The 60,948-nt window shown below is 42.2% G+C and overlaps 3 protein-coding genes and 1 long non-coding RNA gene across 4 annotated transcripts in view; 3 read left to right on the forward strand and 1 right to left on the reverse strand.

Moving 5' to 3' along the window:
• Positions 1-2,299, forward strand: part of LOC140120665 (galactose-3-O-sulfotransferase 2-like) — a 5,276-nt gene extending 2,977 nt beyond the window's left edge. The window contains exon 2 of the mRNA XM_072139627.1: positions 1-2,299. This exon is cut by the window's left edge and continues 145 nt beyond it. Coding sequence (XP_071995728.1) covers positions 1-662 — 662 coding nt within the window. The 3' untranslated portion in view covers positions 663-2,299.
• A 7,572-nt stretch (positions 2,300-9,871) lies between these two features.
• On the forward strand, positions 9,872-38,153 carry LOC140120666 (uncharacterized). The gene is made up of 3 exons (XR_011853935.1): positions 9,872-9,938; positions 23,991-24,215; positions 38,032-38,153. It is a non-coding gene; the product is annotated as an uncharacterized lncRNA (long non-coding RNA).
• Positions 38,154-42,395: 4,242 nt separating this feature from the next.
• On the forward strand, positions 42,396-45,793 carry LOC140120667 (galactose-3-O-sulfotransferase 2-like). Its single transcript, XM_072139628.1, has 2 exons — positions 42,396-42,695; positions 44,261-45,793. Exons 1-2 carry the CDS (start codon positions 42,516-42,518, stop codon positions 45,110-45,112), a joined length of 1,032 nt encoding a protein of 343 aa, XP_071995729.1. The 5' UTR covers positions 42,396-42,515; the 3' UTR covers positions 45,113-45,793.
• A 1,022-nt stretch (positions 45,794-46,815) lies between these two features.
• Positions 46,816-51,988, reverse strand: LOC140120668 (aquaporin-12-like). The gene is made up of 3 exons (XM_072139629.1): positions 51,341-51,988; positions 49,483-49,599; positions 46,816-48,575 (listed from the first exon to the last, which is right to left on the reverse strand). The coding sequence occupies exons 1-3, from the start codon at positions 51,945-51,947 to the stop codon at positions 48,358-48,360; spliced, it is 942 nt and encodes a 313-aa protein (XP_071995730.1). The 5' UTR covers positions 51,948-51,988; the 3' UTR covers positions 46,816-48,357.
• Positions 51,989-60,948: the final 8,960 nt, after the last annotated feature.

Genomic DNA, 60,948 nt, shown 5'->3' on the forward strand with positions numbered 1-60,948 from the left:
CCAAATTTTACCAAAGTCAAAGATTGGGCAGTAATTATGCAAAAAATCTACTAACTTTTGATCTTGGCTTTGACAACAATGGACCTGAGTCACCTAAACAATATAAACTCCTCACTCAAACAGTAGATACAATATTTGATCTGGTCTTGATTACAGAATACTTTGATGAGTCTTTGGTGCTCCTCAAAGATGCCCTGTGTTGGACTTTTGATGACGTCTTATCATTTCCTCTAAATATTAGAAGTAATACCAGCAGAAAGGTTCTCTCCGAGGAGACTAAAGAGAAAATAAAAAGCTGGAACCAGCTGGACTGGCAGTTGTACGTTCACTTCAATAACTCATTTTGGAATCGAGTGGAGAGGTTTGGGATTGAACGGATGGAGGAAGAAGTGAAGGAATTAAGGAAAAGGAGAGAACAGCTTTCTGAGAAATGTCTAGATGCTGAAGTAAACCCTAGTCAACTAAAAGATAAATCGATGATCCCATATCAGTCAGGTATGGCTGAAATTCTTGGGTACAACCTGAAGCCCGGACTTCAAAAAGATAAACATAGACTTTGTCATAGACTTATTCTTCCAGAACTCCAGTATAGTGAGCTCTTGTGGTCTAAACAGGTTAAAACTGTACAAAGGCCACCTTTAAAGAAGTTTCGTAGAGCCTGAGGTAAAGAATTTAGAGAGACATTACTGGGTGGGGAAGGAACTCTTTACAGAGGTTTTCAAGGTTCAAATGGCTATAGAGTGTTGTTACAAGATATAATATATATCTACCACTACAATTTCCTATAAATAATGATGAATTGTGCAAACAATATTTTTCTACAAAATTATGGTATTATAATATTTATCAACTTTAAGTGTCATTGGAACCAAAATTGGATTCTACCCCAGCAGCTTTTACAAGATCTGTCAAACTTTTGTAGCTAACAATTTAGATTTAAGGGGGTAGAAACTTCAATATATATTTAATAAGGTTTCATTTTCTTTTTATTTATATGTGTTAGATAGTATATAATGTAAATGTCATCGGTATTTACTGTATTGTTTGACTTTGGTCATTAAAGGGCTCCATGACAAGCGAGTAAGTTAGAGTTGACTATGGTGGCTGCTAGATGGCAGACCCAGATACTCCCAAAAGAAGGTGCAACCAAATGAGGTCCTATATTTCAGTGCAGAAAATGTGCTATTCTGAAGTATTATGATTTTCCCTAGCTGGAACTGAGTACCCTAGGCCAAGCCCTAAAATACAACCTCATACTGCCAAAAATAGAAGGGTAAATTGTTCAGTGGGGGAATTGTGCTTTACACTGTTTCAGCCAACACTTGCCATTGTGCCGGGTGATGTGAGGTTTACGTGAAGCTGCTTGGCCCACAAAATTCCAGTTTTTGAGAAGTTTATAGTAGGTCTCGAGCTCTGCAGTAATTTAGGGGAATTTTTCAAACCCATCTCCCAAGAATCCTGTGTTTTTGAATGATGACATGTTTTACCATTTATAGCACTCACTCCCCTTTTTACAAAAATTTCTTTATAAACTAAACCACTCCAAAACCAAGTTTTTTTTATTATTTTGCTTTTCCGTTCTGTACTCCTCTCCTTTACAAACCGTAACTTTTAGATTTTTTCGTTTACAAAGCTACGTGTTATCCCATACTCTGGAGGGTTTTATTTTTACCACTTTCAATGTGCGGTTGAGATGACACCTCTCCGTTATTCTTTGGTTCAGTATGGTCGTAGTGATACCAAATTTATATAGTTTAGTGATCTCAATTCTTTTTAAAAATTTTTAAAAACCTTGCACTAAAAAAATGCCTTGCGTTGCCATATTCTGACACTTGTAACATTTTGATACTTCAGTGCACAAAGATGTTTAAGTTGTCATTATTTGCGGGATGGGATGATGTTTTTATTGATATAATTTTGAAAATTGTAGGTTCTTTTGATCATATTTATGAAATTTTTATTGGAGGCAATTTTATTGGTGGCTATTCATAATATGTTTACAATTTTACTTATTAAATTTGATATGTGTTCTAAGGAAAAGGAAGGGGATGATTTGAGTTATTATTTAAAAAAAAAAAAGCCCACTTGTGTCGGCGGCAGGGGTGGAGATGGGAGCGTGTGTGTTGCAGGTAAGATATCCCATTCCTCATCATCTGTTTGGTGAGAGACACTTTAATAGAGCAGGAATACTGAGTACAAGTGACCAATATGAAATGGTCTAGTGAAATGGGACGGCCTCAACCCGTTTTCATGAAACAGACGTTGTTTTACTTGTCACCATGTCATGTCCTGTTTTTCCTCCCTCCCGTACAATTCTGTGGTTTTTTTCATGTTTATAATTATTTAGTAATAAAAGAACAATAAGAAGACGAATGGTGAGTGTCATCCTTATATTTTCCCTCTTAAAATAAGATTTTCAAGTTCTGCTTGGAACTGATCACCATTATGGGAATTGTAACTAAGATCTATGTGGTGATAGGTCGGAGATACTGTCATGAAAAGATACAATCATGAAAGGAGTCCATGAATACTTTTTAATGGATACATCATTATTCTATAAACCTGTAATATAAGACTAGTCCATAGTATCGACTTGAAGATGTATCACATCATTAAAATTGTGCTGTGTAGCTTTCCATAATAACTGATAGACTATTCATTAACAGAAAAGCAACAACACAAAGTATCAAAATAGTGCAGTGCTACAAGATGCACAAAGTTTTATTTATATCCTTTTTTATTTATAATGGACTAGGCGTTTCATATTTGGCCCGCACCCTTCGTCAGGTCCAAATTGTAGATACTGGCCACAAGGGTTGTCGTGATCCGTACTGCAAACACGCACTTAGTTTGCAGCAAGGAGAGCTCAACAACCCTTGCCATTGTGGCCTGTATCTAAGTTTTGGACCTGATGAAGGGCGCGGTCCACCCTAAAAACACATAGTACGTTTTCACAAATAAAACAGAATTTCTACTACAAATGCTTTGTACCAACTGAGTGAATGAAGGCAACGTGGTACAAACCTGTATTTTTTACCTGCACCCAATCTCAGAATTTTCATCTAGTTGTGTAACCACAACCAGGGACCATAGGGAACAGATGCAGCCTCCACATATACTAAAACTAGGATTGTGCCTAACTTTGCACAACCTAATCAGGTGAGCACATCAAATCCAGTTATATTTACGAATCCGAACTTATTACTACCCTAAGTAATTTCAGTGTATTATTCTACTTCACTTTACTAAAACTGGAGACTCTGAACCTCAAAGCACCTATAAATCATAATTGAGACCTCCAAGAGGACAAAAATCCAGCCTTCCCCAGAACAGACTATGGAGAACCCCCAGCCCAGACAACAAATACAGTGTGTAATAATAATTATATTGGACACCCTAGAGAAGACAATAATGATGGAGACCCTCCGGAGCAGACAGTAGAGACCCCATAACAGACAATAACTTTGAAAATGCCAAAGCAGATAATAATGGTGCCCACAGAGCAGACATTATATGTGGTACTTATACAGTACTCTGGGATCTCCATTATTTTTAAAGTTGTTACTATGTAACTGTTAATGTGTTTAATCCCCTGCACAAAAACTAATGTTACCTCCATACTGTGACCATTAGGTGGTATCTAGTTAACCCAAGAACATGCCCCCTTGTACATAGTAGTCAAGAACATGCTTGCTGTATACAGATAGCCCAGCACATTTCTCAAGTATATGGGGTAGACCCAGCAGATGCCCCAGTATATCGGTACCCGCCCAGAGTATATAGTTAGTTTAGAACATGTGCCCTACTATATAGATAGTGCAAACTCATTCCTTCAGTATATAGGTATTCCCAGCACATGCCTCCAGGATACAGGATATAGGTAGTCTCAATACATGACCCTAGTGTAGGTACTCCAGACACATGTCCCTTGTATTTAGGGAGCCAAACAAATGCCCCCAGTATATAGCTAGTCCCAACTCAGGCCCCTAGTATATAGATAGTCTCAGTACAACCAAACTGATAAAGGTATCCCAGGAAATTCCTCCAGTATTAAGGTATTCCCAGCACGTGCTCTTTAGTACATAGGGTAGCCCAGCACAATCTCCCAGTATATAGGTAGTCCCAAGACATGCCCCCAATTATATAGTTAGTCTTAGAATATGCCCAAATATATACGTATGCCAGCATATGCCTCCTGTATATAGGTAGTCCCAGCACATTACCCCTGCATATAGGTAGTCCCGGCCCATTACCTTGTATATAGGTAGTCCCACTACATGCCCCCAGTATATAGGTAGTTCCAACATGTTCCCCCAGTAGTAGTAATAGCAGTCCCATTATATGCCCCATATATATAGTCAACCCAAACACATGCACCTTGCATGTATCCAAGCACATGCCCCTAGTGTATAGGTAGTCCTACCACATGCCTCCAGTATATAGGTAGTCCCAACATGTTCCCCCCGTATATAGGTAGTCCCAGTACATGCCCCCAGTATTTGGGTATCCCAGCACATGCCCCAGAATATAGATAGTCCCAAAACATTAGTGAAAGAATAAAAGATACTCCAGCTCACCCAAATCCTCGGCATTATCATTCAGTGCACGGATCCACCCTGCTGCCGGGCAGTATATTCAGAAAAACTAAATCACGGATCCAGCTCTTGAACAAATTCTAACCACCTTTATTTTGTCAATCCATGGCGTGGAACAGGTACAGGTAAAAAAGTAAATGTGTTTCCAGCATTATTGTGTGCTTTCCTTACTACATGCTCCCTAACAAACCATGATAACATATAAATACAAATCGTATTAAAATACAAAATTCCCATGTAATAGTGAATACAGTTCATATCTTATTAAATACATTTAAGGTTTTGCATTAAACATTTGATGAAAAAACGCTGAGTGAATCATCTTCACATGTTGTCATGGAGGCGTGTTGCTATTCACAATACATAATCATGTGACTTTCTCATGTGACCACACATCATATAAACAGTGGGAGCTCCGTGTCAATCCCTTATGGGTTGCTTCACACTTGGCAAGTGCCAGCGTTGTCACTTATTCGGTAAGTATATAAATTGACTACCTATTCTTCCACTAACGGGTTTAGGGCCATCACAATTGACTTCTCCCAATTGATTTTCAGACCTGAGGGTCTGCCAAAGTCCTCAACCGTTGCAATTGCAGCTGTTATTGACACCAGGGAGTCCGGTAAAAATAGAGCCAAATCATCGGCATATAAGCAAATCTTATATACAGGGCCCCCACACCCTCCACCTTGTATCTTAGAGTCATTTCTTATTTTAATGGCAAGTGGTTCAATATATATTGCGAATAACAGGGGCGATAGGGGACACCCTTGTCTCGTCCCACGTGTAAGCTGAAATAGCTTTGATTCATTGGATCCTATACGAATTCTTGCTGTGGGAGCCCTGTACATACATCTGGCAAAACCAATAAAGCGATCCCCCAGTCCAAACTTTTTCATTACTTCCCAAAGAAAGCCCCACTCTACCCTGTCAAAGGCCTTAACTGCGTCCAGTGGCAGGACGGAGTGGAGCGCCCCCTCACCATGGTCAATGGCCGAGAAGAGCGGCTGAATACAGTCTCCTGTACTCCTCCCTGTTATAAACCCGTTTTGGTCTCTATGTATGATACTTTTTATAACCTTTTGTAATCTCATAGCGAGGACCTTCGCAAAGATCTTAATGTCGGTGTTTATCAATGATATCGGGCGATATGAGCCCACATCCATTAGATCTTTATCTTTTTTTGGAATAAGAACTATGCCGGCCGCAGCCATCGCCCTGGTGACTCCCCCCAATTCTATGACTTCTTCTAATACCTTCAGGAGTCTGGGAAGCAGTATTTCTTTATATTGTTTGTAAAAACTGAAAGGCAGACCATCGGGACCCGGCAAAGTATCCTTGCCGAATGAGTCTAAGGCAAGTCCCAGTTCATCCAGCCTAATGGGGCCATTTAGCATCTGACATAGATCACCTGATATTTTAGGGAACTGTATCTCTTCCAGATATTCCTCAATTTCCCTAATGTTGGATGTCTTTTTAGATGTATATAATTGCTCATAAAAACTTGCTATAGTTTGTAATATACCCTCCTCATTAACAATTTTCCATCTTTCCTCCTAATAGCTGTAATAAAGTTATTTTTATCGGATTCCAGAATCATATTTGCTAACTGTTTCCCTGGTTTACCCCCCTCAAAGTGGAGTTGGGAGCGAAAAAAGATTTTATGCTGTGCCTTTTGGTTCAAAAAATAAGTTTTGGTTCTGAATTTCGCAATTTTTGTGATAAATCACTTTCTTGCTGACTATACTGAATCCTAGCCTGTCTAATTTTCCTCCGGTATACTACCCCCATGTGGATTTTCAGAGCATCCCATACTGACCCATAACCTGCAGTACCAACGTTCTGCTCCCAGAACCCCTGTACCTCCTTCCCAATATCAAGGTGATCTTTAAGGATACAAATTCAGTATGGGTTAAGCTTGAATCTTTTATATATGTGTAATGTTGATTTTAAAATAATCATAACAGGGGCATGGTCAGATATACTAATGTTTTCATATGCCATTTTACGAATCAAGTTAAAGAAGGCAAAATTGGACAGGCATAGGTCAATTCGGGATAACGTCTGGTATGAGCGGCTCATACAGGAGAAAGCTCTTTGGTTCCCGTATAATTTCCGCCATACATCTATCCAGTTTAGTTCTTCGCAAAGCGAGTTCAATCTTCTGCTGCAGATTAACCGGATTAACCTAAACCTGTCCTTCAGGCCATCCATCACCAGGTCAAAATCTCCCATTACCATTAAGGGACACTGGTCCCAGGGTTCTATAAATTTCAATAAGGCATAAATTACCTCTAATGAAGCTGGGGGAGGAATATATATAAATGCCAAAATGATTTCTAAGCCCTTCAATATACCATGAAAAAAAACATATTTACCATCTTTGTCTCTCAGAGAGTCCTTTATTTCAAAATCTATATCTCTATGAATTATTACAGACACCCCTCTAGAATAGTTAGTGCCAAATGATTGAAATATACTTCCAGCCCAGTTCTTTTTGAGACAATAGGAGTTCTCTGAGGTCAAATGAGTTTCAAGGAGACAGACAATAGCTGGAAGGTGGTTACTAATAACATCAAAGATTTGACACCTTCTAGTTCTTTCGCTCATTCCTCTAACGTTCCAAGATAGTATTCTGGTTTCCATTTGTTAGCAAAAGAAAGGGGAAAAAAAACAGCCCCTCTCTGCCAGCGGGATAATTCCTTCCCCCTGTCCAAACCCCACAATGACCTGTCTCCACCTTCTTCTCAACAGGTCTCGAACTCCTCCTGACGCCACCCTCCTCTCCCTCAACCCCACCACCTCGCCCATATAATTTTCCTGCTAGGTACATTATTGGGCCCACCTTTATTATAATCCCTATTATTTTCTTTCTAAGGGCTCTTATTGCCCCATCTTATAACCCCTGTTGGTCCAGCCAGCTCACCGCTTCCGATGCAGAGCTAAAGAACCAGCTTGTCTCTTGATGTATAACCCACAATTTCGCAGGGAATAAAAGTGCGTTTTTCACTTTACCTTCAAGTAGTAATTTCTTGACCCATTTGAAACTTGCTCTTTGTAATTGGGTTTCTTTAGAATAGTCAGGGTATATAGTCACCTTAGCTCCATTTATGGTCAGATCAGCAATATCCCGGACCTGGCTTAGAATGTAGTCAAAATCTTAGGAGCTTATCATTTTTGCAAAGATTGCCCTGGGCAAAGAACCTGGAGGGGGTTTCTTAAAGGGGATTCTATGGGGTCTATCAATTCTGAAAACTTTTGAAAAGCCATCGGGGTTGAAGGTATCCTGTAACCATTTTGTAATCCCCTTAATCATTTCTTTATCAAATTCACCTTCAGGAACCCCCCACAATTCTGATATTTGATCGTCTAGATCTATCCTCCAGATCCGTCAGTTTATCCTGCAACTTTATTTTCTTTTTTAGTGGAATCTATAATTAGCTTCATGTTTTTTATAGCCTCTTCCATGTCTTTGTAGCTATTTACCACCCCTAATGTTACGCTAGCTTGTGTGAAGAGTTTTAAGTATCTGGGTATAGAGGTATCTGGTAAGCTGGAAGAATACCATTGGTTAAATCTAGCTCCCCTAATCAGCACATTGAGAAAGAGAACTGGAGGTTGGAATAAACTGCCGTTATCCAGGGCCGATAGGATTGGATTAATAAAAATGATCCTCCTCCCACAAATACTATATTTTTTATCAGCATCACCCGTTTGGATAGAAGAATCCTACTTTAAATTGATTGAGGCAATCTTAAATGACCTGATCTGGAGGAGAAAAAGAGTCAGGATGAAGATAAACTTCCTGTATAGACCTATAGGTAAAGGGGGACTGGGTATGCCCTTTTTTCGTGGGTACTACCTGGCCGCCCAGTAGGATGGAGGGACAACTTACTAATGACTAAACTGGTAAAAACAGTGCATGACAAAGTAGAAACCATCTTTAAGTTTCTAGAGGGCTCCTCAATAGAAGGAGAGTTTTTTCACAAAAACACTGTAGGTGGAACGTTGATAAGGTCCTGGATAGCCCTTAAGAAGATCTTGGGAGTGAACGGTTATTTACATGATACCCTATTAGGGTTTAACAACAACTTGATTGGCGTGCAAGAATTACCTGATAGACACTTTTGGTGGGGGTTAGGTATTAGATATATTTCACAAATTATGTTTGACGGACAGTTTATATCCTTTCCAGCGATGAAAGGATACACGGAATAAAAGGAGGAGACTGGCTTAGATACTTACAATTGAAACACGCCATGAAACACAATGTACATAGTAAGGAAATGAAGTTAGAGTCACATGACTGTATATCTTTTATCAAGAATGCGGTGCACGGTAGCAAAATCACATAAAATATACAGATTTTTAAGGGATTGTTATTCAAAGGGCTTTGTACATAACTCTAAAAGTAAGTGGGAAAGTGTTCACTGAGTTAAGACAGATGGGATATTATTCACATGAATACAAAAAAAGGGTTCTTTAAGCTGGAATCACAGGTTAATCCACTTTAATATTATACATCAGGTATATCATACACCATCGACACTGTATAGAATGAAGCTGAGGGAGGAACCCAGGTGCTGGAAATGTCAAGCGGTTGAAGCAGATTTTGTACATACGGCATGGTCCTGCCCGGTGATTAGGAGCTATTGGGAAGGGGTATTTAGGAGGATTAATATTTTCCTCTGTCAGCGGGTATGGGGGGATGGGGGACTCTAGAACTACTTTTTATATAGGAAGAAGTGATAAAGACAAGCGTAGTACGTACTAAATTCTCTCCTTTCAAAGAAATTTGAACACCTTACCAGGTTCTCGATAGGAGGGATCTATAGGGAATGGCACACAATGGATGCCACCCTTTTGGATAATTGGTATTTGAAATGGTAATATCTATGTACATGTACTCTGCTTGTTATGAAAATGTTTATATGATGATCTAGATTTTTTTTTTTTAAAAGAGAAGAAAATTTCTTGTTGTTTTATATATTGTGATCTGAAATCTCTGTAAAAATTTCTTCCTTTTTAATATGAATAAAATTTTATTTAAACATTTTTAAAAAAAATATGTAACTTGAAATAATAATATCGTATTATAATACCGGTTGGTCAAACGATGGAGACTGCTTTGCTTGGGATCTGAAAGTTAAAACCAAAATTAGAACATGACCTGGTATTAGACTGACATGAGGATGTTAGTAATGGCACATTAGTTCGCTTCTATAGTTCATCCCCTGCGGAAAGATTGTTCTTAATGTAAATTTCTCTCTGTTTTTCAGAAGTGACCCAATGTCACCGCTCCTTCTGGGAATGCAAGCTTTTTCAAAAGCATTACTTCTCAAGGTATTAGTTCTACCACCTTGTATATTCAAAAAATGCTTAGATATGCCCGAGAGGTTTTTACCCTCCGGGTATTTAATATCTTTGAGATGCTCTAAAAATCTTGTCTTGAATTTCCCACTTGTTTGACCTATATACTGCATCTGACATTCATCACAAAACACAGTGTAAATAACATTGGTAATATTGCAGTGGTAAACGATATTACAGAGGGTGAGAGACTATTACCCAAAGTTTTTTTCTTCGGGACACAATCCCACATCCACCTGCCTGAATTTTCTCAAGAATCGGGTTCTCATTAAGGAGTGGTAGGTGTCTTAGAATAATATTGCTGATAGTTTGGAATTGTGAACTGTAGCGAAGTACCTGAGTCGGAGGAGGAAGAGGAAGAAGTACCTGAGTCGGTTTCCTCCATTTTAAAACATTAGGAGTATTTAATACCGGATGCCGACTCCAGTCCTCAGTCAATCCTTAGTCCCAGCCCATGCTACCAGTATATAGGTAGCCCAGGCCAGCACATTCCCCCAGTATACTGGTAGTTACATTATATGCCCCAAGTATATAGTCAACCTAAGTACATACCACCTTGAATATAGGCAGCCCCAGAAAAGCCCCCTGTATATAGGTAGTCTAGCACATACCCTCAATATATAGGGTAGTCCCAGGAGTTGTCCCCAGTATATAGGTAGTCCCAACACATGCTCCCAGTTTATAGGTAGTCCCAGCACATGCCCCCAGTATATAGGTAGCCCAGGCCAGCACATTCCCCCAGTATACAGGTAGTTACATTATATGCCCCAAGTATATAATCAACCTAAGTACATACCACCTTGAATATAGGCAGCCCTAGAAAAGCCCCCGGTATATAGGTAGTCCAGCACATGCCCTCAATATACAGGGTAGTCCCAGGAGTTGTCCCCAGTATATAGGTAGTGCCAACACATGCTCCCAGTTTATAGGTAGTCCCAGAACATCTTCACACAGTTTTGATATCTTAAAAAGGAGGGGTTAAACAGAGGAGCTACTAACGCGGCACACTCCCAAAGCTAGCCAACAAAACAAAAATTATATCCAAGATGTTAGCTCTCTACTCTTTTTACTATATTCACATAACAGTCCCAAAAGACCATCTCACCAAGTCCCCGGTAGGTTAAAAATTGAAGAGTTCCTCAGTAATTCCTCCTGTTTCTGCATACTTTTTCCCGTGCTGGGTTCCACTATAGACCTCACTCCCCTTCCGTGCCTCGAAGTCCAAAGGAAATCCTATGCTGGGAATATGTGTACAGGTGTTTGACGCTTTTAAGAGACTTTTGCTCGTGATTTTAACCTTGTTTTGTGAGTATACAAAAATAAAAAAACTTTTACTCTTTACCTCGGTAATTCGCATATATATATTCCCAACTTAGGATTTCCTTTGGACTTCGAGGCACGGAAGTGGAGTCTATAGTGAGTCCCAGAACATGCCCCAATATATAAGTATGCCAGCACATGACCCCTGTATATAGAAAGTCCCAGCAAATTCCTAAAGTTTATAGGAATCTCAGCGCATGCCCCCAGTAGATAGGTAGTTTCACAGCACATGCCCCGAGTTACAGGTAGTTCCAATATATGTCCCCAGAATATAGGTAGTCCCAATACATGCCCCAGTATTATAGGTATCCCAGCAACTGGAATATAAGGATAATGTCCCAGCTCACCAACCTCTGTTGGAATTATCCTCTCGAGCATGGTGCACCCCACTGCAAAGGGCATGGCAACATAAAAAGAGAATGTGCTGGGACTACCTATATACTGGGGAAATGTGCTGGGACTACTTATATACTTGTAAGCATGTGCTGGGGCTGCCTTTATACAGAGGGCATGTGCTGGGACAACCTATATACAGGCGGAATATGTTGGTCTGGGTGACCTGTATACTCAGTGCATGTGCTGGGACTACCTATATACTGGCAAAATGTGCTTGGATACCTATAAACTGTGGCCATTTGCTGGGATACCTATATATAGGGGGTATGTGCTGGGACTTTCTATATACTGGGGTGAGTTGCTGGGATCATAGAAAGAAAAAATCCAGATCTAGCTCATGACGATCTTGTGAAAAGTCGTCTTTATTTGAGCTTCTATAACATCCAGGTGTACAGAAAACTAAAAAATGTTTCAAGTAGTTTACCTGCTCTTAATCATGACTCCTATGTGACTGTATTCACTTCAAACCTTTTGTGAATAATTTTCAAATGTGAAACACCCATTTCCGGGACAACATCCCATGGAAATACCCACACACATATATACTGTCAGGCTCCAGGGGTAGTGGACCCTCTGGACCACTGCGGACGATGACGTAAGCCGACACCTGGGACCGGAGTCTAAGTGGCACCCAATTTTCACCAGTTGGACTTGCTGTGGCAGGGTACCACCAGGTCGTTCCACAGGTGCAACTTTGTCCGCAGTGGCAGCAAAGGCGAGGTACACAGACGTTAGGCAGAATCGTAGTCGGGGACAGGCAGGAGGTCAGGACAGGCAGCACGGGATCAGAGTCGGGGACGTAGCAATAGGTCAAGAGCGTAGTGAGGAATGGAATCAAGGTCACGACTAGAAATCACTATAAACGCAAAGGACATGAGAATAAGCTTTTTCTAAGGCTGTGAGGCACAAAGATATGGCAGGGAACACAGGAAGAGGCTGGGAATTTATCAGGATGGGCAGCTGGCCAGCGCCAATCACAGGTGCGCTGGCCCTTTAAATCTAACAGAGCCAGCGTGCGCACAAGGAGCCGCGGGAGACGGCGCTGTATCCCAGCAGGGTGAGCAACGCGGCGAGCACAGCTGCCCACACGGAGTCACTCGGGTGCGCCTGTGACCCGAAACAAGGGTTCGGGTCACAGGCGCACATATACCCGTGATATGACAGCAATACTACATATTTTATAAAACATTTTTTACTAATAAATACCATTATTATATATAATTAGTATTTGTTATGTGTGGACAGCTATTTCTTGGTTTAGTTTGTCACATCAACTCCCTCTAGTGGTTGAGAATTGGATCGCACTGTAGTATTAAGGATGCTACAGATTTCCTTTGATAGTTGCCGGGAGCCAACACAAAGGTATGAAAAATACAATCAATTTGTTATATTATTATACGTCTTGGTTGGACTCCCGGTAGCCAACCAGAAATAAAAGAGAGCTGTCCCAAATCTAAAACAAAATTAAAATATATTATCAAAAAACGTGTACAGTTTGAAAAGCAACAACAATTAACTAATGCAAAGACGGAAAGGTTCTAAAAGAGCAGCAGATGCAGTCTATGGCTTCAGTTATGCTTGTAATTATTACGCTCACTATCACTAAAAAATTCATTCCATTGGGAAATCTGGTATCCGATGTAAGGAGCCAATAGGCTTCTCTGTCCCTCAGTTTGTGATTTATATCTCCCCCTCTGTTTGATTTGCACTTTTTCCATAGCAAAACCTTCGAGACCTTTAACCTCCCCCTTATGTGGTGTCAAAAAGAGTCTAGATACACCCAAAGGGATTTTCCTTCAGGGTTGGCTATGTCCTTGATTTGCTCAAGAAAACGCTCTATAGGTTTGACCCACATCGTATCCATTGAAAATCTTGCATGTGATCATGTAAATTACACATTGTGTGTTGCAATTGAGCAGTTGCTTAATCTTGAATTCCCTAAATTGATCAGTGGAGTAGAATGTTTTTGTGTTAATTACAAATGTACAAGTTTTGTACCTGGTGGCATTACATTTAACCCCCCCCCCCCCTCCCCCTGAGTTCTCATCCATGCAGCCATCCTTCAACACTCCATGATGCGATCACCAGTTAGTAAGGAATAGATTTATTTACAATATTCCTGATATTATAGTATTGGGAGCTGTACTGGAGGACTAAGGTTGTAGAGTTGTACACTGTGTCTTTTTCATCATTTATTTTAATTTTGTTTTAGATTTGGAACTGCTCTCTTTTATTTCTGGCTACCGGGAGTCCAACCAAGACGTACAGTAATATAACAAATTAATTGTATTTTTCATACCTTTGTGTTGGCTCCCGGCAACTATCAAAGGAAATCTGTAGCACCCTTAACACTAGAGACATAAAATATTCCTAACACTTTACCTATACGCTAACTTGTCTCTGCAAAACCTAGAAAGCCTTTGTGAATAGGATGGGTCTCATTCTCTCATTAACTAATCGGAAGCTTTCCATGTTGTGCAATCCAATTATCAACCACTAGAGGGAGTTGATGTGACAAGCTACACCAAGAAATAGGTTCATTCCTAGGGAGCTGTTCACACATAACAAATAATAATAATAATCTTTATTTATATAGCGCCATCATATTCCGTAGCGCTTTACAAATCGTAGGGGACAAATACAAATATAATAAAATAAAACATGACAGAGCACAAACATTCGTATGGAACAAGAGTAGTGATGTCCCTGCTCGCAAGAGCTTACAGTTTATAAGGAGGAGTGGGGTGACACAAGAGGTAAAAGAATATTTAATGGTCAAGACATTCTTCTTAAGGGAATAGAACAAAATATAATAAATGGGATTGCTGTCGCTTGAACCAATCATCAGCCGTCATCTTAAATACAAGGTCCAGGGTCTATGGGACCGCAGAGAAGTGCCTGCTGGTTGCTGGGTAACAGATGGGAGGAGGACACAGGACGGGTTAGTAGAAGAGTTAAAACTTCATGCAGTTAATGAGTGTTATAGGCTTGCCTAAAGAAATGGGTTTTAAGAGCACGTTTGAAACTTTGGAGGTTAGGTATTAGTCTGATAGTCCGGGGCAGAGCATTCCATAGAATTGGTGCAGCTCTAGAGAAGTCTTGGAGACGCGAGTGGGAGGTCCGCACTAGGGTAGAGGTTAATCTAAGATCACTGGCGGATCTAAGAGCACATGTTGGGCGACTGAGATAAGAGAGGAGAGGTAGGGGGGTGCAGTATTATACAGAGCTTTGTGGATGAGGGTTATTATTTTAAACTGTATTCGAAAGGAGACTGGCAGCCAGTGCAGGGGCTGGCATGAACTGGAGGCATCCGTGTAGCGTTTAGTCTGAAAGACGAGCCTGGCTGCTGCATTAAGAATCGATTGGAGAGGAGAGAGTTTGGTGAGTGGAAGACCGGTTAGTAGAGAGTTACAGTAGTCTAGTCGAGAGTGAATCAGAGCAACAGTTAGCATTTTACAGGTTTCAAATGTGAGAAACAGTCGGATTCTGGAGATGTTTCTGAGATGCATCCGGCAAGAGCGAGCAAGAGATTGAATGTGTGGCTCAAAGGAGAGGTCGGAGTCCAGCACAACCCCAAGACAGCGGGCCTGCTGCTTTGGGGTTATGGTGACACCACAGACTGATGTGGAGAGGTTAGGAAAGGCTCTGTTAGTGGATGGTGGAAAGACAAGAAGTTCGGTCTTAGAAAGATTAAGTTTCAGGAAGAGGGAAGATACTAATTATATATAATAATGATATCTATTAGTAAAAAAATGTTTAAAAATAAGTAGTATTGATGTTATATCTTTTATTGCTATGTTGTTTTTATATTTAAACTTTGTATCTTGCATGAATTTTGTATATATATTGCAACACCCTCGCCGATGCAAGGCAGAGCTGTGTTTGCGAATACGTCCCACAGCATGTCACTACATAGTCCCTTGATAACACAGGGGAACACTGCAGTGGTAGAACCTGCCTGGTAAGGCAGGAGTTAATTGTTTTGTGTGATGTCATATGTGTCAGCCAATCACATGTGTTACACTCTGTTTCTGTAAGCTTAGAGGTAATTGGAGGAGCAGCCACCACCTGACCAGTGGGAGAAACAAAACCCCTGGTCAGGAAACTTCTAGAGAGCAGTTAGCTGAGCAGTAGCTCAGAAGCAGACTGGAGTTAATCCAGTACAGACTCTGAGGAGTCTGTGCAGCCAGCACACCAGACGAGAGCAGGTGAGCCCAGCTCCCTGCCTGAAGAATGGAGCTAATAGCTAGTTAGCGAGAGGAAAGGGGTATCATCCTACCTTCAAGGGTGATACCTGAAGCAATCCAGGATAAAGCTGAAGCATCCTTCCAGGACACAGCTATCTCCCAGCCTGCCCTTTGCATCCAGGCTGGTGATCTACATCCTGTGGCTCCCTCCAACTACATCTCCAGCATTCCACCATCCTGTTAAGGCACGTTGCTAATGTTCCTGTCGGTTCCAATAAAGAACTGTAAGTTATTTTTGTTCAACGTCTGCCTTCGTCTGGTCCCTGCTACTACGGCTGCCACCATCACAGGCACCCTGTCCACCACACAGAGACTCATACTCTAGACACCAAAGGGTTGCCCCAGGGAGAACCGCTATAGCAGCCTCTCCCTCATCATTTCTTGCCAACACCACCCTGCTGGAGACCTGCCAGGCTGTAGGACAGCCCTCCGGTTCCCCATACCAGGCACCGTGACACTAGCGTGCCTAGGCCGCAACCGCCAGCCACTCAGGTATTCCGGGCCCCGGCTGTCTCCAGGCCCCAAGAAAAGGCTCCGGTGGGGGATGTTGCATATATATGTGTGGGTGTTTCCACGGGATATCCCGGAAATGGGTGTTCCTAGCAATAAGCTAGCATTTGCGATTATTTCAGGGGCCTCTGCGCCGAGGTCCTGATAAATATCCCCCAAAGTCCCCTTTTTATTGGTGGGGAAAACATCCCAATACTAGTTACAACAAACTCAATTTAAGGAGGGAGGGAGGAAAATTGTAGGGAGGAAAGAGGGGGAGTTGGGATTTGCGAAGGCATCCCTGTTTTGAGATTAGAAGTAAACGTATACCTCAGGGTTTACGAGAACGAAAGGAAGTCCGGGGAGTTCCTGAACTCAAGCCATGGACCCCATGTCTTTATATGTTGTTCAGTGGTGTGGTGGGAATCTGCCGTGAGTTCTTCCATTCTGTGTATTGTTGAAATTTCCGAGAGGAAGTAAGAGCTAGAAGGTACCCTAGTGGATTTCCACAATCGCGGTATCAATAACCTGGCAGCAATCAATAGAAAACCCATGAGTAATTTTTTAGCCTTGTGCATTGGGATTGGGATGATGTTCAGCAGAAGAGTGGCAGGGTCGTTGTGTAGTCTGATACCTGTCAGTTTTGATATCAAATTTATTACTCTGTTCCAATGTGGCCTCAATAAGGGACATCCCCACCAAATATGAGTCATAGAGCCTTGGGCTTGTCTGCATCGCCAGCATAAATCAGAGCACGAGGGGTAGATTTTGCTCAGTTTCGCGGGGTCCAGTACCATCGCGATAGTATTTTAAAATTGGATTCCTGAGCCCTACCTGATATGGAAAGCTTATGACAAAGCTCGAATGATTTGGCCCATTCTTCCTCAGAGAAAGATTTACCTAGTTCCTGCTCCCATATTTTCTGTTTGCGGATGCAACAATACCAAAAATCTGGTGGAGTTTTGTGTATTCATGATTTTTATACTTTATTAGTCGTTTCTATTGGAACGTGCCATTTACTGTAATTTATTTATTTTTTATTTTAAAGATGTTTTCAACTTTTTTTTTTAACTTTATATACACTTGGATTTGAACCAGGTATGCCGTCGATGCTTTGATTGCTATGCTTGACAAAGATCGCAAAGCGATGGAAACGTTGCGCGTGGATGGAATGAAGCACATTTTTTGAGTTCAACCATTCCTGTGCTGTGCTGCGGTTTTATATAATTTTTACTGTAAGAAAAACCCACATTTCCAAGAATTATACCGTAATTGGTGTTTGTCTTCATTTGCTAATTGCCTTTTTCCTGTAGAGCAATGTACAAATCTGCTGCACCTGTTCTTTGATGTTTTCCATAAAAGCCGAAATTCAGACTATTGTTACATTTTAGGTTGAAAAAGAATATTTGTTAAATGTTATTTTTACCTATTTAAATTATTTGCTGTAGTAGACCTGTATTAATGTAAAAAAAATACATACATAGTGTGGGGAATTGCTCTGGTAGTTGAGTGGTAGCAGTGCAGGAAGCAGTGACACACGCAGGTTTAAAAGTCCAACTTAAGTGTTTATTCACACTTGCAAAACAGAACACAAATTCAGCCTTGGCTTAGGCACATGCAAAAACATTACAAAAGTAATTCCTGCCCGGCTAGGCGCTGTCTAATACATTTGACGAACCCTAGCTATCCGGGTACCAGGCAGCCTGGCACACGCTCTTGGCCAGCAGCAAGACAGGAGACCCTCAGTTACCTTTGCTGTCAGAATGCAATCTCGCTTTTAGCTCTCCAGGTAGTGCCTCTCCCACTGCTTCTGGCCTGCAGACTAAATCAGGCTCTAACGAGGCCTGTGACCCGCACCTGTGGGCTATACAAAAGCCCAGGACCGAAGCCCGGGTGGAGTAGGAGTCCCACTACCAGCCTACCCCTACTCCATAATAAGCAGGCCCAGTACGGATATTACCAATGTGTCTGTGTTAGCTAGGCCAACACAGACAAAACAGACTATTCCTGCTTACTATATGTCTGCATTAACCCTTGGGTTACTGCAGACAAACCCAGGGCTTTTACCACATGCATTTCATCTGCCTGTAGGACAGATAGCGGTTTTCCCACACAACACCTCTCACTTTCTCACATACCCTCCCCCTCAGTTCAGACCCACCGGGGCGAACTCCTGACATTAAGCAATGCGTTCAGGACAAGGCATCCGCATTGCCCTGTAGCTTCCCGGCTCTGTGCTCCACCGTAAAGCTGAAATTTTGGAGGGACAAGAACCACCTAGTGACCCTGGCGTTCTTCTCCTTAGTTCTACTCATCCACGTGAGAGGAGAGTGGTCAGTTATGAGACGGAACTGTCGTCCCAGCAAGTAGTACCGTAGGGACTCTAATGCCCATTTTATCGCTAGACATTCCTTCTCTACGATACTGTAATTTTTTTCAGCTGGCGTGAGTTTCCTGCTCAGGTAGGTAATGGGGTGTTCTTCTCCATTCACCTCCTGAGAGAGGACAGCTCCCAGCCCTACATCTGACGCATCTGTCTGCACAATAAACTCTCTCTTGAAGTTTGGCGCAATGAGGATGGGAGATCCACACAACGCAGACTTCAATGCCTGAAAAGCACCTTCTGCTTGTTCATTCCACCGCACCATGACAGGCCTTTTACCCTTCAGCAGGTCTGTCAGGGGAGCGGACACGGTGGCAAAGTTTGGTATAAACCGTCTGTAGTACCCGACAATGCCCAGGAATGCTCTGACTTGCTTTGTGCTCACTGGTTGAGGCCAACCCTGTATAGCGTCAATCTTGTTGACCTGAGGTTTAATTATACCTCGACCGATCACATACCCCAAATAGTGTGTTTCCTCCATTCCCAGCGCACACTTCTTGGGGTTTGCGGTCAGGCCTGTACCTTGGCCAAGTGACTCGCCCAGTCTTGGCTGTAGATGATAATGTCATCTAGATAGGCAGAGGCGTATCTCCTATGTGGCTTTAACACTATGTCCATTAACCGTTGAAAGGTCGCAGGGGCCCCATGAAGCCCAAAAGGTAACACAACATAGTGAAAAAGGCCCTCAGGGGTAACAAAGGCTGTCTTTTCTTTAGCCCTATCGGTCAGGGGTACCTGCCAATATCCTTTAGTTAGATCCAGGGTGGTAAAGTACCGAGCACCCCCTAGTCTCTCAATAAGCTCATCCACCCGGGGCATGGGGTAGGCATCAAACTTAGACACCTCATTCAATTTTCTAAAATCGTTGCAAAATCGCAACGTCCCATCCGGTTTGGGAATTAGAACAATTGGACTGGCCCACTCACTTTTGGACTCCTCAATAACCCCTAGCTTCAGCATCTTCTGAACCTCCTCTGATATGGCTTGTCTACGAGCTTCAGGGACTCGGTACGGCCTTAATCTTACCCTTACCCCTGGCTCAGTGACAATATCATGTTTAATTACAGATGTGTAGCCTGGCAACTCTGAGAATACATCTGTATTTCTTGCTACAAACTCTCTAGCCTCTCGCTGTTGCTCTTTGGTAAGGGTATCGGCTATTCGCACTTCTGCCTCCGGCACAGGCTTATCTGCAGCCTGTGAGGGTATCGCAGGAGGTGGACTAGCCAGAACCATCTCTGTAAGCAGACTCTCTCTGTCTTTCCAGGCCTTTAACAGATTTACATGATAAGTCTGCTCGGGTTTTCTCCGTCCGGGCTGACGTATCCTGTAGTTCACCTCTCCTATTTTCTCTATAACCTCATACGGTCCTTGCCATTTAGCGAGAAACTTACTTTCTACAGTGGGGACTAGCACCAACACACGATCACCGGGACTAAAGCTCCTTACTTTTGCTGACCCAGCTTTGAGTTCTTTGTGCCTCCTCCATATGCTCTTTGACAATGGGCATGACAGCCGCCACCCTGTCCTGCATATCTGAGATATGGTCTATTACACTTTTGTGGGGGGTGGGCTCTTGTTCCCATGTCTCTTTGGCTATGTCCAGGAGACCCCTGGGATGTCTGCCATACACTAACTCAAACGGCGAGAACCCAGTAGAGGCTTGTGGGACTTCTCGGATGGCGAACATTAAATATGGCAACAGTACATCCCAGTCCTTCCCATCCTTGTTTACCACCTTTTTTAGCATACTCTTTAAAGTTTTGTTAAACCGTTCTACCAATCCATCCGTCTGAGGATGGTACACAGAGGTGCGTAACTGTTTAATATTAAAGAGCCGACATAGCTCCTTGGTGACTTTTGACATAAAAGGAGTCCCCTGATCTGTGAGGATCTCCTTGGGAAGTCCCACCCGGCAGAACATGGCAAACAACTCTTTAGCAATTAGTTTCGCCGAAGTGTGCCGTAGTGGGATGGCCTCAGGATATCGGGTAGCATAGTCCATGACTACCAGGATATGCTGATGCCCCCGAGCAGATTTAACCAAAGGACCGACCAAATCCATGGCGACCCTTTCAAAGGGTACCTCAATAATGGGCAGAGGTACCAACGGACTTCGAAAGTGTACCATGGGAGCATGCAATTGACAATCAGGGCAAGTTTCACAATACCTTTTTACCCTATCGTACACTCCGGGCCAATAAAAACGCTGCAAGATGCGTTCCAGAGTTTTTGTGGTACCTAGGTGCCCTCCCATCACATGCTTATGTGCAAGGTCTAACACCATCTGACGATATGGCTGAGGTACCATTAACTGCTCCCGGGTTTCACCGTGGACCTTATCAATGCGGTACAATAACTCCTGATTTACCACCACTCAAGGGAACAACTTATCCGCACCTGGGTGCTGAGGTACACCATTAATCTCTACCACATTTTCTCTGGCGCGGACCAGAGTGGGGTCCTGGAGTTGTGCAGTACCAAAGTTGTCACGGGATACCTCCAAATCCAACAACTGCGGTCCTGTCACTACCTCCTCAGTTTCGCCTGCCATAACATCTAGGGGAAACATTACACTTCCATCTTCTGTGGCGGTCACCCCTACGGCAGGAACTCCAGAATCTGGGTCATCAGGCTCGGGTTCAGAGATCTGACCAGACAACACAGGAAAGCAACCCCCCAACTCTTGGTTTCCCCGCCATAGAGTCCAGAACATGGGGAAGTCCCGTCCCAAAATAAGATCATGGGGCAAGTTCATGACAACCGCTGCCTCATGTAGCATCTCTCCACAAGAGGTCTGGAAGTTAATAACTGTGGTGGGGTAGTCCTTTACGTCCCTGTGGATGCACAGGACTCCAATTGTGCGCCCTGTGACCGCCTTGGGGTCTGTGAGGGACCCATTAATCAAGGTCACCCGACTGCCTGAGTCCAGCAGGGCCAACGCTGGATGCCCTGCCACAGTCACCCGGCACAGGTGGCGCTCATCAGCAGAGTCGGGGCTAGTAGCTGTGTAGACAGGGGCAGCATAGAGAGAAACCCTTCTGGCGGAACTGCAGTCCATGGGCTCTGAAGAATTGGGGCAATGGGCTGCAATATGACCTGACTCATGGCAGGTCCAACAGGTGGGAGCCTCCCCCCTCCTCCTCCCCTGGGGTACTTCCCGGACATTGGGCATTGTCCTGCCCCGGGAATTTGTGGGTGACAAGACCTTCCGTGCCTTAAGGCCTGTCTGGGTATAAGGGGCTTTCTTTGTTAGGGACTGAGTGGCACAAAACCTCTCCACCAACCCCACCAGCGCCTCGGCATCAGACGGGTCCCCGTGTCCCACCCATTGTTGGATCTCACCCGGCAAGGCCCTCAGGAAACGGTCCAAAACAACCTTCTCGACCATTTGGGCTGGGGTTGATGTCTCTGGCTGAAGCCACTTGCGGACCAAGTGAACAAGTTGGTGCATCTGCCCCCTCGGTGGTAGCGCCTCCTCGTATCTCCAGCTATTCACTCTTTGAGCGCGTAGATGCTGATCCACTCCTAGTCGGGTCAAGATCTCTGCCTTTACCTTGGAGTAGTCCCGGGCATCCTCCTCACTCAGGTCGTAGTATGCCTGCTGGGGATCAGCGACGAGGAAGGGGGCCAACACCTCTGCCCAGTGCTGCTGTGGCAACCTCTCTCGGGTGGCCACCCTCTCAAAGCCTGTCAGATAGGCCTCCACATCATCCTCGGCGGTCATCTTGGTTATAGCTTTGCGGACCTCTTTCCTGGCGTCCTTCACCGTCATTGCTGGGACAGTCCTTTGCTGAGCAGCGGTCAGGGCTGTTATCTGCTGGAGCAGCAATCTGTTTGTCTCTTGCTTCTGCACATTGGACTGGACAAGCTGCTTGATTAACTCCTCCATGGCCGTGGCTTGCAGCTTCAGTGCTGTCCAGGTCATGCACTAGTGTATACTTCACTGCACTATGCCCGCTCCAATCCACCATATGTGGGGAATTGCTCTGGTAGTTGAGTGGTAGCAGTGCAGGAAGCAGTGACACACGCAGGTTTAAAAGTCCAACTTAAGTGTTTATTCACACTTGCAAAACAGAACACAACTTCAGCCTTGGCTTAGGCACATGCAAAAACATTACAAAAGTAATTCCTGCCCGGCTAGGCGCTGTCTAATACATTTGATGAACCCTAGCTATCCGGGTACCAGGCTGCCTGGCACACGCTCTTGGCCAGCAGTAAGACAGGAGACCCTCAGTTACCTTTGCTGTGAGAATGCAATCTCGCTTTCAGCTCTCCAGGTAGGGCCTCTCCTACTGCTTCTGGCCTGCAGACTAAATCAGGCTCTAACGAGACCTGTGACCCGCACCTGTGGACTATACAAAAGGCCAGGACCGAAGCCCGGGTGGAGTAGGAGTCCCACTACCAGCCTACCCCTACTCCATAATAAGCAGGCCCAGTACGGACATTACAAATGTGTCTGTGTTAGCTAGGCCAACATGGGCCAAAAGACTACTCCTGCTTACTATATGTCTGCATTAACCCTTGGGTTACTGCAGACAAACCCAGGGCTTTTACCACCAGCATTTCATCTGCCTGTAGGACAGATAGCAGTTTTCCCACACAACACCTCTCACTTTCTCACAATAGTTACATTCATAGTTCCATGTTACTTTACAGTACTTTCCAAATTACAATCATATAAGCAATGTGCCCATATTCATACAACATACACAGAAAATAAATGTCATCAATACAACATCTTACTACCCTTCCTAAACCCTTCCCCTCTACCCTGCCCCCACAAGCACTTACATGCATTACCTGCATTACATACATGAAAAAAGACATATGTCCAGCAGGTTCAACCATGGAAGAAACTAGAACAATAGAACAAATTAGATGTTCTAAAACCTTTGACCTGTGGAGTATCCAATGTAGAAAAGAATTGATTTCCATTCCTATTTTACTTTGTAATATAAGGGGAGCACACGTTAATCTTTGAACATCAGGTGTCAAATAAATATTAAAGAATTGACAAAAAAATATAATACAATTTTTACAAACTCTTTTTGTTGCTCTGATACTTGATATTTTCCCTTTGGCAGATACAAGTTTAACCTGTCACCTTGAGGTTGAAGTTGAGATTGAAGTAGTTCTCCAGTATGCAGTGTTTTTACTAGTATTACAGGCTTTGTGGTATTGACACAGGTACACAGGAGGTGTGGTATCAGCACAAGGGCGGCCAGAAGACAGAATTCATGCAGAAGAAGAGTTACCGTAAGCAGGTTGAGTGGTAACACTGTCCAGATATGGAAGTAGGTACTGACCCAGTCCAGTGATCCCTGGAGTACACAGGATACTACAAGGTCCTGCTGTTTGTAGTGGAAATCCTTGGTCTTCTAGAATGACTTTGTTGTGGAGATGCCATCGCTGGTAAGTGCAGATACAAAAGCATCTCACAATTTTTTTTAGTATATTCCTTTCTATTTTGTAGTATTTTATGTTGATTAACTTCATATTTTATCAAATTACATATATATGTATATGCAGGAAAACATGCATGAAGTGAACCCACATCAATGACGCTTAGAATAGAAATTGAGTTCATATTTAATGCAAATCATGGAAAAACAATTCCCCAATGTTGCAACAAACTATTTTAAAGCAAGAACATTCCTACAGCACAAATGAAGGGTTGCAAGTAATGTACACTAGAGATCAAAATTAGAGGACCCACAATTTCCAAAATGTTTAGGTCATTGGGGCACATTTACTTACCCGATCCTGTCGTGATCCCCGATCCGGAAGGTCTGACGAAGATGAAGTCCAGCGCGATTCACCAAAATCATGCGCCCGAGATCCTGCATGTGTCGCTTCCCCGCTCAGGTCCACCGGAGTTCACCTTCTTCTTCCCAGTGTATGTAAGTGCATGGCTTGCGACACAATTTGCGATGTTAAATCCCACACGGTGTCCGAATCTGCCGGATCGTCTGACGGCCTGCCCCCCGATTTGTGTCAAGTTAAAGTCAGCGCCGATGCGCCAAAATCCGATACACGGAAATCGCCGGAAAACACGACGAAATTGCGGTCCGCGGACCCTTAGTAAATGAGCCCTATTGTGTAGTCATATGTGACTATATACATGACTATAATATGAGTGCAATATCAGTGTTTTAAGCGTATTTCATAAATTGTATATATTCTAAAGCACAGAATAAAAATGTAAGTGAGATAATTGCAAAAGACACTGATCAAAATTAGAGAACGCTTTCAGACACCTGCAAGTTATTGTTGTTATTCTGGCAGCTGGCGCTATTTTCCTTCATTATCTGACAAACCCTATGTAACTGGCAGCCGAAATTTTCAGTTTGAAATGTTGCGCCGTTCCAAAGTGACTGAAGCAGAAGGTTTTCCAGATAAGGGCTAAAGAAGTGACCCTGTTATCCATAGCAAGAGAAGCTGGTCATGTTAAGTCTGTGATTTCTAGAGTATTTCCTCTTTGCAACGTCACAAACTCATTGAAGTCCACCTATAAGACTGGTGGACCTTAAAAGACAAATGTAAGAGAGTACTGGATAATGTGAAGAATCTCCATGGGTAATAATTTCAACACTGCCGCTGGAATTGCTCTCCAGTTCAGCACTGAGCAGGGTAGGGATCTGTCTCATCATAAAGTGTCAAACTGTTTAGACGCCTTTGGACTGAAAGACCAGCCTACAGTGACAAAACCTCTCATTAGCAGAAAGAATCAAAAGGCAAGACTCACCTTGGCGGAGAAACATGTTGTGTGTGCAGAGGAGAAGTTCATCCACAATTCATTTTAGTGATGAAAGCAAGTTTACTTTATTTGGGTTTGATGGGAAACATTGGGGCAGATTTACTTACCCGGTCCGTTCGCGATCCAGCGGCGCGTTCTCTGCGGTGGATTCGGGGCCGGGATTCACTAAGGTAGTTCCTCCGCCGTCCACCAGGTGGCGCTGCTGCGCTGAAGTTCCCCAGTGGCGCGCTGGAATGCCCTGAAATTCACAGGCCTATACCTGGTGAAGGTAAGTGTAATTTTCGCAAAACACATTTTTTTGTCTTAAATGCCGCGGTTTTTCCGAATCCGTCGGGCTTTCGTTCGGCCACGCCCCCGTGCGCCAAAATCCCGGGGCGATTCAGGTACAATCGGCGCAAATCGGAAATATTCGGGTAACACGTCGGGAAAACGCGAATCGGGCCCTTAGTAAATGACCCCCATTATGTTTGTTGACAAACTGGGGAAGCACTGAACCCAAAGTGTGAAAATAAGTCAGTGACAGGTGGTGGAGAAAGTGCAATGGTTTAACCCCTTAAGGACGCAGCCATTTTACAGCTTAAGGCTCAGCCCGATTTTTTGGATTCTGACTTGCTTCGCTTTATATGGTTATAACTTTTGAACACTGTTACTTATCAAAACGATTCTGAGATTGTTTTTTCCCCACATGTTGTACTTCATTTTAGTGGTAAATTTTGGCAGATAAGTTTTGCGTTTATTTACAAAAAAAAGAAAATATGATACATTTTTTGAAAAATTTGCCATTTTCGAAATTCTAAATCATTGCGTTTTCAGGCAGATAGATTTACCAGCTAAATAAGTTGCAGAATAACATTTCCCATTTGTCTACTTTACATTTTCATAATTTCTGAAATATCTGGATAATTTATTTTGACGTCACGCGGCTTACAAATAGAATATCGCTTTTCCGGATTTTCAGAATTGACTATTTTGGGGATAAATACAGTTTTGAATGAAATTTTACATATTTAGCATCAAAACCCCCTATATAATCTACCCATTTTCAAATCTGCACCCCTCAAGCTATCAGAAACAGCTTTTACGAAGATTGTTAACCCCTTGAGATCTTCATAGTAATTGAATCAAAATGGAGGTGAAATTTAGAATGGTCATATTGTTCCCTTATACGTTCATTTAGCCCTAAAATTTACACATTTCCAAAATATAAAAAGAGAAAACCCACCATACAATTTGTTCTGCAATTTCTCCTGAGTACAAAGACCCCCCACATGTGGCTGTGACTTGTTTTATGGGCGCACAGCGAGGTGCAGAAGGGAAGGAGCACCCTGCAGCGGCCAGGATTTTAGTTTCCTCATTGGCCCCTTTTGAAGGCTATAAAATTTTCGATTTTTCGTTATTGGGGCCATGTGACGGCATTTTTTTTGCGGGATGAGATGCTTTTTCCATTGTTACCATTTTGGGGTTGGTATCACCTATTGTTGAAAATTTAGGAACTTTTTTTGAGGGCAGGAGTAGAAAAGCATCAATTCTGTACTGGATTTTTTACTTCTTTTTTTTTGGTGTTCACCGTATAGACTAATAATCATGTTATCTTTATTCTATAGGTTGATACGATTACGGGGATACCAGACATGAATATATTTTCTTACGTTTTACTAAATTTGTCAAACAAAACCCTAATGTGGGGAAAAATCTATAATTTTTGTATTGCCATCTTCCAAGTGGCATAACTTTGTTACGTTTTTGGCTACGGAGCTGGTTGATGGCTTGTTTTTTGCGGGACATGTTGTACTTTGCACCAGTATCATGTCTGAGTACATATGGTTTTTTGGTCGCATTTTATATCATTTTTTGTGGGATTGAAAAGGTAAAAATCATAATTTTTGGAGGGTTTATAACAGTTTTTTTTTACGGCGTTTATCGTGGGGGTTCAATAATGATTTACTTTTATTCTACGGGTTGTTACGGATGCGGTGATACTATATATGTGGGGTTTGTGTTATGATTTAGACTTTTTTTTTGAGTTATATGTCTCTTTATATGTTTTGGGGGTTTGGGGCATTTTTAGTGATTTATGACTATTTTTTTATTGAATAACTTTTTTTTTTTTACTTTTTCACTTTTATACCATGGGACATGAAGAAGCAATCTTCTGATTGCTTCTTCATGATAATATTCTGCAATACTGATGTATTGCAGAGTATTATCAGTGTCAGCCTATACACTTGCATAGGCTGGCACTTTGCCAGTAAGATGACGTCACAGACGCCATCTTACTGGCAATTCTTGCTAGTAACTCTGGGGTCCAGATCGGACCCCAGAGTTACTATAGCAACGATCGGCGCCCCCCGAAAACGGTTCGGGGGGGCCGATCGTGGGGGAAAGACCCCCCAGATACTTGTTAGATGCCGCGGTCGCGCTGACCGCGGCATCTAACGGGTTAAGCACCCGCGATCGGAGACAACTCGATCGCGGGTGTTACACTGGGGTGCCGGCTATTAGTTACAGCCGGCACCCCGTGTTTCCCGATGCCGGTTCGGCTCTGATCCAGAGCCGAGCCGGCATAAGCGCCGTGGCGGATATATCCGCCACTGAGCGCTAAGTCACTGCGCTCCGTGGCGGATATATCCGCCGCGGAGCGTGAAGGGGTTAAGGAATGATTTATGCAGCAGTGGTTGAACCTTTCATACAGATACATGACAGAGTGAATACAAGTGTGTATCAAATCCTTCTTCAACAACACATGGTCCCTGCTTTGCATTCTTCACTCAATCAGCCATCAGTTTTCATGCAGGACAATTCCCCCTGTCACATAGCAAAACAGGTAAAGCAGCTCCTTGAAACAGATAACAATGAAACAATGAATTGGCCAGCCCAGAGTCCCAGAGCACAAAATTCTTGGTGAAACATTTACGGCCAAGAAACCCACAATAGTCACATAACTGTAAAAGAGACTGGAAGGAGAGTGGACCAGAATCATAAGCCCTACCCCAAAATAAGCCCTAAATATCAAAACCTACATCTTCTGAACCATGGCACCGCAAAACAAAGGATCATCTTTCCATTAATATAATACAAAGATTGTGTATGTAAGTTCCACACAACTGGTGCCACCTTCAGTTAAATTCAGTCAAAATTTACATTTTGCATATACAGATCCCACTTTTGACTGTGGATATCTCATTGTCTGTGGCACCTAGAAACACAATCCTTATGTTATATTAAAAGGGAGATACTACTCATTAAAATGACACCAGTGTTATTAGATCCCTTGGATCGGAAGAGTCTTGAGTAGGAGTAGGCAACATTGAATAGGAGGAGGAGGAGGGAGCTAAAAGTAGCAATTCTCTACAAGCACAGATTCTCTACATGGACCAGATGAGCTAATATAAGGAAAGTTCTGAATTTATGGCATGGAGCCAGTTATACTTTTGCATGCTTTCAAAACTGAATACGACAAAGAATGTTTATTATGAAAGAAGATTGGGAATAAGTATTTCACAACTAGAGATGAGCGAGTATACTCGTCCGAGCTTGATGCTCGTTCGATCATTAGCGTACTTGAAACGGCTCGTTGCTCGGACAAGTATTTTGCCCGCTCAAGATCGAGCTTTCCCTTAAGGATCATTTATTGTCAATACACCATCACAGTAATACACACATTTGCGATTGATGGCAGTCAATGCAAATATACTTCTGATAAGTTAGCAGATGTATGGAAACATCTACAATGTGTTCTTCACACATATTGTTCTTCACATACTATAGTGAAGAACACCTTTCTGCACTCATGTCTTCTGATAAGTTAGCAGATGTATGGAAACATCTACAATGGGGCAGATTTACTTACCCGGTCCATTCGCGATCCAGCGGCGCGTTCTCTGCAGTGGATTCGGGTCCGGCTGGGATTCACTAAGGTAGTTCCTCCGCCGTCCACCAGGTCGCGCTGCTGCGCTGAATTTCCCCGAGGCCCGCTAGAATTCCCTGAAATTCACCGGCCTTTACCTGGTGAAGGTAAGTGCAAGTTTCGCGACACATTTTTTTTTTAAATGTGGCGGTTTTTCCGAATCCGTCGGGTTTTCGTTCGGCCACGCCCCCCAATTTCCGTCACGTGCATGCCAGTGCCGATGCGCCACAATCCGATCGCGTGCGCCAAAAACCCGGGGCAATTCAGGGGAAATCGGCGCAAATCGGAAATATTCGGGTAACACGTCGGGAAAACGCGATTCGGGCCCTTAATAAATGACCCCCATTGTGTTCTTGTGTGAAGAACACCTTTCTGCACTCATGTCTTCTGATAAGTAGATGTACGGAAACATGTACAATGTGTTCTTCACACATATTAATCTTTCTGCACTCATGTTTTCTGCTAACTTGTGAATAACACATCTCTTCATATGTGTGAAGAACAACAATACAGTGAAGAGCCAACTGATGTGCACCATATTGTTTGTTTCAGGAATATGTACATTGCTACAAAAAATAGAATAGAATAAAATAAAATAATAGATAGATCTTCTATCCTGTCAGTTTAACTGTTCTGTTTTACACGGGTCATTCTCCTTTTTGAAGTTCCACGAATATTCCATTGAATAAAAAAACGAAGAAACAGGACTGACTTCCTTATTTCTCAATAAAATGACACATTTTATTGGTCCCCTTGGCCCCTTGAAAAAAGTCTCCCATTGACTTCAATGGGGTTCGTTATTCGAAACGAGCACTCGAGCATCGGAAAAAGTTTGATTCAAGTAACGAGCACTCGAGCATTTTAGTGCTCGCTCATCTCTATTCACAACCTATGGAAAACTGTTGTTAGGTCAAAATGGGAAATCCTGCTGACAGGAACCCTTTAAAGGAAACCTACCACTGCTGATGGTAGGTATTAGCTGTAAACACTGGGCACCAGCTCAGGGTGAGCTGGTGCCGGAGCTTACCTTTGCTAGTGTTTTAAACCGCTATATCGCGGTTTAAACACATTTTGATGAACAGACGCGAAGCAGCTTCAGCGCTGCGCGCGGCCGTGCGTGCAAGCGCCTCCATAGGAAGTGCCGGAGGCGTCACCCGCACGCAGCATCGAAGCGGTTTAAAACACTAGCAAAGGTAAGCTCCGGCACCAGCTCACCCTGATCTGGTGCTCGGTGTTTACAGCTAATACCTACCATCAGCAGTGGAAGGTTTCCTTTAAGTTTTGTGTTTTCACTTGCACTACTGATTTATGCAAAGTTGTTGTACCTGCATGAATTATTCATAACCACAGTGACAGATATTTTGGACCAAAGGAAAAATGCTTTTAGAAGATTCATTCTTTGTGCACCTGAAAATGAAAAGGGTAAAAGTCACAACTATGACGTGATAGTTACCAAAATCCCCTCAGGTTTGTCTTACTGTTGACTACGCTGCTGCGCTCATTGTAACTGGACCACAATCACATTGACTAGCTGCAATGCGGACAATGCTTTATGTATCACCGCTATGGCCTGAGGTTGTGCACAAATGTCAAGATTCTTTATGACTCTACAGAAATTGTGATTAAATTGCAATGTGTGGACACACCTCTGTCAGCGATTGAACTTCTGAATGTAAACAATTTATGTATGATGATTGTTCCAACCTTGCCATTAGCAACGTGATCACTCCGTTATCACAGACCGAGTCCTGTGTCATGGGCTGACCACACTACCACAGGGACAGAACTCCTTGCATCATATCGATATATGATGCAAGGAGTCCCCGGCAAAACAGCAGCACCAGGACTGTAATCTTTTTATGTTGGGAAAAATCTGTACCAAAATCTCTCTCACAATAAACTCAATGGAAAGGGCACAACAAATCCTATATTACGTCTGAATGTGGGCCGGTTTTGTTTGAAATATAGAGAACATCAGTCAAAATCTTTGTTTTTGTCAAAATCACAGGTTTTCTAGCAGCACTTCAATGTCAATAAAACCTAATAAGTCTCCCAATGAGACTTCAATTACGCTCAAAAACGAGGTACAAGAAAACAGATCGCAAAAATGTTCATGTGAAAGGGGCCTTTGCTAGCTGCCATTTTTAAAGATTCATCCGCAGTGTATCGGAAAAGATTCAGATTCTATGCCTGAAACATTTCAGATTCATAGCGAGTCTGCGAACCAGTGAATACTGTATTTTTTGGACTATAAGGCGCACAAAAAATCCTTCGACTTTCTCAGAAATCAAAGGTGCGCCTTATAGTCCAGTGCGGCTTATATATGAACCTACTTACAGACAACAGCTGCCTTGAACTGTGCACAGGTCTGCCACCTGCTGGTCATTCATCCTTATAATTCGGTGCGCTTTATAGTCCAAAAAATACTGTAGGTCTGCTAATGTCTAGATTTTACCATCCAGGAGTCTTCACTTTTTTAGGCCATTTTGTAGGAAAGGCCAAAAAAAGTGATTTGTGGGAGGCATGTAGTTAGCAACAATTTTGTTCTGCAGGATTGCCCCCACCAAAAAAAAAAGAGACACATTTTCTGGGAACGTTTATTTGCAAATTCAGGAGTGTTACAGACAGCTGCACTTTCATCGGATTTTCCAACGGATTTTGGCTGTGCTGGCTTTCATGTGACAGAAATTGTGCCGTCGGACCAGTGGCGTAGCAACCACCGTAGCAGCCGTAGCGAGTGCTACGGGGCCCGGGCGCAGGGGGCCCCGCGAAGGACGGGGAAAGTAAACTTTCCAGGAAGCCAGAGCGCTGGTATTGACAGCCGGCAGAATTATACTTTGCTAATGATATGTCTCCGGGTCCGTCCCACTACTTCCCCTGACTCCAGGCCTCATACCAGGTGGGCGGAGAGGTAGTGGGACCGGCCTAGGCGGGCACATCATTAGCAAGGTATAATTCCTGCTGGTCCCTGTACCTCCCCTGAATGAGAAGCTTGGCTGGCCCGCGCACTCGCCTCACGTGCTGCCGGCACCTTGCGTCCGTCCCCCGCCGGCAGGCACTGAGCTTTGGCTCCCCTGCCGGCCTGCATCAAACTCCCGCATGCCGACCGGCCAGCACCACTTTCCAGCCGGGCACTGTGCTCCCGCCCGTCAATGTGCTCCCGCCCTCCACTCCCCGCATATTTCCGCTCCCGGTTCCCCTTGCGCTCCCGTGTCAACCCCGCTCTCCTCCCATTTCAATCCTGCTCCGCTCCTGTCTCCCCCTTCCCCCTCGGCTCCCGGCCCCGACCGCCCCCGCTCAAGCTCCATATCCCCCCCCCCCCCTCACCGGCTACCGGTATCAAGTCTTTCCGCTCCCGGCTCCCTCCCATGTCAACTCCGCTCTGCTCCCATTTCAATCCTGCTCCGCTCCTGTGTCCCCCTTCACCCTCGGCTCCCGGCCCCGACCGCCCCCTCTCAAGCTCCAGGGTCCATATCCCCCCCTCACCGGCTATCAAGTCTTCCCGCTCCCGGCTCCCCCACCGCTGCAGGACAAGGCGCCGAGAGAGAGGTAAGGTTACTTTATCTTCATATACATATATATGTATGTGTGTGTATCTGGAACAATTTTTTACATGCTTTGCGCTATATAAATAAATAATAATTATTATTATATATGTATATGTGTGTGTGTTTATGCTGTATGTATATGCAACATTTGTGATATTTATCAGGGCTTCTATTTTGTACCTCATGGCGGTATTCTGTATGCATTTTATACTACATGGTGCTATGCTGTATGCATTTTATAATACCTGACGTTACGCTGTATGCATGTTATACTACCTGACGTTACGCTGTATGCATGTTATACCACCTGGCGGTATGCTATATGCATTTTAACCCCTAGGCGCACCAGGACGTTATAGTACGTCCCGGTGGCTAGATACTTAGCGCACCAGGACGCACTATAACGTCCTGCTTCTGGCACCGGCTCACGAACGGAGCCGGTACCAGAAGCAGCGGCTGTCAGCTGTCTAGTACAGCTGACAGCCTGCGCTAACACCCGCGATCGGAGCCGACTCCGATCGCGGGTGTTAACCCCTTACACGCCGCGGTCAAGCATGACCGCGGCGTGTAAGGGTCTTCCCCCTATGGATCGGATCCCCCGTGCCGCTTACCGGGGGATCCGATCCTCTTCTGGGCAGCTCCGAGGACTGGCATGTGCCCCGGAGCTGCCCGGTTTCCATGGCAGCCAGAACCCTTCCGGGTCTGACTGCAAACTGTCTGAGCATGCGCAAGCTTGCTCAGACAGTTTACACTGCTCTACAATAAAATAGTATTGTAGAGCAGTGTATTGAACTTAAACCAGTGATCAGAGCATCACTGGTTTAAGTTCAAGTATGTAGAAGTAAAATTATGCAAAAACAGTTAACACTACACATTATAATAAATAAAAAATAAATACATAAAAATATAAGCCCCTAAAATGTCACTTTCCCATAAAAACACTTAATAAAGTATAAAAAACATAAAAACACAAAAAACCCCCGCATGTTTGGTATTGCCGCGTCCGTAACAATCTGCATAATAAAACAGAATCATTACTGGACCCGCACGGTACACGCCGGAGGAAAAAAACGCAAAAAACGTTCCGAAAAAAAGATAATTTTTAATTAATACCCTATAAAAAATGCTCTAAAAGGTGATTTAAAAAATTTTATGCACTCTAAAATAAGCCCACTAAAAAGAACAACTGTTCTCGCAAAAAATAAGCCCCTAACCAGATTTGTCAGCCAAAAAATAAAAAAGTTATGCATATGAATAGATGGTGATGCTAAAATGAATAAGATTTTCTCCAAATTAGTTTTTATTCAGTACAATTGAATAAAATACACAAAACCCCCACATATTTGGTATCGCTGCGTCCGTAACAATCTGTATAATAAAACAGAATCGTTATTAGATCCGCAAAGTGAACCCCGTAAAAAACAACCTCAAAAAACTCTCTCTGAAAAAAAGATGATTTTTTATTAATGCCCTTTAAAAATGCTCTAAAAAGTGATTTAAAAAAGTTACGCAATCTAAAATAAGACCACTAAAAAGAACAATCCTTCTCGCAAAAAATAAGCCCTTAAACAGATTTGTGAGGTGAAAAATAAAAAAGTTATGCATATGAAAGACGGTGATGCTAAAATTAACAACAATTTTGCCAAATTACTTTTTATTCAGTAAAAATGGGAAAAAATAAAAAATCTATATAAATGAAGTATTTTTGTAATCATGGCGACCCATAGAATAAAAATAATATACTATTTTCATGGTATGGTTAACGGCCAAAAAAAAAACACATAAAAATGTTCCTAAAAATTGACGATTTTTATTTCCTCCACCAACAAAGCTTTAATTAAATCTCACCAATTAGCTATAGATGCCCCAAAATTATGTACCAGAAAAGTGCATCTCATGTGGCAAAAGAAATAAGCCCCTATAGGTCCTCAATAAAAAAAGAAAAAAATTATAGCCTGTACAATGTGACATAGCAAATCTGCTCTGGATGGCGCCTCCTTCCCTTCTATGCCCGGTCGTGCGCCCATACAGCAGGTTACCACCACATATAGGGTATCCGTGTACTCGGGAGAGATTGGGTAACAAACTTTGTGGAGCCTTTTTTCATTTAATCCATTGTAAATGTTTAATTTTCCACCCAAAATGAGTGTATTGTGAAAAAATATTACAATTTTCAGACTGCACCTCCGTTTTGTTTTAACCCCTATAAAACACCTAAAGGGTTAACAAACTTCTTAAAAGTGGTTTTTCATACGTTGAGGGGTGTAGTTTCCACAATGGGGTAATTTATGAGTCTAGCTATTATTTAGGCCTCTCAGTGTCAATTAGAAGTTGAGCAGGTCCATCTAAATACGGGTTTTGGTGATTTTACAAAAAATTTGAAAAATGGCACCTAAATTCTGAGCCTCATAACATTCTAGTAAAATATGTGGAATCTTAAAAAAACCATTCCAACATAAAGCAGACATTTGGGAAATGTAAGTTATGAATTTATTTGGGTGCTATGACTATCTGCATCAAAAGTAGAGAATTTAGAACGTTGAAAATATAGAATTTTTCCAATTTTTTGCCAAATTTTTTTTTTTTTCATAACTAAACGCAAAAGATTTCATCCAAATTTTTAAACTAATTTGAAGTACAATGTGTCACGAGAAAACAATCTCAAAATCCCCTGGATTTCTCATAGCGTTCCCACGCTATAACCACTTATAGTGACACAGGGCAGATTTGAAAAATGGGTCCGCGTCCTTTAGGCCAAAAGATGCTGTGTCCCGTAGGGGTTAAATTGCATGGCGGTAAACTGTATGCATGTTATACTACATGGCGATACACTGTATGCATTTTATATTACATGGCAGGACGCTGTATGCGAAGGGGCGGGGGGGCGTCTCTCTATGCATTTTATACCACATGGCGGTACACTGTATGCATTTTATACCACATGGCGGTACGCTGTATGCATTTTATACCACATGGCGGTACGCTGTATGCATTTTATACCACATGGCGGTACGCTGTATGCATTTTACACTACATGGTGGTACGCTGTATGCATTTTACACTACATGGCGATACGCTGTATGCATTTTACACTACATGGTGGTACGCTGTATGCATTTTACACTACATGGCGATACGCTGTATGCATTTTACACTACATGGTGGTACGCTGTATGCATTTTACACTACATGGCGATACGCTGTATGCATTTTACACTACATGGCGATACACTGTATGCATTTTATACTACATGGCGATACGCTGTATGCATGTTATACTACATGGCGATACGCTGTATGCATTTTATACTACATGGCGATACGCTGTATGCATTTTATACTACATGGCGATACGCTGTATGCATGTTATACTACGTGGCGGTATGCTAAATGCATTTTAAATTACATGGCGGTAAACTGTATGCATGTTATACTACATGGCGATACACTGTATGCATTTTATATTACATGGCAGGACGCTGTATGCATGGGCGGGGGGGGGGGGTGTCTCTCTATGGCTCGCCTAAGTCAGCAGACAGTCTAGGTACACCCCTGAAACCCACCGAGTGACATCCGAGCTGAGCTGAAGGTGGGTAAGTAAAATTACTGCATGTGTGTGTGTATATGTGTATATCTGTGTGTATGTGTGTGTGTATGTTGAGTATAGACTGGATGTGTTAATGTATGTATGCTGTATATCTGTGTGTATGCTGTATATACTGGATGCATGTGTATATATGCTGTATATGTGTATGTATCCTGTGTATACTGGATGTGTGTATATATATGCTGTATATCTGTGTGTATGTTGTGTATATACTGGATGTGTGTGTATGTATGCTGTATATACTGGATGTGTGTGTATGCTGTATATCTGTGTGTATGTTGTGTATATACTGGATGCATGTGTATATATGCTGCATCTGTGTGTAACCTGTATATACTGGATGCGTGTGTATATATGCTGTATATCTGTGTGTATGCTGTATATACTGGATGCGTGTGTATATATGCTGTATATCTGTGTGTGTGCTTATATGCTGTATATGTGTGTGTGTATATATATATATATATATATATATATATATATATATATATATATAATATATATAGGGAATGGGGCCCCATTCAATGGTCTGCTATGGGGCCCAGCCTCTGCTAGTTACGCCCCTGCGTCGGACGATCCAACTGATTCGGACTGAGCGCGCGATTTAACTTTCAAAGTGTGTCACAAGATCAAGCACTTACATGCAACATAAAGAAGAAGGTGAACTCTGTCGGACCTGAACGCGGAAGCAACACATGCAGGATATCGGGCGCACGATATTAGTGAATCGCGGCACAGTGTATTCTCGTCGGTGAACTCCTCCGGACAGGTAAGTAAATGAGCCCCTTTATACTGTTATCAAGAAGAAAGATAATTGTATATATATAAAGAGTTTTAGAACATTGACATGAAGATGTTGCTGGATATTAGAGCTCCTGAGTAGAGATTAGCAGAACCGACGTTTGAATTTGGGTTCCACGTTTAAGTTTGGTTGCCTGACACGGACATATTGCTGGATTGACGGCCGAATAGCCAATAGCAACACGCCATAGCTATGATTGGCCAGGGGTGTCCAGCTGGCCAATCATAGCCATGGCTAGTTGCTATTGGAATCTGTTGGCGGCTGTTTGGCCACCAATCCAGCAATAAGTCCGAGTCAGGCGGCCGAGTCCTAACTTGAACATTGGGTCTACTCATCTAATACTCCTGTACCAACTTCTAAGATTGTGAAGAATTAAAACAGGAGTGGGGGGGAGCAACAAAGAAACTTGTGAAAGGTGTGAAGTGAAAAGTGAAGTGTAACATAATTTAAAATAACCAGAAAACAAGATACATTTCTAGCTTAATTTAATAATAATTTAATAATTACAGTAATAGCTAAAATCTCATCATGCTCCTCTCCCCGTCAAAACAAATCATATCACTGAGTCAGCTTATGGAATTACATTAACTTTTCATATTTTTTGCAGGAAAATCCGATCCCTGACACAATCCTATATTGTGTTCACAGTCACTGGAATGATTTTCATTATGGTTTTGTATCAGAATCCACTCACGAGGTAAGTAATGTGAGCCAGAAGACTTGGGAACTAAAATAATGTTATAAGGCCCAAGCATGATGATGGCACGTGTATGTGTTGAAGGCGCTAGACGTCAATTCAATACCTATCCTTGATTTTTCAAAGCACTAACAGTTCCCTTTTCTCCAGATCCCTGAAAGTTAGTTAGATAGATAGTATTTTATTACCGTAATCCTGAAATGGGAACTTTAAGACCTCCAGTCGACTTACCAGAAATTCACCTCTTTAGTGTTATAGACCCTTGTCTCGGATTTTGAGGTCCTCCTTCAGGTAGCCACAGCCAGGGGTAAGCAAAACTGCAGATGTAATTCCAGCTGACGGTGCAATTTTGCCTTTAGACACTTAGGGTGCATTTACATGGTCGTCTGGGGGGATTTATATGTACGTCCCCATAGACAGCAATGGCGGATGGCGGACTTCAGTGACTCTATCTGGAGGGAGGAGGGGGTCATCTCCAGCGGATGGCGGTATGCCCTTAGCAGTGTTTTACCCCCATCATCATACAATTAAGCCCTACCCATAGAATAAATGTTAAACTTGATACAGCCCCTTCCCCTTAACGACGCATGATGTAATAATATGTTATGGTGCTGTCAAAGATATATGAAGAGGGCTCCCGGGCATTATACAGCAAATATCCACCACTAACACACACTAATCGCAGGTGTTAACCATTTAATGCTTGGATTGTGCCCCCCCCCCCTTTAATTGGCAGCAATGCCTCTCCAAGAGTCTCAGACCTGTCATTCAACATAATATGTAGTGGCCTGTTGGCAACAGACTGTTAAAGATGAGCGGTTTGATCACCATAAAGAGCAATACAGTAGTATTGCAGTAGATGTTAGGAGCAATCAGTTCCCCCTAGGGTTTAAGTACCCCCCAAAAAATAAAAAAATAAAACTAATAAAATCAACTCCCTTTCCCTAAAATAGAAAAAAAAAATAAACAATCATAAAGATGTTAGCTATTGCACATCCCACAATGGCCAATCTATCAAAATACTAAAGTGACTATTTGCGGCGGTTAACACAGTAATGGAAAATAACATCCTAATGTCTGAATGGCTGCTTTTTTGGTCATTTTGCAACACCTAAACATATTTATTAAAAGGGATGTAAAATTGTTAAAATGATAACAATGAAAATGTCAGCTCATCCAGCAAAAAATGACCCCTTGCACACGTTCATACACCGGAGTATGCCATTATAGTGGAACAAAGCTATCTTTTTGTACAAAAGTTAAACATTTTTTCTCATGTTTTAAATCATAATAAAACCTAAATAAATTGTAATTGTTCTAACAGAAAGAATAAAGCGCACTGTGAACGCCATAAAAACAGAGCCCCGAAGAAAATGGTCCAAAATTCTAAATGTGATGTTTGTTTTTTAATCAGGGATATTTTTTTAGTAGAGTCTAAGAGCAGAACTGTTCTATTTGCAACCAATCAGACTTTAGCTTTCATTCTCCGCACAGCATTTTATAAAATGAAATCTGAGACATAATGGGGCACATTTACTAAGGGTCCTACAGCCGCGATTCCGTCGGGTTTTCCTGAATTTTTTTTAGTTTTGCGCTAAATTGCCCCAGGTTTTGGCGCACACGATCAGATTCTTGCACCCCGGCGCCGCAACAGAAATTGGGGGGGCATTGCCGTCGGACAACCCGGATTTGGAGAAACAGCGGAATTTAAAAAAAGAATTGTGTCGCAAGTTCAGCACTTACATGCATCGGGAAGAAGAAGGTGAACTCCGGCGGACCTCAGCGTAGCGACACCTGCAGGAAATTGGGCGCATGACCTTAGTGAATCCTGGCAGACCCAAATCTTCGTCGGAACAACGCGCCTCGGGATCGTGACAGGACTGGGTAAGTAAATATGCCCCAATAGGTTGCCACAACAATTAAACAATTAGAACAGTTGTGCTCTCAGACACTTCTAAAATAAAACTCCCTGATTAAAACAAAAAAAAAAATTTAATTTTGTGTTTATTCAGATGCCTTTTCTTCTAGTCTCCATAGGTAGGATTCCATAGGTAGAGACCACATGGAACAGTGAGTATTCAACACCTGTTCACGCATGGTGAGCCCTTTTTCCTGTTCACATGGTGCGGTATTGCATGGTGTCCGCCGCTTCTGTGTTGCGGTGCTGGTGGGGGCTCGGGCCTGGAGCCATGGGGGCTATGCCTGCCAGGACGGGTGCTGGGGGGCAACCAGGTCTTGGTCCCTGCCGGTGCTGTGCTGCAGCAGCAGTGGATGCCATGTGATGCCGCACACAATAGCGTAGGGACCCACCATAATGAGGTCACCTTGAAGTGTTTGGTGGGCTTATATAATTTGATCAAAATGTAACTAAGAACCTCGAGTTCGTTATATAATGTAGCCTAGCGGCAGTAGATCATTGTGTGGTGTGTGGATGTGCTGTCCAGTTATTTTTCTCTCCCCATGTAGGATTCCATAGGTAGAATTCCTTCATTTATGTGAAATCTCACACATACCTATTTTTTTTTACATACCTTTAAAAAAATCTCCCCCAATGTTTCAAATACGACTCTGCTTACACATGCTTCACATGAGATCAGTGAATGAGATCCTTATCTTTAGTATGACACTAAAAGTATGTTTCTCGGTGCTACAAAACAGAAAGATAGGGATGCCTTAAGTAACACTACCCCACAACCACTAAATTTGACTCATCTCATGTGAAATTGAGGTGAGAAGAGTCATATTTCTCTGACTTTGTAGGATATTTTTCATAGGTAAACGGGTGAGATTTCATACCCTACCCGAGGGGGGAGAGTAGTTTTATGCGGTGAAACCTGGTGACAGTTCTATTTATTTTTCATTCTATTGTTCTTTCCAGTATATTCTGATAAAATGTTATCAGTATGACTTTATTACAAGGTCTATGTGTTAATTCTATCTAAATTTGTTTTGGAAGCAGATCCCAGGTATAATCAGTATGTGTACTATTAATGCGCTGACCTGAATTCTCACTGCATTGAAATTAAAGGAAATCTACCAGATGGATTCAGTATTTTACACTAAGCACACGCTGGGATGTGTCCCCTGAAACATGATATATTTTTCCTTTATCTTGTAATGGCCTAGTTTGGGAGAAATTATGTAAATGAGCCTCAGGGGCTCCAGACTACAACACAGAAACCCCATTGGGCCCTTTTGGTGGTTCTGTGATATTTTTGCAGGACATTTTTATCCAGCTGAAATGATGGACAGGAAAAATAAAATATCCTATTATAGGCTATAACATTACTCCTATCTGTTACACTATAACAAAGCAGAACAATGGAGACCTCCATTTCTAGTATTATTCAGCTCTTATTAAACTTGTTTCTGTAGGTGTACTAGCTCCCCCTACTGGCAATTATAAGCAGAGATAATTTTTACAGTACTATTCTGTACCTTCTTCTGCATCTTATGGGTACTAGGAGTAGCCAAAAATGTTCCCCCTAAAGTAATAATTCACTCCTGTTAAAAGGAGTCTATCATCTCCCAAACCACAGAAATCAGCCTTGTATAAGGCATGTAATATGTTTTCCAGATATACCTGCCACATTCTTCAGCCATCTGTTATTTAAGAGAAAAGCATGTTTATAACAATATGCAAAAATTAATACGTGGTTATCACTGGAAGGTCTGATGACTGTAAGTTGGCCTCCTACTGCCATGACAATGTATGACAATGTATGCAGGGAGGGGGAGTGTCTTTCAATTTTTTCAACATACACCTAAATATTCTATCCCAGTAAACTGACAAAACTTCAGCTTTTCTAGAGGTGGTCACACTTGCTGATGATCAATTTATCAAGATCCTTTGATTAGCAACACCGGACTGCTACTTACCTTACTTACAGAAGGCAGGGGGATATGTTAAAAATGTACATATATCTCAGACTCTGATCTGCCCCAGAATATGCAGATATCAACCATCAACTACGTGATCATTTCTAGTCCTCAAGTGAGGTACCTAGATGCTAACGTTAACCCTTTCACTGCCATATACTACCAGGGAAATTACTATTAACATTTTACTGTTTAAGTCACCTTCACTACTCCAGACCACCAGGGAGGTTATCAGTTACCCTTTCTTTGCCGTAGAGAACCAGAAATGTTACACACCATTGACACCATGCAAAAGAGAACTCAGCTTTCTAAAATCTGTGTCTTTAACAGTGCACAAACACCTAATTTTCGGCAGATTACAGATTTGTTAAAATGTGCCTTTTATTCCCAGATGCCAGTATGAAGTGTCATCCTCTAACATTTCTAACAGAAAGGAGCTTCAGGAGAGACCATCCTGCCGGCCGCTCACACACATATTCTTCCTGAAGACCCATAAAACAGGCAGCAGTACCATCATGAATATTCTCTTCCGGTTTGGAGAATCGCACAACTTAATGTTCGCACTACCAACTCAGAACCTCGCACAATTCTACTATCCCTACGATTTCAGGGCTGAATTTGTGGAAAGCTTCATAACAAGAATCCGGCCTAGTTATGATATAATGTGTCACCATTTGCGCTTCCAGCTCACAGAGGTAGGCCTTTTCAAAATCTCTGATAATGAGGATAAGCGAATTAAGCTACAGATGTGTATTTCTAATAATACTGGCTCAGACTGGCCCACCATAAGATTGACCAGAGGGCCCTGGCATCTGCCATGGTTATTACTTTAGCTATCAGTGTCAATAGCATCTGCATCTTTAAAACGCAGAAGTCATTGACTATGAGTAGAATGCAGCCATGAGACCTTCCCTGAAAGTGTCGCACCCTTACCCAGGACGCTCGGCCACATGATGAAGTCATCATTCTGCCTTGCATCCTTCCAGATCAGTCCTGATGTACCAACAAGAAGACAGGTGGAGGATGCAGGAGAGCTGGCTTTGGTAAGTAAATGATTTTTATTTTTTGAAAAGCCAGAATTGGAGAGGCACTATGTAAAATAATAATTGTCTATTTGAAATAATAGTTGGGGGGTAATATATAAAGTAATAGGGAGACACTGTATATAAAACAATAATTGGGGAGACACTATATAAATTAATATAAATTTTAATAATAAATTAATAATTAATCTTGTTAAATAAATATTAATATTGGAGGCACTTTATGTACCGGTAAGTTTATACTTGAATGGACATTATGTGGGGATTTATCATCAAGTTTCTTAGGTAAAACCATGGAAACCAATCAGAGCGCAACTTTAATTTTATAAACAGCTGTGGGAAAATGAAAGCTGAGCTCTGATTGGATAACATCTCTAAGAGACTTCTGATAAATCTCCCCCTATGAGTAAATGAAAAATTTGGAGAGGATTATATATAATAATAATACATGAGTGGACTATGTATATAAATTAATTGAATAGAATTACAATATTTATTATATAATTACAGTAATAAGAGAGCCCTAAATATAAATAATAATAATTATGGAGAACATTATATAAAACAAAATTAATACCGTAAGTAGGGACAAAATAATCAGAGGTGGCATTATATATATTTTTATAGGGACATAGGATATAAAATAATTAATGGGGAAACCATATATTGTGTAATAATTTAGGGGAATTAACATATAAATAGGGGTACAATATTGGTTATTTAGGAGCCAAACCAAAGGAGGGCTAAGGAGCAGCACCGTGTAAAAAGGAGAAAATTGGGTGCAGGTCTTCAGAAGAGGGCCTGACACCGACCCGTACATCCAGGAAAGATTTGCAATGAAGCAGCACTCCGTATTTAGGAGTTATAACATAGGTTGTAATATATTGAGGGGTCTCTATTAAATTTTGGGGGCATGGGGCAGAGTGTGGTTTTGTTTTTTACATTTGACTTATGTGATGGACACAAAGGGGATTATTTATCATATTTCGGTGCTTGTGCCACTTTAATTGCCAATGCAGAAAACTTCATGATGCACAAAAACATTGCCCATATTTGGGCACATTTGCACATATTAGACTTTAGGGTGACTATACAGTACTGGGACATGAAGGAGCCCTATAAAATTGTGGTTCAGAGTGCCTACATTCCCCCCCTGAGTACACCCAAAATACTTCCTTGAGAATTAGTCATGTTCATCTCTTTGTGATTCCTTACAGGTGGAAAGGGTAATGCCCACTGACACTTTTTATTTCACCATAATGCGGAATCCTGTCTCTCTCATGGAATCTTCATTTTCATATTACAAATCTATGGATATCTTTATGAAAGCCAAGAGCCTAGAAGATTTCCTTAAGAATCCTTATAAATATTATAATAAAACAAGTATATCCCACAGTTATGGAAAAAACATCATGGCCTATGATCTTGGACTTGACCGGATTCAGGTTCAAACTCCAAAATACTTCAAGGTGGCGAAGAAAACGATAGAGGCTGCGTTCGACTTGGTCCTGATCACAGAGTACTTTGATGAGTCACTAATTCTTCTGAAGGATGCCCTCTGCTGGAGTTTTGATGATGTCTTGTCTTTTCCTCTAAACAGCAGAAATGTGACCAGCCGGAAGGTTCTGTCTGAGGAAACTCAAGAGAAAATCAAAACTTGGAACCAGCTGGACTGGCAACTATATGTTTACTTCAACACGTCCTTCTGGGAAAAGGTGTACGCATTTGGCCGAGACAGAATGCAGAGCGAGGTGCAGGAACTTCGGAGGAGGAGGGCTGCACAATCTGAAGTCTGTTTACAAGGTCAGGTAGATCCAAGTAAAATCAACGACAAACTTCTGAAACCGTTTCAGGCTGGATATTCAAGAATTCTTGGTTACAACCTAAAGACAGGACTCCAAAAATCTGAGAGGCTGTTATGTCGCCAGCTGGTCACGCCAGAAATTCAGTATACAGAGATATTGTCCAAAAAGCAATATAAGCAAGAAAAATATAGAATCGCTAAATATAACAGTTACAGACGTCAACACATAAGAAGACAATGGGCTCTTCTACCGAAACAAGGATGATGGGGCATTGTTATTTTTCTTAAAAAAATAAACTAATAAATAAATCCTTGGTACAGGATTTATAATCCAGCATCAGATACCGTCATAAATATGGTTAAAGTGTAAGACAGTTTAGTGGGACTTTTCACTGTTAGACATTAAGGGCGATATTTATCAGAATTATCAAAGCAAAACTCTCTAAACTCTCATTAACCTCTGACACTTTTGATAAATCTTCTAGTGATGCCTTAATTTTAAAAAATGCTGCCACTATTTCCATTTTAAGGCCTCTTTCACACTTGCTTTGCAGATCACGTCAGAGTGAAATGCATGAAAAAGTCATGTTTTTGCCTGTGTTTTTGGTCAGTTTTTGCTAGGAGTCATTAGAGTTTTTGCATTTTTCACGGCTCGCAAATGCAATGCGTTTTTGATCCGTCTCCATACACTTGAATGGGGAGTGAAAACTATGCATGTAATTCAAAAGTAGAGAATGCTGCAATTTTGGCGTGCACGAAAAAAACACATGGATGCATGTGAAAAAAAATGCAAACAACAAGACCATTGAGAACATCAAATGCAAGCACAGAACTCCACGTGAAAAACACAAGTGTGAGAGGGGCCTCAAAATAGCAATAACCTTATTCTGAATATGAAATAGATGTCTAATCAGTGGGGGTCTGACTATGGGGCGGTGTGTTTTTGTGTTGGTACTAAATAAAATCTAGTTTATTAAAAAAATATCTGTTTGAAATGGAGGGCTCCCTGGGGATGTTGTTCTGTGCCAGGAAGAGGGGAAGGACCTGAGAGTGTGGGCTGTATGAGGAGGAGAACAAGGACTTGGGGGTACAAGCAGTGTAAAGAAGAGGGGGAACCTGATTGTATTGGTTGTGTGAGAAGAAGGCGGAGAAAGACATGTAGGTGCTGACTATATGAGGAAGAAGAGGGGACCTGTAGGTGCTGGCTATGTGAGGAATATGGGAACATGAGCTGTGTGAGGGGGAGATGGACCTAGGGGGGGGGGGGTGACTGTATAAGGAGGAGGAGAAGGACCTGTGGGTGCTGGCTGTAGGAGGAGGAAGAGAAGGACCTGTGGGTGCTGGCTGTAGGAGGAAGAGAAGGACCTGTGGGTGCTGGCTGTATGAGGAGGAGAAGGACCTGTGGGTGCTGGCTGTATGAGGAGAAGGACCTGGGGGTGCTGGCTGTATGGGGAGGAGGAGACGGACCTGTGGGTGCTGGCTGTATGAGGAGGAGAAGGACCTGTGGGTGCTGGCTGTAGGAGGAGGAGGAGAAGGACCTGTGGGTGCTAGCTGTATGAGGAGGAGGAGCAGTCCAAGGGTTTGCTGGCAGAGGAAGGGACATACCTACAGGGTGCCGCTGTGTGAAGAGGAGGACCTATTTTTTTCTATCCAAAACCCCTTTCCTGCCAGCTTCGTGTAAACCTGTGATTGAGGCACAGAGAGTTGTGGCTCCTTAGGAGGTGGGACACCACCACAAACAGGTAGCAGCAGGATTTTTTCCACATGCAGCTGTATAACAAACTTTGGATTTTATAAAAACACAACAACTTTTCAGAGTTACACATAGTTAGGCTACCTGCCCAGGAAATCGCTTTGTCTGTGGAAATAGAATCATGTTCTGCTCGATTTCCATGGACCAAGAGCAGTGCAGCGGATGGGAGCTCTTGTATCATCGCTCTTTTAAAAGATGACAACCAAACAGCAGGGTGTGTGTCAATGGCTTTAATTTTCTTAATAACACATCCTGGTAAGTTACAAGGGCTGTTATGTCTGTCCATGTCACTTTCCTTACAAGTAGTGAATGTACAGTATCCATTTGGGACAAGGACTTGGATGTTCACCATTGTTTTCCTATTCAGTGGCTTATGTGGAGGTGAAACGCTGCATTGGGTTTTGGAGGTGTTTTCATATGTGTCAAGATACGGGAATCAGATTCTAGGACTGTGTAACTACGAATCATGTTCTCAAGGGAGGCAGGATAGGGACATGTATGCTGCTCCCAATCACAGAACTAAGTTCGAGCAAGACAGAAAAAGGTTGCCTAATTGGCTAGCTCGCTTTCCAAGTCAAGAAATCACAGAACTACAAACGGCTTGTAGTGTAGCTATAGGGATGTAGAGGTTTGGTGGATGTGTCCTGTAAGGGGATGGCATTACAATGAGCCGCTGTGAGTTTAAACCAAATCTAACATGAAAATCCATCATGATAAAGCAGGGACACGTACTTATAGATCCAGGAACCGTCACTGTGGTAATCTGCTTATATTTGTTATCCATGACCCCCTTCCTTCTGAAATCAACTTTTATAATTATGCTAATGAGACAGAAGTGCTCTACCAGAGCCTCTCGGGCTGTAGCTTCAAAGGCTGTAATACTGTCTCACCATCCCCCTGCTCCATCAGAGGGTGAAACATTGTAGCAGCTTGTAAAGCTACAGAATGGAAGGCCTTCGGTAGAGCCCTTCTGACTCATTAGCATCATGTTTAAAAGTTGATTATAAAAGGATTATAAATGGATAACAAAATAAGATGATTACCACAGTCCCGGTGCCTGGATCTATGACTCTGGTTTATCATGTTCGGTTTTGATGGTAGATTTCATTTAAGATTTTAAGTTTTAGGAATTTCCAGTCTAACTTTGAGTTGCTATTAATACATTTCCCCCCAATATTTCCATTCAGGTCCTAGAGCTTTAAAGAAGACCTGTCAGGTTTAGGGTCCCAAATCGACCTGTATATCATTTTTGAGTGGCCTATGTATAAAAAAACAAAAAAAAGACATTAATACTTACCTAAGTTTGAGCCCAATGAGGCACATCGGACTCACATCAGTAGATTCCGCGCTTGCGCCTTCTCTCACGATACGGAATGAGAAGCCGGGACAATATCCCAACGTCACTGCGCATGTGCCGTACCTAAGACGCTTGTTCAGTGAAGCCGGGTGTATTACATCAGCCGCAGCACGCAGGCGACAGGAGCACTGGGTGCAGGGAAGTACAAATGTTTTTTTTTTTTTAATCTGACCGTGTAGAGGGCGATTTGGGACACAATACCACAAGTCCATAAGGAACTGTGGGTGTTTTATTGTCCCAAATGTCCCTGACAGGTTCCCTAAAAATATCACATCATTCATGCGGCATGAAATATTCCAGGAGCTATCCACATATACAATAACAGAACTGCATTATAGGTAGAAATGAGACTTGTCTCTCTGAGGGGTATCCAGTAGCAGGCTTTCATATTTGGGTAGGATTAGCTACTCTTCTCTTTTGCAGCCTTCTTCCCCTTTGTTTCCGCTGGTTTCTCTGCCACTTTTGGTGCAGACTGGACTTTTTTTGAAACAGGAGACTGAACTTTTTTGGAAGTTTTTGCCTTTGGGGTTCGGAATTTGCTCTTCTGGTTGTAGAGAAAGTTCTTTTGGAAGAGACGTGGGATGTTTCCGTTATACAGGAAGAGAGCCAAAAGCATTCCTAGGAAAAAAATAGAGAGTTCAAGTAGCGACTGAATAAGGTCCATAACTGCCCTGCCCATACTTGGCAAAAGTTTCAAACGTCCAAACATGCGTTGCCATATAGTCCAATTTTTCACACAATGTTATTGGAAAAGTGTGGTCATTGAAATGAATCAGCTAAATCCACCCTAAAATGACACCATTTGAACCTGGCTAATAAAACCAATGTTATATGGACCATCCTATGCACAGGTGTAAGAAGTAAACTATACATGCCCATACCAGGAGATCATAATCATTTCAGTTACCAGGCTTTGTTTCCATGTCATACAAAATGACTGTAATATCCCTTGGACAAGTGATTGCCTCACATTGTCCTTGGAGGGTCTAGTGTTTTAATAAACCCATCCCCAAGGGTGCAGTGAGCGAATAAATGAACTTCCACTGCAGTCCTGAGTAATATATGTGATCAAATTGTGTAATAAACAGCATTTATAGAATGACAATACATATACACTATTGTTATGAATTATAGGGAAAATTGTATTGTCAACTTTTGGCGACACCTTATTTATGACCGTTTATTCGTATGACTATTAGGCGGCATTGACATGAACGCTTGGGTGATGTATGTAGGGCTGCAAGCTTGCACCCCTACATACATCCCCCATAGACGGCAATTGGCGGACTGAGCAATACGGTGCCACACGTACCGCTCTATACATGGGCAAAAGATAGGACATGAAAGGTAGAAAGGTAGGTATTCATGTCCTATCTTTCCCCGCGTGCATGGCCGTACGCCATCATTCGTCTCTATGGAGAGGCTGGCATAAGCTCGTGTGAAATCGCCCTGATGATTCACACCCTAACTCGCATTCTTCCACCAAATAGTCTTTTCTGTAAATAAGATTCATTCTTCTACTCACCAATTAAAGCTCCAGCAATGTAGACAATGGAGTATTCCTGCCAAGTCTTCCCAGGACAGCTGAAGGTCAGGGCGTATGCCAGAACTGGATTGAAGTAACCCGCGGTGTATGGGCCACCTAAGAAAAGAAACCGTGAAACAAGTAAAAAAATGAAGAATAAAAGTTATGGACATTATCACAAAATTAAGTTGAAATTACTAGATTTCCAGTGGATAGTGGACCCAAATTCCAAGTATATAAATGTGTGTGTATGAGTGTATAAATGTGTGCGATTGTATGCACGCATAAAGTTCTATACTCATACATACACATTTATACACTAATACATTCATGCAGCTCAGTAGCTGCTGATCACATGGAAGTAGAAAACAAAAAGCTTGAGATGAGAGATTCCTAGTCCTGCTGTCCTGCCATCTCCTCGCACCCCCTGCCCCGACATTTCTTGTCTCCGTTGTGTACTGTGGAAGATGTGCAATGTTATATACATATTAGGCTGTACAACATGCAGCATAATATGTATATAATGGGGCACATGCTCCATTTATTTGTGCAGCCAGTTGGATGCCGGGGCCCCCTGACACTGTGGGCCCCATAGCAGCTGCTATGACTGCTACCGTTGTAGTTACGCCCCTGCTTCTATTTTCAAAGAAAATGTACCATCAAAATCCTTCATGATACACCAGGACTCTTACACATAGATCCAGGCACTGTGACTGTGTTAATCGCCATATTTATTATCCATGGCCTCCATCCTTCTAAAATCAATTTTTATAACTATACCGAGGGCAGGCGGGGAGGGGGAACAGCAATCTAAGAAAATGGATAAAACTTGAGTTTAATTCATTAAAAATAGCAAAACACAGTTTTTCTATTTTAAATGAATAAAAGAATACAATTTTAAACCATTTTTGAGTACTGGAGAAAACTGTTGTTCTTGAGGATTTTAGATCACTGGGACTGACACGGTTTGTATTAGTTTTGATTTAACCTCCTTACTCTCTCTCTTGTGCACCACCGGGTAACCAACTTCTATCAGTAGTGGATTATAATATAGGTGGTGTTGGCGGTAGCCCGGGGCCCAAGGCCACTGAAACCCCATACCAAATTTTATACTGAAATGAAAAGGACATTCACCCATGAAATCCTTGTACATCTGTTACTGCTCTCAATACACATGTACACAAGAGCCATTTCCAGACCTTTGAAGCTCCTCTTAAGGTCTTTAAACCACAGATTTAAAGCAGACATAAGGGAAACATCCTCCAATCTCCAAGAAGCTAATGTACCATATTTAGGAAGTGAATCCCAGACTTGCAGGGGCAGTTTAAATACACCGCTGACTTCTGTTTACAATCTTTGTAGAGTGAGCTGAATTAACTATGTTTATTTGAGACAGTGTAACAGCTTGTGAAGCTACAGCACAGGGGGTTCTGGTAACTCCCCTCCCCCCCTGATCCCTGCTCATTCAAAATTGTTCCCAGAGATAATATTATGGGCCAGATCTATACAGTTAGTATTGACTATTGTCAGTAGCACATAAGAGAGTATTGTATTTAGTGTGATTAATTCTTGTCGTATGGTTAAGGGGATTTTTCATCTAATCCATTGGTGATCAATATTAGATAAGTGGGAGTCTTAAAACTGTGACCCTGTAGGGGCTGACCAGGGTGCATGTAGCGCCCATGCAACATGGAACTGCTTGGCTGGTTCCAACCGGGAGCAGAATTAGTAGATTGATGGGACCCCAAGGTTTTGGATCCTCATCAATTTGATACTGATGACCTATCTAATAGATCAGTCATCAATATTAATAGGATGGAAAACAGAATCAAAGTAAGTTACTAAAGAAGAGACTTACCTGCATAGGCCAGTAGGGTTACAGTCAAGGCGAGTAGGGGCGCCCTGTAGATCATTCTGGTCTTTTGGAAGCGGAGTAGTATTATATGATAGCAGAAAGCGCTCAATGCTTCAACAAAGATTCCCTGAGCCACTGTGGTTTGTAAAGAAGAGCTGCAGTCGTCTAACATCATCATCTGGATGGTGTGAAATTGGGTCAGCTCCAGCCGCCAGTACTGCCTGGTTAAGAGCCGGGCAGCTTCAATGCCCCCAAACTGCACCACTAACTTAAGTCCAGTGTCTATGAAGGAACTATCGTTCAGCAGGAACTCCTGAAGAGACACCGATGGGTTGGCAGATGCTCCATTAAAAGTGAATCCATGAGCTAAAAACAGCAGAAATAGTAGAGTGGACACCACGTCTGGGCCAAATCCACCGCCCCACATGCCAATCTCCACCAGCATGCGGATCTCCATGTAGGTGGCACATAGCTGCAGAGTGCTGGCAAACTCACTGACCGTGCACCTGTAAATCCGGCCCGGCAGAAACTTCTTCCCAATCCATCGAATAAGCTGAGAAAAGCCAATGACTGAAACCAAGAAGCCCACAACTAAGTTCAGCCCAGCCATGGTGGTGGCAAGAAAGACCGTGAAAACCTTAGGGAGAAGTAGATATACAGTGTAGAGCCCTGGTACACGTGGCCCAATCTGCTACCGGTTGTGCCAAGGACACACATGGGAACCAGGGCAGCTGTGCCAGATACTACAGTGAACACAGCCGGCACTGTACATTAAACTGCAGTATAGCAGTTAACCCTTGCCAGACTAGTCTTTTTTTTCTTCAAAATAATAATTTTTTACTAAACTTAAAACTCAGGAAATTCTGAATTTTTTGTTAACCCCTTTCTGTCCAGGCCTTAAAAAAAACTCAAACTGACCTACACACTTGATGGTCTTGGTTAAGGGCCATAACTTTTTTTTTTTCCTTTTTGTTCATTTCCCTAAAAAAGTTTGTGGCTCTTTTTTCATGACAGATATTATAAATATGGGGAGGCTAAAGTTACAAAAACTGGAGAATAAGTTTTAGTTTTTTGTGCGTATTTTTTACATTATATGTTAGAGGTGAAAACAACCCCCCTGTGAGGAGAAATGTCTGAAGCTGTACTGGGTCTGATCAGACCCTGAAGCTCCATTTACATTTAAAGGGGTATTCCCACAAAGACACAATTGTTACATATACGGAGGATAACAAAATAACACATTCTCTAATTCACTGTTATTAACAAAAAGCATTTCACAGATATAATTCCAACCCGTTTCTATCAGCGTAGGTGTATACATTTTGGTTGTCCCTGGATACGACCATAAACTTTTGACAACGGTTTGCAGATTCCTCTCTCTTGAATGGCTTCTCTTGTATTGCAGGTGCAGGGGGAGAGGCAGGATCCGGAGAGGATGTAGACAAGGACAGGATGTAGACAAGACCAGCTCTACAAACTACAGACAAGATAAGGTCTTGATGGGTGGCGAGGGGGAGGTATAGCAGAGCTGACTGTGTTTTATAGGTGAGATAGAAGAGCAGACTGTGTCTTATATTCATCTCATGACTTTGATCGGTCTCAGATACCAGTAGATAAGTAAAAGTGAAACTAAACCTTGTACCCTGATAATCTAAGCACATTGTCAGCTCACAGCATCTCATAGCAAAGGAGGATCACAAAGTATCTGCTTAGAGTCCCTCCCCACACTCTGGAATATTACACTGACCACCACTGAGTGATAGGAGCTAAAACAGCAATTTAAGGCCCCTTCCACACTAGCGAGTGTGATGCGATGAACTCGCATCACACTCGCAACGCAAGCTGCCGGGAACGCACGGCCCGAACGCTGCACCGTGGGAGTGAACTGACATGCTGAGTTCACTCCCGCGGTGCAGCGTTCGGGCCGTGCGTTCCCGGCAGCTTGCGTTGCGAGTGTGATGCGAGTTCATCGCATCACACTCGCTAGTGTGGAAGGGGCCTAAATGAGTAACATTGTAAAGTAAGAGGTTTAAATGTTAGAACTCCTTTTACGCTTTCAGACCCGGCAGCAGTACTGGCTCTGTTATTCTGAATAGAGCTCCGTCAGTGCTATGCAGTATAGAAAGGAGAAGGCAGAAGTGGTAATAAACCTTGTCTACCTTCTCTCTAGTTTCTTTATTCTGTAGGTTAATACATTCTAAAGGCCAAGATTTTAATTCGCTGTTAATGAAACAACACAAAAGAGATTTTTTTTTGGAGGGTGAGTTTATTTTGTGAATGCAACATTGTCATATACTTACAACTTCTATCAATTCTTTCTGTTGGAGACTGGAAAAACAGTAATGTAAAATGGTCACTAACTTTTCAATATACTTTGTATAAAACAATATGGGAGAACATAAACTTTGCCCGTAAAGTGCTGCCTCCTCTATGTACTTTGGTTGTTATCATTCTCTCTCTTTCTTTCATAATCTGCTTTTACACTATGAAATCTGCTGACCCAATCTCCCTAAAGTGTCAGATTACATAGACGCCCATGGAGAGGGGAGGGGGAAGCAGTGAGTCACAGCAGCTAGGTCCCCTTGAAACAGCGTTCTATGCTGGACTGCAAAGGTAAGTGCTTCCTGAAAATGAGGATTACAAACAAAAAACTGTAGTTCCTCATGTACATACATTGGACTACAGATTTTTTTAAAAGTTAACAGGGTTAAATTGGCTTAAAAGGGAACCTGTCACCAGGGACCTAATTTTCACTAAAGTTGCAAAAGCTCATTACAGCTGCCTTTCTGCTTTCACTACATTTGGATACATTTAAACAAAGTAAAAAAAAACAAGAAAACACATGTGATTTGTCTGTGCTGCAGACTCCTCAGCTCTTGGCTCCTCCCTCCAGATCCTTGTCAGAGCCCACAAGCTGGTGAGCTGACATCGGTGGTGAAGGGAGGAGCTGTACAAAAGCACAAAGGTGGGAGCTGTTGACTGAGGAGTGAGCAGCACAGACAAGTCACATGTTTTTTTAAATGCTTCCAAACCAAAGCCCAACCCCAGGGAATACACAGAAGATTCTGTCAGGGTACAAGGCAAGTAATAACACATAATTATATTGTAATGCAAATGGTTAGAGAAAGACAGATTTGCACTGCAGGTGTAATAAGCTTCTACAACCTGTCTTTAGTGAAAATTAGGTCTCTGGTGACAGCTGCTCTTTAACCCCATAGCGCAATAAGACGTACCCTTACGTCTTGCTGCGCATGGGGGAGTATGAAGAGGGCTCACGGGCTGAGCCCTCTTCATACTCACCGGGCATTTGCTTCATGATGAAGCAAATGCCCGTCGCTAACACCCGCGATCGGTGCTTGCGACCCCGCGACCGGGGAGCGGCGATCCGTTGTCATGACAGCCTCGGATCACATAAAGATCCGAGGCTATCATGATCTCGGCTATCTATTACAATGTGCGATCTGCACATTGTAATAGATGGTATGCAAAATCCCCATATACTGCCATACTGTAGTATGGCAGTATATGATAGGATCAATCAGACAACCTAGGGTTAAAGTACCCTAGGGAGTCTGAAAAATAGTAAAAATTTTTTTTTAAAAAAAGTATAAAAAAAAAAATTATATTATAATATATTATATATTATATTAAAAAAACATAAAAATTCAAATCACCCCCCTTTCCCTAGAACTGATATAAATATAAATAAACAGTAAAAATCCTAAACACATTAGGTATCGCCGCGTCCGAAAATGCCCGATCTATCAAAATATAATAACCGTTTTTCACTGCGTTTTACCCCGTAGCGGAAAATAGCGCCCGAAGTCGCAAATTGCATTTTTTTGCCATTTTGAAAAATAGAAAAAATTCTATAAAAAGTGATCAAAAGGTCGCACAGTCCTATAAATAAAAGCGTTGAAAACGTCATCAGAAGTCGCAAAAAATGACACCACCCACATCTCTGTACACTAAAGTATGAAAAAGTTATTAGCGCAAGAACACTGTAAAATGAAGAATTTTTTTTCTGTACAGGAGGTTTTAATTTTTGTAAATGTATGAAAACATTATAAAACCTATACAAATTTGGTATCCCCATGATCGTATTGAACCAATGAATGAAGTAGACATGTCATTTGGGGCGCACAGTGAAAGCTGTACAAAACAAGCCTACAAGAAATGGCGCAAATGTGTTTTTTCATCATTTTCACTGCATTTAGAATTTTTTTTCCGCTTCCCAGTATATGGCATGGAATATTTAATACCATCACTACGAAGTGCAATTTGTTACGCAGAAAATAAGACATCACACAGCTCTGTACATGGAAAAATAAAAAAGTTATAGATTTTTGAAGGTGGGGAGTGAAAAATAAAAACGCAAAAACGAAAAAGGGCCTGGTCCTTAAGGGGTTAAAGCAAAAGTGCATTTATGCATCAAGTGAATGAAAGGATGGGTGTTACAGCTGTGCTCTATGGGAAGCAGTCTCACATGTGCAGAGATTAAAGGAAACCTACCACTTGAAGTGGTAGGTATAAGAGGGAACTACCGAGCACCAGCTCAGGGTGAGCTGGTGCCGGAGCTTATTTTTGTTAGTGTTTTAAACCGCGGTATCGCAGCTTCGGCCATAAAGTTTAAAAAGTGTTTTAAACCGCGACACTGCGGTTTAAAACACTAACAAAAATAAGCTCCGGGACCAGCTCACCCTGACCTGGAGCTCGGTAGTTCCCCCTTATACCTGCCACTTCAAGTGGTAGGTTTCCTTTAAGGTGGGGTAGTTGGGTCTACTATCACAATTCAATAACTCCTCCTCATAACAAGGATAGTTCCCCAATACTCATGTCGGACATTCATGGTTGCTGTCAGGCTCCCACTGGTTGGATCTGTATATAGGCTGTTCACACTGCAATCATTTTTTTGAGCCTGCTATGCTCTAACCTCGCTGCACAAGAAACGGGGATGGATAAATGTGAGCTGGTGAGGGCTTCCTTTTGCGACAGGGTGAGAATTGGGGTAGTGTGAGGAATTATTAAATTGGGGTAGTAGGTTCAGCTCTCCTTGCTGTGTAATCTCTGCACATGCAACATTGCTTTCCATAAAGGAATTCCTACCCCTCTCCATCCCCAAGCACAAGAGTGGCAAGACAAATCCTTTTATATTAGTTCTTTAACCCCTTAAGGACGCAGCCATTTTACAGCTTAAGGCTCAGCCCGATTTTTTGGATTCTGACTTGCTTCGCTTTATATGGTTATAACTTTTGAACACTGTTACTTATCAAAACGATTCTGAGATTGTTTTTTCCCCACATGTTGTACTTCATTTTAGTGGTAAATTTTGGCAGATAAGTTTTGCGTTTATTTACAAAAAAAAGAAAATATGATGAATTTTTTGAAAAATTTGCCATTTTCGAAATTCTAAATCATCACGTTTTCAGGCAGATAGATTTACCAGCTAAATAAGTTGCTGAATAACATTTCCCATTTGTCTACTTTACATTTTCATAATTTCTGAAATATCTGGATAATTTATTTTGACGTCACGCGGCTTACAAATAGAATATCGCTTTTCCGGATTTTCAGAATTGACTATTTTGGGGATAAATACAGTTTTGAATGAAATTTTACATATTTAGCATCAAAACCCCCTATATAATCTACCCATTTTCAAATCTGCACCCCTCAAGCTATCAGAAACAGCTTTTACGAAGATTGTTAACCCCTTGAGATCTTCATAGTAATTGAATCAAAATGGAGGTGAAATTTAGAATGGTCATATTGTTCCCTTATACGTTCATTTAGCACCAAAATTTACACATTTCCAAAATATAAAAAGAGAAAACCCACCATACAATTTGTTCTGCAATTTCTCCTGAGTACAAAGACCCCCCACATGTGGCTGTGACTTGTTTTATGGGCGCACAGCGAGGCGCAGAAGGGAAGGAGGGCGCTGCAGCTGCCAGGATTTTAGTTTCCTCATTGGCCCCTTTTGAAGGCTATAAAATTTTCGCTTTTTCGTTATTGGGGCCATGTGACGGCATTTTTTTTGCGGGATGAGATGCTTTTTCCATTGTTACCATTTTGGGGTTGGTATCACCTATTGTTGAAAATTTAGGAACTTTTTTTGAGGGCAGGAGTAGAAAAGCATCAATTCTGTACTGGATTTTTGACTTTTTTTTTTTTTGGTGTTCACCGTATAGCCTAATAATCCTGTTAGCTTTATTCTATGGGTCGATACGATTACGGGGATACCAGACATGAATATATTTTCTTACGTTTTACTAAATTTGTCAAACAAAACCCTAATGTGGGGAAAAATCTATAATTTTTGTATTGCCGTCTTCCAAGTGGCATAACTTTGTTACGTTTTTGGCTACGGAGCTGGTTGATGGCTTGTTTTTTGCGGGACATGTTGTACTTTGCACCAGTATCATGTCTGAGTACATATGGTTTTTTGGTCGCATTTTATATCATTTTTTGTGGGATTGAAAAGGTAAAAATCATAATTTTTGGAGGGTTTATAACAGTTTTTTTTTACGGCGTTTATCGTGGGGGTTCAATAATGATTTACTTTTATTCTACGGGTTGTTACGGACGCGGTGATACTATATATGTGGGGTTTGTGTTATGATTTAGACTTTTTTTTTGAGTTATATGTCTCTTTATATGTTTTGGGGGTTTGGGGCATTTTTAGTGATTTATGACTTTATTTTTTTATTGAATAACTTTTTTTTTTACTTTTTCACTTTTATACCATGGGACATGAAGAAGCAATCTTCTGATTGCTTCTTCATGATAATATTCTGCAATACTCATGTATTGCAGAGTATTATCAGTGTCAGCCTATGCACTTGCATAGGCTGGCACTTTGCCAGTAAGATGACGTCACAGACGCCATCTTACTGGCAATTCTTGCTAGTAACTCTGGGGTCCAGATCGGACCCCAGAGTTACCATAGCAACGATCGGCGCCCCCCGAAAACGGTTCGGGGGGGCCGATCGTGGGGGAAAGACCCCCCAGATACTTGTTAGATGCCGCGGTCGCGCTGACCGCGGCATCTAACGGGTTAAGCACCCGCGTTCGGAGACAACTCCGATCGCGGGTGTTACACTGGGGTGCCGGCTATTAGTTACAGCCGGCACCCCGTGTTTCCCGATGCCGGTTCGGCTCTGATCCAGAGCCGAGCCGGCATAGGAGCCGTGGCGGATATATCCGCCACTGAGCGCTAAGTCACTGCGCTCCGTGGCGGATATATCCGCCGCGGAGCGTGAAGGGGTTAACGGTTTGAAAGGGAACCTGTCACAAGCATTTATACTACTCGCAGATTCCCTGGGTCAGACTTTGGCAATTTCACATAAAATAGGGAAATTCTACAGTAGAAAGGAGATTTCATACCCTGGCTGGGTTCAGTGGTATAAAAATCTGGTGAATGGGTCATTTTATGACTTTTGTAGAATGAATATTTTCAAAAAATGTTTGTGTCGCTTCACTGTATAAGGGTTTATTATCTGTGGGACAAGCTATAGCTTTCACAACGATGAGGGATACATCCAGTTCCCATTGATCCCATTCTATGACTTGAGGGGTGGGGGATAATAAACAGAATTTCAGCAAATTTATGGCATTCAATATATAGGTCAGCAGTTGAGTCTATGGAGGAGGAAGTGGGAGGGGACAATGTAGGAGACAAGAAAGCCCAAGGTGCAGTGTGTACACCGAGGTACTTATGGAGCAAAAAACTCTCTAGTCGCTGCAGTCTGGACTCCTATCTTGTCCTTCACACCTCCCTCCCCATAGACTTGAAAGAAGTCTGGATGTTCTATGTTGCAAGTTTGGATTTTTCATTTCTTAAAGAAAACCCGTCACCACATTTTTCACAAATACAGCTGGTGGCAGGCTCCTATAGACCCACCTTCTTTTAGCCAAAAATTGTTTCCCCTCAGATACCATGCAAGTTTAGAACTGATTTTATGGGTATCTATAGAGCGGCATGGCCTAATATCATGTGACCCGGGTGACCTCATCACAGGTCTTTTAGCCTCTTATTAGCTGTACCCCATGCACATATCTGACCACATAAAATCACTTCTACTCCTCTCCATGAGGGCTGCTGTGGTTTGTTATGTGATAGGATATGCTGTGATTTCATGAGATATATACAGTTTGCAGGTCCTTTAGCCTCCTAACGTTAGCAATGATGTCACCCTGGTCACATGACATAACATTTGTCCAAAAACACTCTCGCCCACTGTGCATACATGTGCATCTTCCACCAACACCAATGACGAGACCAAATCTTCTAAAATAAAACAAAATGTTTATTCCAAGCAAAAGTTGACGCACACAAATTGATTCAGTAGTTATTGCTGTAAAAATTAAATAAAAAGATGGGATAAATTAAACGAGACAGGAAAAAAAAAAAAAAGAGGAGGAGCTGCAGAGGATGGAAACCACAAAAATATGTAACATCTGCATGCAAAAGCTATGAGGAGGAGGAGAGGAAACCTAAGACTACAGAGAAGCATCTTGGATTCTTAAGAACGGAGACCACACTCTTTCATCCATGAGACATTTGACGAGTCGCATGATGAGGATTCAAGCAACCACAGTCCCGTAACCAGGGACACAGTCCTTATGTGTCGCCATCTTTAGATATCAAGTCTTTCTTGGTTTAGGAGAAGTTGCAAGAACCTAGTTCAAAGTGCCGGATATGTTTGCAGTCAGAGACGCTGGTTCCTGAAGACGGTCAGCTTTCGAGTAGTAGTTCTGCACCCGAGACTTCGAGGGGAAAAAAAAAAAATAATTCCAAAGTCTTTCTAAAGCACCTTCTACGGAAACCCTGTGTAAAGTGTGAAAATGGAGATCTCCCTTCAAGTCTCAAAAGATAAAAGGGAACCAAGGTATTGCCAATGCAAAGAAATCACAAGAAATGCCCTATGTTACTGTTAATGCAATCTTTACAAAAACGCACAAAAGGACACAACATTCACATATTCAACCTCTAGATCCCAGCTATGTACACGCGTTTCAAAGCATTAGGGGAGACTACACCTTCAGGGCACATTTACTTCAGAAATGAATAGAGCAGGTGATCAGAAAACTTTGTATTTTACTTTAATAAGAAAACATTCTATGTCCCATTTTTTTCCCTCACTCCTTTTATCCTGTAGTGAGCAATGTATCCGAAAGCCTTCTCATACTATATACATTGGATAGATAAGAAGAAGAGGCTAAAGAGTAACGCTTTACAGACTCAATATTTCGCTTGATTCAGAGAAGCAGATCCAGTGACTATAAGGGGTTATGTTTTTAGTTACTTTGTCAGCTTCTCCTCATCCATCAACTGTCTCTATAAGAACAGAGGAAAGCAGATGCTAAAAGCAGGAACAGAGGAGAAAAAAAAAAAGTGTATTACGAAGTTTGCCATCATCTTCACTATTCAATTATGCGACTGTGTGAAACATTTAGTCATGCCTTAAAAGGGCTTCTAACACCAGGATAAAGGACTGTATGCAAATGAGCCTGAGGGGTTCCAGGCTCCATAGGTGTTAAGGTAGCCTGGGGCCCCTCAGGCTCATTTGCATACAGTTTGAAAGATTGAAATATTACAGCCACCTTCA

Source organism: Engystomops pustulosus, chromosome 3 (genome assembly GCF_040894005.1).
Source record: "Engystomops pustulosus chromosome 3, aEngPut4.maternal, whole genome shotgun sequence".
Lineage (NCBI taxonomy): Eukaryota > Metazoa > Chordata > Amphibia > Anura > Leptodactylidae > Engystomops > Engystomops pustulosus.

Excerpts from the sequence above, each read along its gene's own strand:
- LOC140120667 (XM_072139628.1), top strand. The coding sequence starts at position 42,516 with ATGAATATTCTCTTCCGGTTTGGAGAATCGCACAACTTAATGTTCGCA. Across the intron at positions 42,696-44,260 it reads TGCGCTTCCAGCTCACAGAG|GTGGAAAGGGTAATGCCCAC; the intron begins GTAGGCCTTTTC and ends GATTCCTTACAG.
- LOC140120668 (XM_072139629.1), bottom strand. The coding sequence starts at position 51,947 with ATGGCTGGGCTGAACTTAGTTGTGGGCTTCTTGGTTTCAGTCATTGGC. Across the intron at positions 49,600-51,340 it reads AACCCTACTGGCCTATGCAG|GTGGCCCATACACCGCGGGT; the intron begins GTAAGTCTCTTC and ends TTCTTTTCTTAG. Across the intron at positions 48,576-49,482 it reads CATTGCTGGAGCTTTAATTG|GAATGCTTTTGGCTCTCTTC; the intron begins GTGAGTAGAAGA and ends TTTTTTTCCTAG.